General features: G+C 35.0%; 1 pseudogene; it reads left to right on the top strand.

Annotated features, from left to right (window-relative positions):
• The first annotated feature begins 13,494 nt into the window (after positions 1 to 13,494).
• LOC149542375 (cell division control protein 2 homolog B-like) lies at positions 13,495 to 48,989 on the top strand (annotated as a pseudogene).
• The last annotated feature ends 11,044 nt before the right edge of the window (positions 48,990 to 60,033 follow it).

Below are 60,033 nucleotides of genomic sequence, written 5' to 3'. Positions count from 1 at the left end.
TTTATATTGATAATCAATTTATATGAATTTCATAATCTATAGATTTATCTATTTTTGGTTTGATAAGATATTTCATATAAATATGAAGGGCAATGTTGGTAGCTTGGTGTCTTTTGTTGCTTGGTTTGGTGGTTGGCTTGTTACAGTTACGTTTAATTCTCTCTTATCTTGGAGTCCAAATAATTTTCTCAAATTTTCCTATTTTGATACCATCTCTCATTAGTTGTAAGAGTTCTTGAATGGAGAAATGTTAGATGTGTTTTCAGGACCAAATGCTTCCTATACTCCATGTAATTCTGACTATGTAAATGGATTTCTTATTCTAGACATGGATCTTAACCTCTGTAGACAAGTGAAGGATAAATGGGGATTTTGAATGATAGCCTATTATGAAATGTATTAAGAGCTACTCACAAATTACCTTAAGCCAGAATTTAGACCACAAGTTGTTATAGACCCCTCACTACAGAAGGAGAGATCTCAATAGTGCCTTGGAATAAATTTTTTATTTTTTAAGGTAAAAATGTACTTTTTCAAAATTATATTGAAGATAATCATTTAGAGAATGGCTCTAAACCATATTAAACAATGTGATCTATAAGTTTGTATCAAAAACTAGCCAAGATTGTTTCAAGAAAAACCAGGTTGTTTCATTCACTATGCCTTCTTTCATGAGAAGATATGGATATACACATGTTAACTATGTTTTTTAATATTTATAAATTTCAGAGTTAGAAAGATGTTGATGGGTACTTCATCTCATAAAAGGAACAATGGATTTAGCATTGACCATGGAATGTTAAAGCCAAACTAATAATGTGAATGATTCAATATGGCACTTAGGTACCTCGTCTATTTTTAGTGGCATTTTGGGCTTCATATTTTGAGCATAGAGATACTAGGGATAGGGAATCTTCATATCATGTAGTATTTTTCATAACCTGGTTGTGGCTTCTAACTGTGAGCTATTCTTGGTAGCTGAAATATAGTAGAAGTCCATAGATGCTATTATGAACTTTAATCTAGGGTCCTGTGTTATAAATCACCATTTTTCTATAGTTTTTCAAATATCTACCCTTAAATCTCAATCAGTGACCAATATGTGACGATACATTTTTAGGTTTATCTAGAAAAGTCAGAAGGTTAAGACACATTTTTCTCAAAAAATCATAGGTCACTTTGATTAAAGAAATGATTATGTTTTCTATTATAGACTTCCAAGATGCCAAAAAATCAAGCATGATTTTCTTATTAGTCCCTAATGTGGAATAATTGTATTTCTCTCATTGGTTGCTAGTAACATGCTTGTTAGTTGTAGATGAAAGGTCATTGTTATGGGTGCTTACAACAAAGATTGTGATTTTATTAGTTAACAGGTTGATTAGTTTTGTCACACTTGCTTAAATTTTCATTAGCAATAGAAGTCATATGACAAGCCATATTCTTGGATGGTATAGAAGAACTTAATGATCCTTAGAGACCTAAGAAGGAAAAATGGCAAGGAATGTGTGTTCCAAGGTCCAAGGAACCTAAAATGATGTAAATAGGCCTTAAATGGCCTAAAGATGTAATTAGTTTTATAATTAAGTTAGATGACCTAATGTCCTAAAATATGTAATAATGGTCAATTTTGACCAAATGATAAAAATGTGTGTTTGTTTGGTTCTATCAGTCCTTGATAGGGTGCCTTTAGTCAAATTGGTAAATAACAAGGCTTTTTGTTGCTTTGGAAGTCATTAAATTTAGTTTGTGTTTGAAGAGAAATTGTCAAGTTTGAATTTGAATATCAATGTCTAGTTGGCCTAATTGAAGTTTTAATCATTTGTTAATGTGATGGGTAGTTATAGTCAATTTTCTAAATTCTACAAGGTCTCATAAACTATAGAAAATGAATAGTAGAGGAATAGGAGGAAGCAACCATTTAATGACTTCAAGATTGCCCTTAACAGATTATATCCCAATTTTGAATAAAATGAATGTTTTTACTGATTATTCATGGTGTATTGTTTAACTATTTCTAAATTAACATAATCAGATTTCCACAATCCATTAGTATGTGAGCAATGTTTCTGGATTAGATTGGTGTAAGTTTTTTGAGCAATGCTAAAAAAATTACACAATCTAATCCAGAAACATTGCTCACATATTTCTAAATTCTTAAGGATTCTATTGTTTGCAATTAAACAATGTTATTACATACCTTTGCATTGATTTAAGTTCATTTTTCATCCTTTTGAATGTAATGTGTTGATTGATTTAAGGAACCATAGGAAGGGCAACCTCATTTTTAAGTTTTGAATGGAATAATGGTCATCCCACTATATGTCACCACTATCCATTATGGAATAGGCCTACAATCAATGTAATATAACCATACTCACATGGTGCAGAAAGAATAGGGGTTGAGTGATGATCAACAAGGGAGAAGAGAAAATATTCAAGAAAGGTAAATGGAATGTGTGAGCAACTATTGGATTGGTCAAGTTGTCCACAAAGATTTATTGTTTTATGATAGATTTTTTTATGTTAAGGACATCGTGAGGGGTCCTTTAGGTGGGTTTGAAGGTAAGTGGAGGCTTAGTTTGATGATGCCCTAGTTTGAGGCTTAATAGTGAGGGTTTGGGAGTTAATGCATAAAATGAGTATGGCTAAGTAAACCAGTGCAAGAATATGTGGTTTGGCAATAAATTGAGACATTTTGCAAAATTTAAGAACTTGGTTGCAAGATGAAAGGACACTTTCTTTGTAAAAGTAGCCTAATTGGAGCTCTTGAAAGGGGTAGTAGGGTTTGGTCTGAGGTATTGGTTCAAAATAAATGTTGTTAAATTTGATATATATTGTATAAATTTTTAAAGGGTATCTAAAACCCTAATGTATTTGGAGAGTTTTTTGGAAGAACTTGAAAATAAGTTGAAAAAACTAGTTTGGCAAAGCTAGTAGAATAGTTTCTCTATTTCATGACCAATCAATTTGCACATCTACAAAATAGTGATTTGATTCAAATTTTGGATGAATGAAGTTGTACATTATTGATTTCTTTTTGGGAGGTTTCTAGATTTCATTCTTGCAATCTATCAGTATAGCTTTCTTCCTTTGTGATTTATTATTTTGATGCATCACATAGTATGCTGTAAAAATTCTGTGATCTATGTATCAAACTTTTCTTATCTAGCTCAGTATCTTCAAAATAAATAACAATTCAAATATTTAAGGTCTTTAATGTGGAGCTATAGAGTATGATTGCTAAATTTATTTCAAATTTGAATGCTCTTGAAATTGTTTGCATATATTTTATCTGTGTCAACATTTTCTATGATCCATTATCACCTTGTCTTTTCTAGATCATTGTTTCAATAATGCATTATAGAGTATGATCCATGTTCTTACAATCCATAATCATGATTTTTTTTTTTTTTTTTAATTCATTATATTTATGGGTGTTTGAACTCTTTGAAAATCTTTATTATAGACCAAGAAAGTAAGACTGCCTATTTTTTTTTTCAAATTTAGGTATTTTTATCATTTTTTCCTATCAATATTTTAGATCATGTTCTATGATCTACCATCACAACTTTCATGTTCTCTAACTTCCTATCTTGATCATGATAGATAATGGAGTATGTGTCATTGTCATAATGTCTTGTTAATAACTCATAAATATTGATGCGAAATAGATTTATGAAGTCATATGAAAATCTTTGAAATTCATTAAATTCTGAGAAAAATAGTGTCCACTAAGTAAACTACTTATAAATAGAATCTTTATTTGCTCTGAATTTTCATTTTTTGAGTTGATTGTGTATTTTTGTAAACTTGAAAATAGAAATCATAGGGTATGTGCAAGATCATGGTGTACCAAACTATGGCCTTAAGTGGTAGTGAAAAATTAGCAAATCAGGTTTATGTCAACTTGACACATAATTTTGAAGTGGTTATGGACTTTATATCAAAAAGTTGTAAGAAAATAATTTGTAGAAAATTGAATGTAGTTTCTAAACTACTAGTCCTTATCAAGAGAAAAAAATAATTGATTGGTCAAAAGTTTGAATTTTAATGCAGTACTAAGAAAATTTTAGGGCAAAAATAAAAAGTAGGTGTATGTCTGACCACCTTAATCAAAATCAAATCATAATATTTTTTTAATATAATTATAGATATGAAAACTAGACTCATGCTCGGATGTGACGCATATTTTTTGATATTTTTATTCCAAATAAATAATTAAATATGAATTTTCTACCAAAACTTTTTCGAATTAAAAAAAGTCTCGTGTCTAACCACCCTAACTAATAGAAAATTTGATCAAAATTTTATTTTTTTATTTTTTTCTTATACTAGGCGAAGTATAGAATGTGACGCAACTTTTAGATTTAAAAAATGTTATGCCATTTGAAAGTTATTTCTATTTTTCATTCAGTATGTCAATAAGCACTTTACAATAATCTTCATTGATAATTAACTAATAAATAATTATCGAACTCAGAATTTGACAAAAATTATATTGATGGAATCTAGAGAGCGATATTAAAAAACCCATTTCGTTTCATTCAATTTCGATCAAAATAACATTGTCAGACGGCTACTCGAAGTCTGAGTATCACTAAAACTCTCTATAAACACGTCTTTGGGGTTGACCGGGCAGGCTTGGTAAATACCAAGCCTGATCAGATATCCGATATGACTCGGTAGTCAAATTCCAAAAATCTTCAAATTTTGGAGGGAAATTCGATTTAAACGTTCTAGTATTTTATTTTAAAATTATTTCACTTATATTAATATGTAAAGGCATATTTTAATATATATATATATATAATAACGTAATGTAAACATACAAGATATAATCTAGTAATATATAATAATATCTTATGTTAATCTTATTACAATCTATAAATATAATATATATTATTATTATTTTTACTAAATATAATAACGTAATTTATATATATATAAAATACGTATTATATATTATTATATTAATATGTATGTTATTAATATATTTATATAATAACGTAATATTTTCATTAAATATAATAATGTAATATGTATATGTATATATATATATATTATTGATATGTATATTATTAATATATATGTATATTATTAATATGTATATTATTAATATATAAGAGTCAAAGGGGGTCATAGGGTGACCTATAACCCTCTTTGACCCATTAAACAATGATATATGTCTCTAGGGGTCCTAGGACCCCTAGGGACATATGTCATCCTTTAATGGGTCAAAGGGAGTCCCTTTGACCCATTAAATGATGACATATGTCTTTAGGACCCCCAGGGACATAGCCGAATCGTTCATATCGGTAAAAGGGGGTCATAGGGTGACCTATGACCCCCTTTGACCCATTAAATGATGACATATGTCTCTAGGGGTCCTAGGACCCTTAGGGACATATTCGAATGGGTATTATGGGTCAAAGGGGGTCATAGGGTGACCTATGACCCGCTTTGACCCATTAAACGATGACATATGTCCCTAGGGGTCCTAAGACCCCTAGGGACATAGTCGAATCGTTCATATGGGTCAAAGGGGGTCATAGGGTGACCTATGACCCCTTTTGACCCATTAAATGATGACATATGTTCCTAGGGGTCCTAAGACCCCCAAGGACATAGTCGAATCATTCATATGGGTCAAAGGGGGTCATAGGGTGACCTATGACCCCCTTTGACCCATTAAACAATGACATATGTCCTTAGGGGTCCTAGGACCCTAAGGACATATTCAAATGGGTAATATGGGTCAAAGGGGGTCATAGGGTGACCTATGACCCTCTTTGACCCATTAAATGACGACATATGTCCCTAGGGGTTCTAGGACCCCTAGGGACATATTCCAATCGTTCATATGGGTCAAAGGGGGTCATAGGGTGACCTATGACCCTCTTTGACCCATTAAACGATGATATATGTCTCTAGGGGTCCTAGGACCCTTAGGGACATATTCGAATGGATAATATGGGTCAAAGGGGGTCATAGGGTGACCTATGACCCTATCTGACTCATTAAACGATGACATATTTCTCTAGGGGTCCTTGGACCCCTAGGGATATATTCGAATTGTTCATATGGGTCAAAGGGGGTCATAGGGTGACCTATGACCCCTTTTGACGCATTAAACGATGACATATGTCCCTAGGGGTCCTAGGGGTCCTAGGACCCCTAGGGACATATTCAAATGGGTAATATGGGTCAAATGGGGTCATAGGGTAACCTATGACCCTCTTTGACCCATTAAACGATGACATATGTCCTTAGAGGTCCTCATACCCCTAGGGACATATTCAAATCGTTCATATGGGTCAAAGAGGGTTATAGGGTGACCTATGACCCTCTTTGACCCATTAAACGATGACATATGTCCCTAGGGGTCCTCGGACGCCTAGGGACATATTCGAATCGTTCATATGGGTCAAAGGGGGTCATAGGGTGACCTATGACCCTCTTTGACCTATTATACGACGACATATTTCCCTAAGGGTCCTAGGACCCCTACGGACATATTCGAATCGTACAGATGGGTCAAAGGGGGTTATAGGGTGACCTATGACCCCCTTTGACCCATATGTACAATGACATATGTCTCTAGGGGTCCTAGGACCCCTAGGGACATATTCGAATGAGTATTATGGGTCAAAGGGGGTCATAGGGTGACCTATGACTCTCTTTGACCTATTAAACGATGACATATGTCCCTAGGGGTCCTTGGACCCCAAGAGACATATTCGAATGGGTAATATGGGTCAAAGGGGGTCATAGGGTGACCTATGACCCTCTTTGACCCATTAAATGATGACATATGTCCCTAGGGGTCCTAGGACCCTAGGGACATATTCGAATTGTTCATATGGGTCAAAGAGGGTCATAGGGTGACCTATGACCCCCTTTGACCTATTAAATGATGACATATGTCCCTAGGGATCCTAGGACTCCTAGGGACATATTCGAATGGGTAATATGGGTCAAATGGGGTCATAGGGTAACCTATTACCCTCTTTGACCCATTAAACGATGACATATGTCTCTAGAGGTCCTAGGACCCTTAGGGACATATTCAAATCATTCATATGGGTCAAAGGGGGTCATAGGGTGACCTATGACCCTCTTGACCCATTAAACGATGATATATGTCTCTAAGACCCCTAGGGACATATTCGAATGGGTATTATGGGTTAAAGGGGGTCATAGGTCACCCTATGACCCTCTTTGACTCATTAAACGATGACATCTATCCCTAGGGGTCCTCGGACCCCAAGGGACATATTTGAATGGGTAATATGGGTCAAAGGGGGTCATAGGGTGACCTATGACCCTCTTTGACCCATTAAACGACGATATATATCCCTAGGGGTCCTAGGACTCTAAGGACATATTCGAATGGTTCATATGGGTCAAAGGGGGTCATAGGTCACCCTATGACCCCCTTTGACTCATTAAACGACGACATATGTCCCTAGGGGTCCTAGGAGCCCTAGGGACATATTTGAATCGTTCATATGAGTGAAAGGGGGTCGTAGGGTGACCTATGATCCCCTTTGACCCATTAAACGATGACATGTTCGAATGGGTAATATAGGTCAAATGGGGTCATAGGGTAACCAATGACCCTCTTTGACCCATTAAATGACGACATATGTCTCTAGGGGTCCTAGAACCCCTAGGGACATATTTGAATTGTTCATATGGGTCAAAGGGGGTCATAGGGTGACCTATGACCCTCTTGACCCATTAAACGACGATATATGTCTCTAGGGGTCCTAGGACCCCTAGGGACATATTCGAATGGGTAATATGGGTCAAAGGGGGTCATAGGGTGACCTATGACCCTCTTTGACCCATTAAACGATGACATATGTCCCTAGGGGTCCTACCCCTAGGACCCCTAGGGACATATTCAAATGGGTAATATGGGTCAAAGGGGGTCATAGGTCACCCTATGACCCTCTTTGACCCATTAAACGAAGACATATGTCCCTAGGGGTCCTAGGACCCTAGGGACATATTTGAATGGTTCATATGGGTCAAAGGGGGTCATACGGTGACCTATGACCCTCTTTGACCCATTAAACGATGACATATGTCCATATTTGAATCGTTCATATGAGTCAAAGGGGGTCATAAGGTGACCTATGACCCCCTTTGACCCATTAAACGACGACATATGTCCCTAGGGGTCCTAGGACCCTAGGGACATATTCGAATGGTTCATATGGGTCAAAGGGGGTCATAGGGTGACCTATGACCCCCTTTGACCCATTAAACGACGATATTTGAATCGTTCATATGAGTCAAAGGGGGTCATAGGGTGACCTATGACCCCCTTTGACCCATTAAACGATGACATATGTCCCTAGGGGTCCTAGGACGCCTAGGGACATATTCGAATGGGTAATATGGGTCAAATGGGGTCATAGGGTAACCTATGACCCTCTTTGACCCATTAAACGATGACATATGTCTCTAGGGGTCCTAGGACCCCTAGGGACATATTCGAATCGTTCATATGGGTCTCACCCTATGACCCTCTTGACCCATTAAACGATGATATATGTCTCTAGGGGTCCTCGGACCCCTAGGGACATATTTGAATGGGTAATATGGGTCAAAGGGGGTCATAGGGTGACCTATGACCCTCTTTGACCCATTAAACAATGACATATGTTCCTAAGGGTCCTAGGACCCTTAGGGACATATTCAAATGGATAATATGAGTCAAATGGGGTCATAGGGTAACCTATGACCCTCTTTGACCCATTAAACAATGACATATGTCTCGAGGGGTCCTAGGACCCCTAGGGACATATTCAAATCGTTCATTTGGATCAAAGGGGGTCATAGGGTAACCTATGACCCTCTTGATGCATTAAACGACGATATATGTCTCTAGGGGTCCTAGGACCCCTAGGGACATATTCGAATGGGTAATATGGGTCAAAGGGGGTCATAGGGTCACCTATGACCCTCTTTGACCCATTAAACGACGACATATGTCCCTAGGGGTCTTTGGACCCCAAGGGACATATTCGAATGGGTAATATGGGTCAAATGGGGTCATAGGGTGACCTATGACCCTCTTTGACCCATTAAATGATGACATATTTTCCTAAGAGTCCTAGGACCCTAGGGACATATTCCAATCGTTCATATGGGTCAAAGGGGGTCATAAGGTGACCTATGACCCCCTTTAACCCATTAAACGATAACATATGTCCCTAGGGGTCCTAGGACCCCTAGAGACATATTTGAATCGTTCATATGAGTCAAAGGGGGTCATAGGGTGACCTATGACCCCCTTTGATGCATTAAATGATGACATATGTCCCTAGGGGTCCTAGGACCCCTAGGGACATATTCGAATCGTACATATGGGTCAAAGGGGGTCATAGGGTGACCTATGACCCTCTTTGACCCATTAAACGATGATATATGTCTCTAGGGGTCCTAGGAACCCTAGGGACATATTCGAATGGGTAATATGGGTCAAAGGGGGTCATAGGGTGACCTATGACCCTCTCTGACCCATTAAACGGTGAGATATGTCGCTAGGGGTCCTAGGACCCCTAGGGACATATTCGAATGGGTAATATGGGTTAAAGGGGGTCATAGGGTGACCTATGACCCCCTTTGACCCATTAAATTATGACATATGTCTCTAGGGGTCCTACGACCCCTAGGGACATATTCGAATGGGTATTTTGGATCAAAGGGGGTCATAGGGTGACCTATGAGCCTTTTTGACCCATTAAACGATGACATATGTCCCTAGGGGTCCTCAGACCCCAAGGGACATATTCAAATGGGTAATATAAGTCAAATGGGGTCACAGGGTGACCTATGACCCTCTTTGACCCATTAAACGAAGACATATGTCCCTAGGGGTCCTAGGACCTCTAGGGACATATTCGAATGGGTAATATGGGTCAAAGGGGGTCATAGGTTGACCTATGACCCTCTTTGACCCATTAAATGATGACATATGTCTCTAGGGGTCTTAGGACCCCTAGGGACATATTTGAATCGTACATATGGGTCAAAGGGGGTCATAGGGTGACCTATGATCCTCTTGACCCATTAAACGACGATATATGTCTCTAGGGGTCCTAGGACCCTTAGGGACATATTCGAATGGGTAATATGGGTCAAAGGGGGTCATAGGGTTATATTAATTTACTATATATTATAATATAAAATATTATTATTATACTATATTATTATAATTTATAATATATTATACTTTTTTATTAGATATTATATTATAAGATATTACTTTTTATTATTATATTATATTATATATATATATTATATTACATTACTATATATTATAATATATGAAATATTATATTATATTATTATAATATAATATGTTATTATAATATTATTATTATAGTATAATATTATACGATTATAATATAATAATAATATTATTATTATATTATAGTATAATAATTATTATAATAATAATATTATTATATTATAGTATAATAATAATTAAAATAATATTATTATATTATAGTATAATAATTATTATAATAATAATATTAAATAATATATCATACTATTATATGATTTTAATTATTAGTCGGATATTGGATTTAAAATCGGATATCGGATATTCGATAAGGCTCAGCTTAACCTTCTAGGTTTGGTTCCTGGATCGGTAAAAAAAAGTCAGAGCGGATTTTGAAGTGCTTTTAGGTGTCTTGAAACTCTCTTTTTTTCACATCGCCACTTTTTGGCACACCATGATCCTCCACATACCCCATAGCTTTATCTACCATCATAACTTTTCTCTTTTCTAGCTCATTATCTTGTCTAATCCATTATAAACCTGACCACACTCATATGAAAAAGTCTTAATTTGTATCTTAAATTGGAAAGCTTGTAGACTTGATTGTAGGTATCTCCAAAATTATATTTATGATCTAGCATGAATTTTTGTTTCTTTTCAAGCTCACTATACTAAATGATACATCATGGCAGTTCTCTTTTTCACTAATTCACTGTCTAGATTATAGATTCTAAAATATGAATTGCAAATTTGATGCAAAAATGTTATACACAGTTAAAGTGAACTATCCTCATTCTATTCATTTTTTTTTGGGTTTTTATTTTATAGGAAGAGTATTTGGGGTCGTTTAATATGATGACATTGTTCAATATGATGACATTCTAAATTGTGTCTTTTCAAAACTTGTTTAAAATAACCAGGTAAAAATGAAGCTTAAAGGCCACCAAAAGAAAATTATAGGCTTGGCATTTTCACACACTTTGAATGTATTGGTATCTTCTAGGGCCAATGCTTAGGTTTCTCTTCATTTTATATATCCTTTTTCATCTCAATTTTTACATTCACATGTTTATAGATTCAAATTACTAAATATTTGGCCAATATTCTGGCAGGTCTATTTCTAGAGCATTGATAGATGGGAGAAGCAAAAGTCAAAATTTTCACAAGTGTAGATAGGAAGATCATCACCAATGATTGGAGATACAAGAGTATAGTTCCATAATGATCAAGTTCACTTGTTGGTTGTTCACGAGAGCTAGCTTGCTATTTATGATGCTTCTAAGTTTGACCCTTTGCATTATGTAAGTATTTGTCAACAATTTAGAATTCAAATTTAGTAATTGATAATGATAGTAGCTACCTTCTCTATATGAATGTAAACTGATATAACATTTGTTTGTACTGCAGTAGACACCTCATGATTCTCTATTTGCTCCCATTTCAAGTGTAATATATTCATGTGACAGCCTTCTTGTATTTTATGACTTAACTCAATATGTATCCTTTGATTATTCATGTAGTGTCTATCCTCTAGTAATTGCATCACATCCATTTAACTCAAATTAGTTCACTCTTGGAATGATTGATAGAGGAGTTTATGTCATTAGAATCAGTAGGAAAGTGGGGTGTGGGACCTCCTTAAGATAATGGTACCATTGGATCAAATCCAACATTAAGAAATCAAGGTTTAGAACTAGCTCCAAGGTAGTTCATCATATTAGAACATGGAAAATGGTGCCTTGTTCTACCTTTTTATGTTTATCACTTACCTATCTACAACTCCACAATCAATATTGATGATAGTCTCTTGCCTTCACATCCTCCTTTTGATATATCAGTCTTGTAACCTGTATATATATCTTCAAGAGCATGGTGCTTCTTTGTGCATAAGTTTTAGCTTTTAGAGAAAATCATTCACTTATGAACATTCCATCAAAGATGATGTATACTGAGGAATTATGGCTTTTCTAGCTATTAAGTGGAACTTTCACATTTTTTTAAGATTCAAATAACTTTACTTTTATTGATGTAGCTAAACTACGAGTGCCTTTTGTGTTCTTGACAAATGGTAAGATTTCAACTTTTGTGAAGCCATTACGAATGCAAATGAACTACAACTGGTGAGGTGTCAATTTTAAGGCAATTTTTGTTTCTATAGTATAGATCAATTGCTAGAAATAGGCTTAGTGATTGATTGTGTTTTAATATTATGTCCTGGATGCTCTTGCCAAGGAATTGATCAACAAGTAGCCAAATAAGGGGTTATAGTTATATATGTGCTCTTATGATGATGTGATTGGGATTGTAAGTTTTTTTGTCACATTTATTTGTTTGAAAAATAGAGATTAGTTAGTGTTATTAGCTTTCATTCTTGATAAATAATTATTTCCTAGTTTTATTTTTCCCTACAGTCTTCACAAGAAATGGTGTCTCAAGAACCAAAATTTAGATGGGCTATGCCAATTATTGCAAAGGCTTTGCTCTCACAAGAGCCTTTTAGACTGCACAAAATTTGATTCTAAAGCATAATTTCTTGATGGAGACTCAGAATATTGTGCAAATTTCTTCATCTTTCCCATTGTTTTGTATGAAATAAACCATGTGATATGAATCAAACAATGGTGTGGAGGTAGAAATGTGCACAATACCTTGAGTCTCACACTGAGCAATTATGCTTTAGAATCCAATTTTGTGCAATTTTGAAGGCTCCTATAAGAGCAAAGCTTTTCCAATAATTGGCATAGCTTGTCTAAATTTCTACCAAGCGTTGGTCTCAATTTTGACCAAAATGTCTTCCCTTTGTCATCAGATGTATGGTACCACTGTAGAAAATTAAAGGGCCTTGGTCACAATTTTGATGATGGTTGAAAGGAATCTTGGTCACAATTTTGATGATGATTGGTCTTTTTTATTGTCAAACATTTGGCTTTACTATCAAAAAATTCAAGGGTTGTACATTGAAATTTCAACCAGCAATGGACACAAATGAGGAAATAAGAGTTCAAGATGAACTAAGGAAATCGATGAAACTCACATTGGTAAGTCAACCTTTTTTGAGTCAAAATTTTGATGCTTAATTACTATGATGAAAAACTAACTAAAAAAGATTGATGATAGGTTTAGTTGTCTATTTGACCAAGATGTATGGTACCACCATAGAAAATTAAAGGGCCTTGGTCACAATTTTGATGATGGTTGAAAGGGATCTTGGTCGCAATTTCAATGACGATTGGTTTTTTTATCGTCGAACATTTGGCTGTACTATTGAAAAATTCAAGTGGTGTAAATTGAAATTTCAACCAGCAATGGACACAAATGAGGAAATAAGAGTTCAAGATGAACTAAGGAAATTGATGAAACTCACATTGGTAAGTCGACCTTTTTTGAGTCAAAATTTTGATGCTTAATTACTGTGATGAAAAACTAACTAAAAAAGATTGATGATAGGTTTAGTTGTCTATTTGAACAACTCTCGTCACAATTTTGACCTTTTCTTGTCAAAATTTAGGGATAAATTTACTAGTGGAGACACAATCTTAGTATTACAACTCTATTTAGATAAATATTTTTGTCCACATAGCATATAGACATGCCCATGATAGTGCAAAAGATAATTGGAAGATTATTAGAGAGTGTCATTTTTATATAAGTGATGATAGATCCCTCTCTCATGAGTTTGTGCAACATTGTTTCAAGAATTATTTTGATTTCTTATAGGAGCATGGCATTGCTATGGATAAACATATCATTTTGTTAAATAATTGCATAGGTCAATTCAATAATGCTCACATATTTTATTATTGTGTAGGATGCACATAAAGAGGGGGGTGCTTCATATTTGGAGTTTTTCTGAGTTTGGCCATGGGAAAGGGGAACATGATGGAGTAGGGGCATGTGTGAAGAGAGCTCTAGTTAAGGAGCAATTGAAGATTTCAGGAGAAGAGCTTCTTGATGCTCATAGCATTTTTGATTAGCATAGTTCAACATTATCACAAGGGAGGGACTCTTAATTCAGTAGTACATAGGTTATTTTGTTTGGTTGAGGAAGGGTCCATCTCTAATAGATCAAATTGTGCTACAGTGAGAGACTCATAAAAAAATGCATTCATTCTAGAGCTCTGATTGTAGTACATGGACCATTTGGACACAATAGCTAGCTTGCTTTTGTCCTAGTTGTTTTTAGTGTGAGTGGGACCACTATGAGTCAAGTGAGTGGGTGAACACATGGGCTCTACATTATATTATTCCATTGTCTATCATACCCACTATAAAAAATGATGACATGGAAAGTTCACTTAAGCATAACCATCTATCTGATCTTCTTTAGCCAAGACATGTCTTTGCATTGGTTGCACCACAGGAAAATGATGAGAAATTAGCTTCTTAGTTAGCACATTGTGTAAGTGGTAAACAAAAGGTTGCACAACCGATTGCAGATGATGATGGATTCAGATATCCTACTGGTTCAGTTGTTGTTGCTAGAACATGGCTGCAGACATACATCCTTAGAAGGAATGGAATTCTTGCATTCAAAAACTATCAGAAGCACAAAATATTTCTCATGTATTCACATCTTATTATAGAAACAAATGTGAAGTTTTTGAAGCATCAAGGAAGACCAAAAGTAAAAGAACTTTTTACTATTACTAATGTTGATCATGAATCTATACTGGGGACCCTAAAATAGAGAGAGAACCCTAATGGAACACTCGACTAGGTATATTTACTTCCTATGTTCTTTTGTTCACAATGATTCAGTGAACTAATGATTATATTCTTTGATACAATAAGTTACTAATTTTTTATGATATTGAAATTTAGGTACATCATGAAGAGTAGCCATGCATGAAGATAAAAAATAAATAAGTAGTAGAATGAAGAAAAATCTATTCTATTTTTGACACTACAATTTTTGACACTACTAGTTTCGACACTATGATTTTTGACACTACTATTTTTGACACTTTGATTTTTGATAGTTGTGTATTGATGTGATAATGATGAAACACTTTATGTATTGTAAATTTAAACTTTTTGATTTAATGTAAGAAACAAAGATGATTTTACTTAATACAATTTATGTGGAGGGACCTAAAAAATGATGATTATAATACATACTAACACCAAACTTGAATTGTTCCCAACAAAAAAAACTTGAGAGAGGTTAAAAATAATCTTTTTACTTAATACTAACTCTAGTGACACCCTTGTTCCATCCATAGAGATTTTCCATCATTCGTGGCCACCTCGTACCAAAGAGTCTCCAAGGTGCTCTAAGTGCATTTCGAGATTAATCTTCTAAGGGTCTTAACTCAAAGATAATGGGGCCTATCAATGAAACATTTAATGCTATAGGATGATAATTCCAAGGCCTAAAATAATATATCTCATTTTTTAGAGATCAAATTCCATTCGGATTTGACACAATGATCTCACTCGATGCCAAAACTCGTAGTGTGCCTCAATGCATAGGTACATCACAACATAACTTTGAAAGCATTGATCTTGGAAATGAACCATTAATGCCATTAGCTATGGATGGATGGGTAAATCCTAGTGACTCCCTTGTTCTAGCTATTGAGAGCCTCTATTTTTCATAGCCACCCCATACCAAAAAGTCTCCAAGGTGCTCTAAGTGTGTTTCAAGGTTGATCTTTTGAGGATCATAACTTAGAGCTCATGGGGGCTTGTCGTGAAATGTTGAATTCTATAGGACAATAATGTTGAGGCCTAAAATAATCTATCTCATTTTTTAGATATTACATTCTATTTGGATTCAAAACAATGATCTTTCTCAATCCCAAAACTGGTAGGGTGCCTCAGTTCATAGGTGCATCACAGCATAACTTTGAAACTGTTGATCTTGGTATCAAATCGTTAGTTCCTTTAGCTTTAGATGGTAGGTAAACCCTATTAACACCATTATTATAGCCATGGAGAGCCTACATCATTCATGTCCACCTCATACCAAAGAGCCTCCAAGGTGCTCTAAGTGCATTTTGCGGTCGATCTTTTGAGGGTCATAACTCAAAGATCATGGGGGCAATCAATAAAATTTCAAATGTTATAGGATGGTTATGAAAAGGCATAAAATAACCTATCTCATTTTTGAGAGATCACATTTCATTTGGACTTGACATAGTGATATCGCTCAATGCCAAAACTCAAAGTGTGTCTCAGTTCATAGGTGCATCACAATATAACTTTGAAACCGCTAATCTTGGCATCAAATTGTCAGTGCCATTAGCTCTATATGGGTGGCTAAACTCTATTGACACCCTTATTCTTGTCATGGAGAGCATCCATTGTTTGCAGTCACCCTGTACCAAAGAATCTCCAAGGTTCTCTAAGTGCATTTCAAGTTTGATCTTCTGAGGGTCATAACTCAAAGCTCATGGGGGCTATCAATGAAAATTTTAATGCTATAGGATGGTCATGTCAAATTTTGTAATAGCCTATCTCATTTTTAATATATCACATTCCCTTTGGATTTGCCACAATGATCTCACTCAATGCCAAAACTTGCAGTTGGCCTCAGTTCATAGGTGCATCATAGCATAACTTTAAAACTGCTGATCTTGGCATCAAATCATTAGTGCCATTAGCTCTATATGAGTGGGTGAACCCTCATGACACCCTTGTTCCAACTATGGATATCCTCTATCATTCGCAACCACCCCATACCAAAGAGTCTCCAAGGTGCTCTAAGTGTGTTTTAAGGTCGATCTTTCAAGGGTCATAACTCAAAGCTCATGGGAGATATCAATGAAATGTCAAATGATAGAGGAAATTTATACCAAGGACTACAATAACCTATCTCATTTTTGAGATATCACATTCCATTTGGATTCAGCACAGTGATCTCGCTTGATGCCAAAACTCACAGTGTACTTCAGTTCATAGGTGCATCACAATGCAACTCTGAAACCACTAATTTTGGCATTGAATCATTAGTTTCATTATCTCTAGATGGGTGAGTTAACCCTAGTGACACCCTTTTTCTGGTCACAAAGAGCCTCCATCGTTCACTGCCACCCCATATTGAAGAGTCTCAAAGGTGCTCTAAGTGCATTTTGAGGTTGATCTTTCGAGGGTCATAACACTAAGCTCATAGAGGCTATTAATGAAATGTAAAATGCTATAAGATGTTCATGCTGAGGCCTACAAACCTATCACATTTTTGAAAGATCACATTCCCTTTGGATTCAACACAACAATCTCACTCAATGCCAAAAGAGTGTACCTCAATTCATAGGTGCATCACAACATAACTTTGAAACTGCTAATCTTTGCATCAAATCATCAATTCCATTAGCTTTGGATAGGTAGGTGAACTATAGTGATACTCTTGTTTTTACTGCAAAGAGCCTCCATCATTCACAACCACCCCATACTAAAGATTCTCCAAGGTGCTCTAAGTGCATTTCAAGGTTGAACTTCTAAGGCTCATAACTCATAGGTCATGGAGGCTATTGATGAAATGTTGAATACTACAAGACAATCATGTTGAGGCCTACAATAACCTATCTCATTTTTGAGAGATCACATTCTATTTGGATTTGGCACAATGATCTTGCTCAATGCAAAAACTCACATTGTGCCTCAGTTCATAGGTGCATCACAACATAACTTTAAAACCATTAATCTTGGAATCAAATCATCAAAACCATTAGCTCCATATGGGTAGGTGAACCCTAGTGCCACTCTGATTCTGGTTGCTAAGAGCCTTTATCATTCATAGCCACCCTGTATTGAAGAGTCTCCAAGGTGCTATAAGTGGTTTTGAGGTTGATCTTCTAAGGATAGTAACATGGAGCTCACGGGGGCTATTGATGAAACATTAAATGCTACAGGATGGTCATGCTAAAACCTACAATAATCTATCTCATTTCCAAGGTGCTCTAAGTGTGTTTGGGTGGGTGAACCATAGTGACATCTTAAGGGGTTGCAGAGATCATTTCAATTAAACATATACAATAGCATTTCAAATTAAACATTGCATCAAAAATTTGATAATAAAGATTGTTAAAATGTTATTCACAAATTATTGTATTTGAATTGAATATAAAAAGCATGATAAAAATGAGTGATATTCTGTAAACATGAACAATATAGATGATTCACAATTGAATAATACTATACTAAATTAATATGTATATCATTGTGCACATAAATGACAAAAGTATATATCAAAATACATATATCCATAGATAAATTATACAGATATATATCAAATTTCATGTATCCATAGAAAAATTATGTAAATATATATCAAAATACATAGATCCATATACAAAATATGGCTAACATGCCATCAGAATGTGTATAATATCAATGTTTCTATATACAGTGTGGCATATGCCATCTCAAAATGTCTCATGATGCATCCTATGACAACTATACTATCCTATACTATTGGTGGATGATCAAAATGTAGCCTCTTCACTACATTTGGTGGATCAGATGCCTCCTACATAAACAAAAATGGAAAACCCAAACTTAGACTATTAAATTTAAATGATTCTATGTATCTAATATTGAATTACTCAAATGCATAATGATCCCTTTTTAATGAAGATTTATAGTATTAAAATTTCATCATAAATATCTCTCTCATCGACCTCCTGCATCAGTCAGGAGTCCTCTCATATGTCCTCAAAAATTCTTGAACCTCATTGATTATGGCCTATGTATGTTCAATTATGTTTGTCAAATGAATCTACAACTTAAAATATAACATTATAATTCATAAAATGCTAAATTCATAACATATAATCAAGAATTCAAACTATAACTTACATTTTTTGACTCCCCCTCTAGATATAATGGCTTCATTAGCAAACATACAAAACTCAGGCATCCAACCTCCTATGCATTAGGTGTTTCCTATGAGATACAAAATACTAGTTGTTAATATCATAGAAATTAGTTTTGAATTTATTAATGAAAATAAGGAAGAAATAAAAATAAATGATACTTATATATACGATGGGGCTCTCACTACAAATGGAAACACTAGAGGGTCTGTGACATGGAATCTGCCTAGACTCATCACCAGTAGCCACATCCTATACAATAAAGAATATAATTAAATTTCATTTCCACAAACATTTTACAAGAATATATCGATATTTAACCACTTTAAAAGCACCTAATTACCTATCCCTTGTCAATGGGTTGTGCCTCATCACCTACACTCTACCCCCCACTAATAGGTGATACTTGTAAGAGAAAAGAAAGATTAGAAATCATTCATGTTCCAATAGAAAATAGAAAATATAATGAGAACACAACATAATGTACCATAGATGTCTCAAGGCCAAATGAAATAGCTGAGAGTGTGACATTACCAACCTATCTGAGCTCCTCCTCAGTCATTAACTAAACATAAATGAAGATCACATACATGTATAGGTCAGTATGGGTTAAAAATTAAAATTAATCTATTATAAAGATTAGCTTTAAATTGCATATCTTGTAACAAAAAATTGTATACACATACTGACATAGAAGGATTCCATGCCTCTGCATGCCCCTCCTCTCCCACATCAAGGTGTGTAGCCTCTGTACATGCATCTGGTGTATCCTCCTCAAATTCAAATTGATATTTAGACAGATCACCTATGGGACCTAGACCAATATTCTTGCACATTATGCAAGTATGGGGCACACAAATATGTGATGAGCTTGCTGATGATGAACTCGTACCAAAATCATCAATATGAGGCAACACTGACCTATCTTGGGATATCAATAGGCTACTCAATCTATGGATGACTCTAGTAGTCTAAGAGCTAGCCTCTACAATAATATCAGGATGTTGTACTAGAGGAGGGGGGAGACATTAGTAGGGGGGAAAAAAGTGCCAACTTTCTTCCACTAGAAAAAGGGTCTATTATGAGGAGCTCCTCCTCCTACACCCATGTTGGGCCTCATGTTCCAATAGTTCACTTTGAGGTGCAACACAAATTTGGCATATTATTTTTTAATGAAATAGAATGGCACCTTTAAATATTGTGTGGAGGGATGTCAAAAATCATCCACCAATGATCCCAAAAGTTTGATTTGTGCACCATTTAATTGATAGTTTGGGCTTTGTGCATTCTACTTTTTTACCAATTTTTGGGTCCACAAAACGGCTAACTATATCATCTTTAGTTATATTTAGGGCTGCAACCTCATCATAGTCCAACCCATCATCAAACATGGCATGCATTTTCTCATGCCAGTGAAGAGCAACATTTTTTTCATTGGTAAGTATTTCAATATTATCTAGTATGGTGTTTAACATGGATAACATGGGAGCCAATGTGGGTATAGTGTTATATGTGGTTCGCAAACGCTCAGTTTGACGAGATTTTCAACTATCAAATCTTCAATTTGAGGAGGGTTTTGAGCGGGTAGGGGATCATTTGGTGGACAATTTTGAGGGGGTTCTGGATTGTTTGGTGGAGGGTTACAAGGAACATTATTTCCTATGTTAGTATCATCATTTGGGTCAGCCATACCTATTAATTTGAAAAACATAAAATTTATATTTAAAATAACCTAAATTTCAACAATTTCTATTAAAAAAACACAATTTTTAACAAATTCAATTTAAAATAACTAATTTATAATAATATTTATTCAAAATATATATAAATATATATAATATAGCTAATTTATAATTATATATATATATATATATATATATATATATATATATATATATATATATATATATATATATATATATATATATATATATATATATATATATATATATATATATATAATACTTATTTTATTTATTGTAATAAGTAAAGTTTTTGGGGTTTGTGTTTAGAAGAGGGGGGCCTATTATAAAAAAATTATTTAAAAATTTAATAATAAAAATTATATTTGAAGTGAGGGTAGGGGCCACCACATGCATGCCTCCCTCTGTACCCCATAGCTTGCAGACCAAGACTGGACAAGGGCAACAACAATTACCTTGGTAATGTTGTAGCTACCTTGAGCATGTTGTCAACTATCATCCCCTCTTTAGGGATTAATTTTTTTAAAGTTTTTTCTTTGAAAAAAAATTATTAATATAATATGTTATTTAAATTATTTTTATTTATCTTTTTATATTAACTAATGTTATTTAGGAATAATACTTCTTTTTAAAAAAGATAGTTAAATAAAAACATAGGTTTTACTAGAGATGGGCTCTTTTAAACTACAAAAATAAGGAATTATATTATGGTGAACTAAACATGGAAAACACATATGATGGGAAAACATTTTCAAATGAAACTTGATCTTTTACTCAAATCAAGATTTACGAAAATATATCAAAAACTAAAATGACTGAATAACTAAGTTTGTTTTAAATGCATGTTGAGATGTTGTGTTTTATCTCATGATGAGGTTTGGGAAAACCAATTAGTTTGGCCAATTAGGAATGTTTACTAGAGGGTTGGGAAGTGGACATTCTAAAAGTGTTATTATGTGATGTTGTTATATCATGATTGTTTAATTCCCAACCAATGTTATATATTCATGTGTTTCTATGATGAGATTGATTTCTTCTTTGTAAGCTCATGTGTTGTTATTTTCTTGGTGTAAACTACGAGGTTTCAATCAACTATCTATTGGTGCTTTCCAATTGATTTTATAAGACTAATGTGATTATTGTGATTCATGAGATACACTTTTATGAGCTTAAGGTAGGTTATCTATATGTATGATGGGAAGTGGCTTGTAATGGAGGCTAGAGCCCTAAAGAGGTTTCTTGGGTAACCCGTTTCTAAGTTATATTAATAAAATGTGATAATATTGTCATTAATTGGGTTAAAATCAATTAACAAAAGTTATTATATTACCTTGCCCATGCCTTGAGTGCTAGTATAGCCTAGGATGGGAGTAGAGAGGATACCTAGTTGCAACCTTTCCTTGTTAGTATGCCTTGTGTATAATAAAGGATAATGATGCCACATAGGGTCACTAGGGGGATAGAGTCCAGAGAGACTGCTAGGGTAACCTTAGATTTGACTTATGTGATGACACTTTTCCACATAAATATTATGTTTCGTATGTGTCTTTGATGCCTTTGGAATTAAATGTTGCTTATATACTAGGTACCTTGAGATAGATTGCTAGAAGGATTCCTTGACCTAGATTATTGTTATGACTTTTGTATTATTATCCATTTGGGACATGAGATTATCTCCTCAAGATGGTGGGAGCAAGCCATTTGGGTTCCATGAGGTTGAGTGGTAGTGTTTCTTATACCATTCAGATCTAATAGCTCGATGCCAAAGCTAGATGTACCTTGTGCAGTTATTCTATCCTTCTTATCTTGTGATTATGTTCTATGTTCACATTTTGGTATTTGTACTTTGGTTATTTGAGATGTTACAAAATGTTGTATCTTATCATGATGTATATTCTGTTAGCATTTGATATCTTATGACTTATGTAGAGGATGATTATGCATTCTAGTTAAACCATGTGGCATCTTATGTTCTTGTATATTCTTTCCTATGATTTTGTACATATGGTTTTTCTATGACATGGAATTTGTTTACTTATAAAGAATAATCTTAATTAAACTACTGTGTGATTCAACATTATAGAATACTCTAGATATGTAACTATTATTTTATTTCTTTGTATGTATGTGAATTATTTCTTCTACTATGTTATCTCTTGATTGTTTTAATATTTCAAAAAAATGTTGAGAAAATTTAGTGACATTGTAGGTTAATTTATCTTGGGTTCCTCAATGGGGCATTAGAGAGAGAGAGAGAGAGAGAGAGAGAGAGAGAGAGAGAGAGAGAGAGAGAGAGAGAGAGAGAGAGGATAGGCGTTAGGGATTAGGGGTTATAGACTGAGGGATTGGGGTTAGGGGTTAGAGAGGACACATAGAGGTAGGTTAGGGAATTGAGAGAGAGAGAGTGGGGGGGGGGGTTAGGGTGGAAGGGGGGGGATAGGGAGGGAATAGGGAGGCCTGAGAAGAGGTAGAGAAAGAGGGGGGTTAGGGAGGGATGAGAAGAGATAAAGAGAAAGAGGGGTTAGGGAGGGAGGGTATGAGATAGACAAAGAGGGGTTAGGGATTAGGGGTTAGAGAGAGAGTAGGGGATAGGAGAGAGAGGGAGAAAGTGATAGGGAGTAGTGGATGGGGGTTCAAAGATTATATGGGATAAGATGCATATAAAAAGAGAGATGGATATAGAGTAGCAGATGGGAGAGAGAAAGAGAGGATTGGGGAAAGAGTATGGGATAGGATGTAGAGAGAGAGAGGGGGGATATAGGAAGCATATGACATAGGATGTAAAGAAAGAGAGAGAGGATGGGGTAGGGGGAGAGAGAGACAGAGAGAAAGAGAGAGAGGGAGGGAGGGAGAAAGAGAGAGATGGGGTGGGGAGAGAAAGAGTATTTTATGTGATTTCTAATAGCGCTATAGAGAATCCCATAATGTTCACGCACTATGGCCTAAGCTCCACAAGCTTAAGCATAGGCCATACTATGTACACACTATAGAGAATCCCATAGCATGCATGTACTATGGCTTAGGCTCCACAAGCCTATGCCCAAGCCATAGTGTGTATGAACTATAGTGCATGCACAATAATAGAAATTTTGAAGAAAAAAAAGATGTCATGTTTTTGGCACCACAAATTGGTGCATTCACCTATAAAGATAATTTTTTAATATATTTTTTGAAGGAATTAATGAGAAAAAATTGACAGATCTAATAGAACACTTGCATATAAGAACCTGTTGTAGAGAAAAATAAAAGAGAGGAAAGGTTTTGGCTCTAAAAATATGGAAGAATATATTATGAGTATGAAAAGAATAAATTAAAGTACAATGGATCAATCCTAATAAAGGAGATCATAAAACTATATAGGGAAACTCTAAAAGGTAAATGATATTTAATAATTAATATTTAATTATTAAATGAAAATGCATGCGCATAAAGTGAAATCATAAGAAGGCAGTAGAGGTAATTCAATAAATTAAATTAAATTAATCATTTACTCTAACACCCCCTTAAGATGAGAAACAATGCATAAAAAGCAAGGAAACTATTAGAGTAATTACATATTTCCTAATTAACTCTATTTCACTTAAGCTAAACTTTAGGCATATAATAATTAATTAATTTTATTAATTATTATTATGCAACCTAAATTTGACCTTTTTAGGGTTTCGATCTCCTTTATAAGGATGATATTATTGGAAATATAAGAGGAGTAACTAAGAGGGGAGGGGTGAATTAGTTACTACTAAAATAAATCTTAGATCCCTTAGATGCCAAATATAAAATTTAGATTGATAAAACTGATTACTACTGATACTCGATAAGCATACAAAAATTGTTGTAACTTGGTAAGTGTAGAATGTGTTTAACTTAGTAGATCTTAAGATAATGTTAGTAATTTACTTACAAGTATGAAAGAAATAAGATGAACACATATGACACCAAGATTTAACATGGAAACCTAATTTGGGAGAAACCACCAAATGTAACTAGTTACTATTTTTCACTCTTCTAAAGTGAGCCCTATTAGGAGCCAACCTTATTAATGGTTACAAAACACATTGTTAGGTGTGACCCTATTAAAGGATTTGATCACCCTGTTAGGAGTGGCCATGTAAGAGGTCTTGAAACAATTCAATGAAATTGCTACCTTGTTAGAGGATTTACAAATGGCTATTAAACCAACTCTATTAAGAGATTTTAGATCACTACTACAATGGTTAGAGAGCAACAATGAAATGAACTGATTGAGATGCAATTGAATTGTTGATTACAAATCTTTGTTTAAGCTTATACTTGGTCCTTTCTTATTGAACAACACTTTTATGCTCCACAAGGATACCTACTTATCCTTCAAGTTCACTTCCTCTCTTCTTATCTCTTTTTAAATCATTCCACTTGCATAATTTGAAATCACAAATTAACCTTTTACTTATACCTTCCAAATTGTCAAGTGGGCTCAAATACAAATGAGAGTAACCAATATTCATTACCATAGTCAGCTAGAATCACTAGGTAAAATAATTAAGCTTTACATGCCAAAATAAGAAAATCTTTTGGTAACTGACCTAGCTTGGTAAACTAATTTTGAATCGATTTCCTATGTTAACCAATAGGAGATTAGTTAACACTGTGAACCTACAAAATTCCTTTGGTAACCTAGTGAACTTGGTTAATACTAGCTCTTTTCAATTTTCCTTTGTTAACTAAGTGAGCTCGGTTAAGACTCTTTTCTGCATAAATTCCTTCAATGCCCAAGTGAGCTCAGTAGATACTGCCTTCTATACAGAGAAGAAAAAAGAACACTTGGTATACAAGGAAAAATGTCTTCGCTAACCAAGTGAGCTTGGCATTCACTGACTGTCAACTAATATGATATTTTTGTAACATCAAAGACAACACACAATTAATCAATTGTATCCAACAATCTCCCTCTTTGGCATTGATGGCAACACAACATGTCATAGCACAATAAAATTTTGAGAACAAGACTCCCTTTGTCAAAAAAAAATTCCCTCTTTGATTTTACATAGAAAACTTCTTCTATAATATTCTCCCTCTTTAAAGGAATTACTTAACTTCTCCTTCTTGGAATTACAAAATTTCAGAAAGATATGATAGAAAACTTCTCCCTCTTTGGCAACACATGCCAAAGAAAATTTTGATTAGTGTCAATGTATCTTGAGTAAAGATTCATTTGCAATATGTCCTTGTCAATACTGCATCAACTTATTCATCTTCAACTTAGTTCCTATTGATGCATCACTAAACTTTATTTAGTGAGCTTTGGATAGGGGAATGACCCCTAGATTATCTTTTAGATACAAAAAAGCATCCTTAGATAATGGCTTGGTGAATATATCTACAACTTGTTCTTTTGTATGTACATATTCCAATCTAATTTTTTTGTCTTTTACTAACTCTCTTACAAAGTGATATTTTATAGCAATGTGCTTTGTTTTGGAATACATCACTGAATTCTTTGATATGTTGATTGCACTAGTGTTACCACAATACATGACTATTGGCTCTTTGATTTCAAAATTCATTCCTTTCAACAATTGTTTGGACCAAAAAATGTTATAGCAATTTACTATTGCAGCCACATATTCTACTTCTACTATGGATTGAGATGTGTAGTTTTGCTTCTTTCTTGTCCAAGATACCAACCTTTTACCAAGAAAGAATTCTCCACCACTAATTCTTTTTCTATCATCAAGATTTCCTACCCAATCAGCATAATTAAATACTTTTAAGTCAAGATTGCCTCCAATTTTGTACCATAAGCCATAGTCTTCAATACCTTTCATATATCTCAAGGTTCTTTTTATTGCCATCATGTGGTTTATCTAGGTTTGGCTGAGAATCTTGCTACTATCCCAACTACTAAGGCAATATTAGGCCTTGTATGTACTACATACTATAATTTTTCAATCATTGATTTATATAAGGCCTGATCTACTTCTTTGGAGTCACCATCTTTGGTAAGCTTAATTCTAGTACACACGGGGGTTCCAACTGGTTTTGAATCCTTCATTCCAAATTTCTTGAGTATCTCTTTGATATACTTAGATTGAATGATATAGATACCATTTTTGTTATATTGTATCTACAATCTAACACAGAATTTTATTTCTCCAAACATGGACATCTAAAATTCTTTATTCATTTGTTCTGAAAATGCTTTGCATAAGTAATCATTTCCTGTAAATAGAGTATCATCCACAAATATTTTTGCAAACATAATCTTCTTATATGGTCCTTCCTTGATATACAAACTATTGTCATCATTTATTCTTTGAAAACCAATCTATATCAAATAGTTATGTAATCTTTCATACTAGGATCTAGGGGCTTGTTTTAGACCATATAGTGCTTTGTGTATTTTGTAGACCATGTCCCATTTGTTAGGATCAAAAAAACCTTTTGGTTGTTCAATGAAGACTTTCTCATCAAGTATTCCATTCAAGAATGCAGATTTAACATCCATCTAATATACTTGGAATCCTCTATGAGTTGCATATGTCAGTAAAGTCCTTACACTTTCTAATCTTGCAATAGGGGAAAAAGTCTCACTTTAATCAATACCTTCTTCTTGAGAATAGCCTTTACATACCAACCTTGCTTTGTCTCTTAACAATTTCCATCTTCATTCAGCTTATTTTTGAATACCCATTTTGTACCAATCACATTTTTATCTTTGGGTCTAGGAACAAGAGTCCAAGTTTTATACTTTTCTACCTATTCTATTTCTTCATTCATAGCCTCAATCCAACTTTCATTTTCCAGTACATCCCTAAAACTTCTAGGTTCAAATTCAACAAGTAAACATGTACCTTTTAGTTTACTTCTTGTTATTGTTTCATCTGATTTGTCTCCAATGATCTAATTAAGTGCATGATGCCTTTTGACATATTTAGCCAATACAAGTTCTTTGACTTTTGAATGAATTGTACTATCTTCATTTTGAATCTCAACTTTAGGCTCGGGTCCTTCTATCTATGGCTCGAGTCCTTCAGACTTGGTATGCACTAACTCGGCATGCTCTGAATGTGACTTAGGTCCTTGTGACTCAGTTTGCACTTCTTGCAACTTGGTAACTGTTGGAGACTTGGAGAGCTCCGGAGATGAAGTATCCTTTTTGTCAAATATGTTTGGTAATGTATCAGGTTCAAAGTAAACAAATCTTCTGTAATATTTTGGCTCCTTTTTGCTTTTTTCTTCAGTCTTTTTTGCAAACTCATCAATTCTCACATGTGCAATTTCTATGATTTTGTGAGTGGAAAAATTCATACATTTGTATACTTTACTTCTGTAGAATTATCCTAGAAATATACCTTCATCACCTTTTACATCAAATTTTCCTTTTCTAGATTCCTTCAAGATATAACATTTGCTGCCAAATAATTTCAAGTAACTTACATTAGGTTTGTAGCCATACCATAGTTCAAAGGGGGTTTTGTTTGAGTCCTTTTTTAACTGAACTTAGTTCAAAGTATGAACTGTAGTGCTAATAGCTTCCTTCTAGTATTTGATAGCAACATTCTTTTCAATCATTAGTGTCCTTGCACAATTCATGATGGATTTGTTTCTTCTTTTAGCTATTCCATTTTTCTCAAGAGTACTAGGGGTTGATACTTGTCTTTTGATTCCTCTTTCAATGTAGAAATTGTGGAATTCATTTGAGATGAATTCACCACCTCTATTTGATCTTAAGCATTTTAATCTTTTTCTAGTTTAGTTTTCTACTCTAGCCAAATACCATTTGAATTTCTCAAAAGCTTATGATTTTTCTTTTAGATACATAATAGTCATCATTCTAGAATAGTCATCAACATAAAGAATGAAATTTTTTTTCTCCACTATAATTTTCTATTCCAATGGGTCCACATAAATTAGTATGCACAATTTTTAAGACATCTTTTGACTAATAGTTTTTTCTCTTAAAACTAGTCTTTCCCATTTTACCAATTTAGCAATTTTTGCATAATCCAACATTAGGTTTCATCAAACTAGAGATACCTCTTACTTTTCTGAGTTTTCTTATCTTGACCATACTATCAAAGTTTGCATGACATAGTCTTCTGTGCCATAACTATATTTCTTCTACTTGAGCAATAAAACATGAGCAATCACAAGGATCAAGATAAAATAGGTTACCTTTTGTTTGCTTGCCTGATCCAATCAGATTTCTTTTGTTATCCAGTAATTTTCCTTGCCATTCATGAACTCTACCTTGAATCCAATGTTGTTTAACTATGCCACACTTAGTAAATTATGTTTTAGTCCTTCAACCCAATAGACATTATCACATACAAGTTCTTTGGTTAATGAGATTTGACATTTTCCTTTTATGCAACAAGGTTCATTGTTTCCAAACCTTACGCTACCTCTATCATAGTGTTCAAAATGTTCAAACTTAGATTTATCTCTACTCATATGGTGAGAACATCCACTATCTATGATCCAAGTATCATTTTTACTAACGTGAAAGACAAGTGCCATCTTATCTTCTTCTTCATTAGATTCATCTTTTACAACAATATACACTATTACATCTTCATTGTTATCAGAATCTTTAGCCATAAAACAAGTTTTCTTACCTTTGTCTTTGTAAGATTTGCGACCTTTGAATTCCTTCTTGCCTTTGTACTTGTGGCTTTTCTTCTCTTCCTTGCTTTCTTTGTTTGGACACCTAGCAACAATATGACCAATTTCTTTACAAGAAAAAAAAACTAGGGGAATTTTACCTTTGTACTTCCCTTAGCTCTTGGAATATTTCTTTGCAAGTAGGGCTTCAGCAATTTCAAGACCACTATCATAACTTTCTTTTGTTTCTTCTTCACTTCCTAATTGATTATCTTTTATTTTCTTGCCCTTTTCTTTGAGTGAGAATTTAGCATCAAATGTAGATTCAATAATTTTGGAAACAAGAATGTAGTTGTCAAAGTTGTCTAGTTTTAAAGCTGTCAATCTTGCTACTAGAAAATCCAAGCCTTTCTTGTTATTTGGATCACATCTCTTTTCTTGAATAGTAGACACTTTGATTGCATAGATGGGAAGCAGATTTTTGAGTATTTTTCTTACAACAATTTCTTCTTTGATTTCTCCTTCAGATGCTCTAATTGCACTAACATTGGCCTTAATTCTTTCCACATATTTTGTAATATTTTTATCTTCTCTCATTTTCATTTGATCAAATTGTTATCTAAGGCTTTCTACTTTAGCTCTTATTATATTGTCATCTCCTCCATGGATTTCTTTTAGTTTGTTCCACATATCAAAAGTAGTTTTATAGCTTTTGACCTCATCAAATTCAGCATAACTAAGAGCAGATGTAATATCAATCATCATGACATTATGGTTCTTTTTCTCAACAATATCTTCAATTGATAATGTTCTAGTGGGAGTTTAGTATTCTTCATCAAGATATTTTTTGCCTAAATCATTGATGGTATCTAGATGAAGCCTCATAAGTCCTTGCCATGCTGCAAAGTTGTCTTTGTTCAACTTTGGAATCTCTCTTTTGTAAGACATCCTAATCTTTAGCTTACGTCCTTGAAACCTTCTCTGCAAGCACCAAAAGCTCTGATACCAATTGTTGAAAATATAAGAGGAGTAACTAAGAGGGGAGGGGTGAATCAGTTACTACTAAAATAAATCTTAGATCCTTTAGATATTAAATATAAAACTTAGACTAAAAAAAATGATTACTACTGATACTCGGTAAGCATAAAAAAATTGATGTAACTCGGTAAATGCAGAATCTGTTTAACTTAGTAGATCTTAAGATAATGTCAATAATTTACTTGCAAGCATGAAATAAATAACATGAACACACATGACACTAGGATTTAACGTAGAAACCCAATTTGGGAAAAAACACCAAATGTAACTAGTTACTATTTTTTACTCTTTTGAAGTGAGCTCTGTTAGGAGCCAAACCTATTAAAGGTTACAAAACACATTGTTAAATGCAACCTTATTAAAGTATTTGATCACCCTATTAGGAGTGGCATTGTAAGAGGTCTTGAAACAATTCAATGGAATTTTCTACCTTGTTAGAGGATTTACAAATGCCTATTAAACCAACTCTATTAAGAGATTTTAGATCACTGCTACAATGGTTAGAGAGTAACAATGAAATGACATGATTGAGATGAAACTAAATTGCTGATTACAAATCTCTATTCAAGCTTATACGTGATCTTTCCTAATCAAATTACTCTTTTCTACTCCACTAGGATACCTACTTATCCTTCAAGTTTGCTTCCTCTCTTCTTATCTCTTTTTAAATCATTCCACTTACATAATTTGAAATCACAAATTGACCTTTTACTTATACCTTCCAAATTGTCAAGTTGGCTCAAATGTAAATTAGAGTAACCAATATTCATTACCATAGTTATATGGAATCACTAGGTAAAATAATTAAGCTTTATGTGCCAAAATAAGAAAATCATTTGGTAGCTGACCTAGCTCAGTAGAAACTAATTCTGAAGTGATTTCCTATGTTAACCAACAGGAGCTCGATTAAAATTGTGAACTTATGAAATTGCTTTGGTAATTGAGTGAACATGGTTAATACTGGCTCTATTCAATTTTTCTTTATTAATTGAGTGAGTTTAGTTAACACTCTTTTTTGCATAAATTTCTTTGATGCCCAAGTGAGCTTGGTAGATACTACCTTTTGTATGGAGCAGACTCAGGAAAGCTTGGTAGACAAGGAAAAATATCTTCACTGACCAAGTGAGTTGGGCATGCACTAATTGTCAACTGATATGACATTTGTATAAGATAAAAAAAAACATACAATTAATCAATTGTATCCAACAAATATCTCTTGGTAATTAAACCAATTGATTCACTTTTGATAATAGCAATTTCTTTTTTTGCTCATCAAGAATGTCTCATCTATGGATCTGAAAATTCCAACCTCCATACATTTTGCTTCTCTCTTTTTGTGATAGGTGTTTGCATGTAGATGATTCTTGGGTGTTGTGGGGTTGATCTTTCATCAAAAAAGCTTTTCTACAGTCTCAATTTTCAAGTCCAATCATTGCTTCAATTTGCATGCCCAGTTAAAGTGACCTATGTACAAATTTTTTTTGCCTTCGATTTCAATATCATCCAGAGAGTATCCCTTCCATAAAATTAGCCTCATGACATATTTGAGATTGATCACCTCAACACACACATATGTACTCTTTTGTGCATCTTGATCATGGTTCCTTGACATGTAATTCTTTTGGCTCACTTTTCTAGTTGCTTATCACCTCACCCTTGTCTACATTAGGGGGATTCTTCTATTATTTCTCATGCTTCCTTGGTTTGATTGATCAAATCTTCAAGCTTTGGTGTTTCATACCATTTGTATCTTTGAGTTCAGTTGTTTGCCTTTATGTGCCTCTTGATTCAATGCAAGTTATAGTATTCTCTTGTAATGTCCCCATTTTAGCAGTTGACCAAGTGTGTGTGCGTTAGCCTTGTTCTACATGGTCCCGAGGACTAACGAAGGGTTTAATGGGATCTTGGAGTGTTCTGGCCTAGTCATTTCCAGTTTGGGCCAAAATGAAGTTGATTTACTCAGTTTCAGGCATACTTACTATTCTTAGTAAGTCGGCAGGACACATTGCAGGTCAATTTTGGTGATTGGATTCGATACTCCTTAGTGAGAGCTTTTCGATGAGCTATCACTCACATTATTCAGAGTCCGATTGCTAATACATTTTAATGCCTGAAGTTTTATTAAAGTAACGTCTAATTTAATTATAAAATATTAAAGTGTTACTTTAATATTTATTTTATGGTGATGTGTACCCAAGGGAGACATAAGGGGTATTTTAATATATGTCTTATATTACACATATTTTATCCCACATTTCCCATATGAGTTGAGCAGACCCGTGGGAATAAAATAAAAGGAACCATTTGTGGCTTCATTAGATAGGGTTGAATAAGAGAAGAAATTGGTGTGTGAGTTGCAGCTTTGTTCTTGGCATTTGAGGACGTCTATCCTCTCTTGTAACATTTTAGATGTCATTCCCTTGGGGTTTGGCCTTTGGAATTCTTTCTTATTGGCTTCATTATCAGGCAGTTTAGTTGCATTTTCGGCTATAGGCAGATTTGGTATTTTGCTCATATCTTCTTCACTACTTGTCTGATGCTTATTCCGCTTGGAGGGAATGGTATTATGAAGTTAGTGGACTGATTGGAGGACAAAGTATTGTAGTAGCAAGTTCGTAAGCATGGGCTGGAGTATTATGACAATATTGCTCAAGTAATTAGTGAGTTGATAAATCTACCATGTATTTGGTTTTATGAATTCTAAAAATAACATTTTATTAGCAGCCGTTCATTTCCACTTTGCATATTATTTTAGTTTCTTTCTTGTTTATGTTGTATGATACCAATTCCATGCACGAAACACAACAAACAAATAAACGTTTGATTTTCGGAGTTATAAGGGGTTTTAAGAAGTTGAATGCAAACTGTTTGACATAATTCCTTTCAGCAATTTGGTTTAGTTTTTTGGGACATCCAGGGGTGCCCATTTCAGTGGTATCAGAGCTATAAGTCCTGCCATCCTGTGGAGGTCTTATAGGGAATTTGGAATAGCCGGATAGAGGGAAAAAGTGTTTGACGAAATGTCAAAACACTAAACTCAGAAATAAATAAAAAACACAGGCTAAGCATTTATGCTTGAGCATGCGACAGGGGTCTTATAATTTCCGCGATACCAGAGCAAGACAAAATAGGATTTCAGACTTGCAAAGCAAATAGTCTAGTACATCCGTATAGGGGGACATTGAATCCAACCATACAGACATAGAGGAGATATTCTGTGATTAGGACAATAATATGGGTGATCGAGATGACAGGAATACAGGATTAGGCGGAGGCAGAAATGCTGGTCCAGATCAGGGGGAGGTACTATTCTGACAGTTACTGGATACATTAGAGCAGGGGCATCGTATGTAGTAGGAGCAGAATAGGCGAATGGACATGATGTTGCAGCTCATGGCTAGACAGATGGGTGTCAATATTAATCCAGGTGATGCCAACAACAGAAATAATAACAACGGGGGAAACAATAACCATGAAGGCCAAGGCAACAACAATGGTCCTGAGAATAACATTAATGGTAATAATGATCATGGAAACAATGAGAATGAGGCTTATAACTTTAGACACGTTGCACGCCCAGCACAGACTGCGAGCTCGAGACCTCTTCTACCCACTTTCCCACCCAGAGATCCGGTTCAACCAGTAAATGAACCGCAGATTACCGAGTTACAGGATCAATTCAGGAGGGACTGGGAGGCTAGTGGACCGGATTTTCAAGAAGATATTTCTCTTAGAGATTATATGGACTTGAGGATTAGACACATGTCTAAAGCAGGAGGGAGGAATCAAAACTTTGAGCTGAGGAAGAAAGTTGGAAAACTTTCTTTACCTTATTATGATGCTTCAGGGAAGATGACTGCACGAGCTTGGGTGCAGAAGGTAGATACATACTTGCAGCTAAATCCTATTCCTGAGGAGGAGGCTATCAAGTATGAGGCTATGCACTTGGATGGCGTTGCACATGAATGGTGGCATCATGGCATGGTGACTTTGGGGCATAATCAGATTACATCCTATGAGGAATTCACTGAAACATTGATTGGGAGATTTGACACTAAGGATCCTGAGTTACATTTCAAGGAGCTAGCACAGTTAAAATAGTCAGGTTCTGTGGATGCTTACATTGTCGAGTTTCAGTGCTTGTCTGTACTTGTTACTGATATCTCTCCTAGGAGATTGGTGGTGTTATTTTGTGATGGTCTTGCTGGTCCATTAAAAGGTTGGGTGAAGGGACATGATCCACTCACATTAGCTGAAGCAACTAAAAAGGCACGAGATTTAGCCCCTTCGGTATACAAAGGAAAAAACCATTCAACAGATTCTTCCTACCGCAAGGACAAAGACAAAAAATTGTTTCAAAAAGAGTATAGAAAACCTAAAGAAGGATCAAAAGGACTAGACAATGAAACCTTGAATGAACTTCAAAAGAAGAAGTTGTGCTTCCATTGTAGAGAGACTTGGGACTTATCTCATAAATGTTCTCTCAAGGCTAAGGCAAATCAAATGGAGTATTTTTCAGCAGAAGAGTCAGAGTCAGAAGGGGAGGATCAGCACTACGATTTAGATGAGGGTAACACTATAGAGGAGAGCAACATTCCTAAGGATGATAGATCATTGGCACGCTTGACAGGGGCCCAAAAGGCAATCACATTTAAGGTTAGGGGTACTATCCAGGGGCAGAAAGTGATATCTCTTATTGACACTGGGGCTACACATAACTTCATAGATGCACAGTTGGTAGCCAGGAGAGGGTTACAGACAGAGGAGCATGATGGGTTTAGAGTCATGGTGGCTAACGGTGATAAGTTATTATGCACTCGGAAGATATCTAATCTTCGCATCAGGTTTGGAGATGGCTACGAGTTGGAGGATGAGTTCTATGTTGTGGACATGGGAGATTATGATGTCATCCTCGACATGACATGGATGGCTTCACTAGTTGAGTTCACACTCAATCTAGCAAAATTGGAGATGAGATTCCAGTATGACGGTAGAACTTTGGTACTTAGAGGGCTTTCAGATAGAGGTTGCAGAGTAGTGTCCTTGAGGAGAATGCAGAGACTTTTTCGTCATGATGACATAGAGTGGGCGGCAGAGTGCCACATTATGCCAACTTCACCAGAGCCACAAGAAAAGAGTCATCAACTAGATGTCCAGAAGATACTTGATAGACACGCTAAACTATTTAGTGATATTCCTCATGGGGTTCCTCCTAACAGAGAGATGGAACATGTTATTGAGCTCGAGGAGGGAGCCAAACCAGTTATGATTACTCCCTATCGTCATCCTAAGAAACACAAGGATGAGATAGAGAAGGTGATTAAGGATTTGTTGGAGATGGGGCATATCAGGCCCAGTAAGAGCCTCTTTGCTTCAGTAGTAGTATTGGTAAAGAAGAAGGATGGGACGATGTGCATGTGCATTGATTACAGGGCACTAAATAAGAAAATAATTAAAAATAGGTATCCCATTCCTAGGATTGATGAGCTGATTGATGAGTTGCATGGGGCATGCTTCTTCACCAAAATTGATTTGCGATCCAGATACCATCAGATCAGGATGAGAGAAAAGGACATTGAAAAAAAAGCCTTCCGATGTCACTATGGCCACTTTGAGTTCATGGTTATGCCATTTGGTCTAACCAATGCACCTGCTACATTTTAAAGTTGTATGAACCAGGTATTCAGGAAGCAGCTGAGGAGATTTGTCTTGATCTTCTTTGATGACATCTTGGTCTTCAGTAAGACCTGGGAGGAGCACTTACATCATCTGGAGGAGGTGTTATCTATTCTGGAGAGAGAGTCATTATATGCCAAGGAATCTAAATGTGAGTTTGGCATGACTGAGCTCCTTTACCTGGGGCATATCATTAGTGCAGATGGTGTTCGGGTTGATCCCGAAAAGATTAGAGCTATTGTAGAGTGGCCTACTCCCACAAACCTTACACAGCTTAAGGGATTCTTTGGTTTATGTGGTTTTTATAGGAGGTTTTTTAAGGGATTCTCACATATTGCTACACCCTTGACAGATCTTACCAGGAAAGGAGCCTTCGTGGGGACAGGGGCAGCACAGAGGTGTTTTGAGCATTTCAAGCAGGTAATGTCTTCATGTCCAGTTCTAGCTCTATCGGATTTCACGAAGCCTTTTGAGCTTCATTGTGATGCATTAGGTGATGGGATTGGAGCAGTATTGATGCAGGAGAAGCATCCCATTGCATTTGAGAGTAGGAAGCTTCGAGGAGTTGAGAAAAGTTATTCTGTCTATGACCGGGAGATGTTGGCCATAATGCATGCATTGGCCAAATTTTGATCATATTTGGTAGGTGGACGTTTTGTGATCAAGATTGATCACAACAGTATTAAATACTTCATGAGCCAGCGTGATCTTAATCACCGGCAACAAAAATGGGTGACTAAATTGCAGGCTTATGACTTTGACATAGAGTTTGTCAAAGGTAAGAAAAATGTGGTGGTTGATGCCTTATCTCGGAGACCTCACTTATGTGCTCTGGCAGAGATTTCAGGAGATTGGAGAGATCAAATTATAGCAGAGTATGTTGAAGATGCTTGGGCTTCTAGATTGATTTCAGGTACCATACAGGATGATCGCTATGAGGTGATAGATGGATTGATCAGAGTTCAAGATAGGGTTTATTTGATTCCGTCATCACATTTGAGAGAGGCGATACTGAAGGCATTTCATGATGCACCCACAGCTGGACATCTAGGGGTCTTCAAGACCTACAGGAAGATCCGAGAGCAATTTTCATGGAAAGGGCTCAAGGATGATGTTCAGAGGTATGTCAGGGAGTGTGTGGTTTGTCAACAGAATAAGGGAGAGCACACATTTCTTGTAGGTTTATTATAGTCCTTTCCCATTCCTAATAGGAAATGGGAAAGTATTTCGATGGACTTCATCACTGGTTTACCATGAGTGTAGGGAAGGGATTGCATCTATGTGGTGGTGGACCGCGTGACGAAGTTTGCTCACTTCTTTGCTATTCTGTCCACTTACACAGCAGCACAGGTGGCAGATCTTTTCTTTAAAGAGATATTCAGGTTACATGGGCTACCCAGATTCATTGTCAGCGACCAGGATAGTAAGTTTATGAGTGTTTTTTGGCAAGAGTTGTTTAGGTTGTGTGGTACATATCTTACACCTAGCACCAGTTATCATCCACAAATAGATGGGCAAACAGAGATTGTGAATAAATGGGTGGAAGGATATTTGAGAAACTATGTAACTACACAACAAAAGGCTTGGATCAGATGGTTGCATATGGGAGAGTATTGTTATAACACCACTTATCATATGTCCATCAAGATGACTCCTTTCATGGCACTCTATGGTTATGAAGCACCTAGCTTCATGGATTTAGTTTTGGGGGACAGTAGAGTGCCCAAAGCCAAAAACTTATTGCAGGATAGTCAGGACATCCTGAAAGTGCTCAAAGAGAATATACATCAGGCCCAGAATCAACAAAAATTGTATGTTGATCAGCACCGAATAGAGCATAGCTTCGAGGTAGGGGATATGGTTTACTTGAGGCTACAACCATATAGATAGTCATCGCTCAAGAAGAACGAAGCTGAAAAGTTGAAACCTAGATTTTTGGTCCCTACAGGGTGATTCGCAAAGTTAGCAAAGTCGCCTATGAGCTTGAGCTTCCAGAGGGCAATCGAGTGTACAATGTGTTTCATGTGTCTAGGCTTAAGAAAGCCATTGGTCAGAGTGTAGTGCCTTCTGCAGATTTATCCCCTTTGGATGAGGAGGGGAAGCTTGTGTTAGTACCTGAGGCTATTCTGGATACTAGAGAGAGGAAGCTTAGAAACAAGATAGTGAAGGAGTATTTGGTCAGATGGAAAGACCTGCCAAAGGAAGATTCTACATGGGAGAGTGAGCAGGCTATTCAGCAGGCTGGACTGAGATTGCTTGAGGACAAGCAATTTCAAGGGGGGCGGACTGTAATGTCTCCATTTTAGCAATTGACCAAGTGTGTGTGCATTAGCCTTGTTCTACATGGTCTTGAGGGCTAACGAAGGGTTTAATGGGATCTTGGAGTGTTTTGGCCTAGTCATTTCCAGTTTGGGCCAAAACGAAGTTGATTTACTCAGTTTCAGGCATACTTACTATTTTTAGTAAGTCAGCAGGACACAGTGCAGGTCAATTTTGGTGATTGGATTCGATACTCCTCGGTGAGAGCTTTTCGATGAGCTATCACTCGCATTATTCGGAGTCCGATTGCTAATACATTTTAATGCCTAAAGTTTTATTAATGTAACGTCTAATTTAATTGTAAAATATTAAAGTGTTACTTTAATATTTATTTTATGGTGATGTGTACCCAAGGGAGACATAAGGGTATTTTAAGATATGTTTTATATTACACATCTTTTATCCCACATTGCCCATATGAGTTGAGCGGACCCATGGGAATAGAATAAAAGGAAGCATTTGTGGCTTCATTAGACAGGGTTGAATAAGAGAAGAAATTGGTGTGTGAGTTGTAGCTTTGTTCTTGGCATTTGAGGATGTCTATCCTCTCTTGTAACATTCTAGACGTCATTCCCTTGGGGTTTGGCCTTCGGAATTCTTTCTTATTGGCTTCATTATCAGGCAGTTTAGTTGCATTTCCGACTACAGGTAGATTTGATATTTTTCTCATATCTTCTTCACTGCTTGTCCGACGCTTATGCCGCTCGGAGGGAATGGTATTATGAAGGTAGTGGACCAATTGGAGGAAAAATTATTGTAGCAGCAAGTTCGTAAGCATGGGCTGGAGTATTATGACAATATTGCTGAAGTAATTAGTGAGTTGATAAATCTGCCATGTATTTGGTTTTATGAATTCTGAAAATAGCATTTTATTAGCAGCCGTTCATTTCCACTTTGCATATTATTGTAGTTTCTTTCTTTTTTATGTTGTATGATACCAATTCCATGCATGAAACACAGCAAACAAATAAACGTTTAATTTTTGGAGTTATAAGGGGTTTTAAGAAGTTGAATGCAAACTGTTTGACATAATTCCTTTCAGCAGTTTGGTTTAGTTTTTTGGGACATCCAGGGGTGCCTATTTCATCTCTACCTGGTCAGGTTCTATTTTAGTGAAAGTTATTTGGATCAAAAGTTACCTTAGATAGAGCTTTATAGCTTCTACGTGTTCTTCATGATCATTTTTTCTTCCTATCTTCTAGAACATTCACTAGTTTGGAGGCTTCTTCAACCTTTCACTAGTTTCTTTTAGATGTTTTCCATCTCTTTTTGGAGTAGCTAGGTTTTTCCCATGTAGTTTTTTTTATTTCTCCTCTTTTTAGAGATTTCGTTGTGCTTGGGTACCTCATCAGGCTTTTTTTTGGGACACAAATCTACTTTCTATAGTAGTTTCTAGGTTTTTAGCTACTCCCTAAGTTTATCTTAAAGGGGTCTGGGTGTTAGAGTAATTAGATATTTCCTAAATAACTCTATTTCACTTAAGCTAAAATTTAGGTATGTAATAATTAATTAATTTTATTAATTATTATTATGCAACCTAGGTTAGATATTTTTAGGGTTTTGATCTCCTTTATAAGGATGATCTCTCTTTGTAATTAAACTGATAGATTCAATTTTGATAATAGCAATTTCTCGTTTTGCTCATGAATAATGTCTCATCTATGGATCCAGCAATTCCAACCTCCATAGACTTTGCTTCTCTCTTTTTGTGACAAGTGTTTTCATGTAGGTGATTCTTGGGACTTATGGGGTTGATCTTTCATTAACTCCAATAGCAACTACAATGCTGAAAGCATAAATGGGTCTTGGAAAAATGGCCTGATGAGATACCCAACACAATCAAATTTTGGAGCCCTAATTTATCAAGATTTTGGGAAAACATGTAATTAATAATTATAACCCTAAAGTAGTAGAAATACTTGTATAAAAGAGCTTAGGGTTAGGGATTTTTTCATAGTTGTGATGCAAAATTGGTTCTTGTGGTGGTATTGAGTTATAAGGGGTTACAAATTGTAATCAAGTTATAATTAGTGGATCATAATAATATTAGACTTTTTGTTTGGTGGACATAGCCCAGGGGTTGGGTGAACCACATTAAATCTTGGTGCCTTGTATTATTTTCTATGTGATCTATTATTTTTTATTATTGGTTATATTTGCATGTAATTGTAATTTTTTGTCTGTGGTTTAATCCTGAAAAGTGGTATCAGAGTGGGGTTGTTTTTTTAGTTATCATCTGCAAGAAAGTCTCATAGTTGAGTGGGAGTCTCATAGTTATGTGGGAATAATGGTAGAAAAGGGTAAGCTGAGAGTTGATAAGTTTAATGAGCTAAACTTCCAATTATGAAAGATGCAAATGAAAGACTATCTTTATCAAAAGGATTTATGGAAGCCGCTGGAAGGTAAAGCCAAGAATCAAGGGTCTATGTCAAATGATGAATGAGATCTTTTAGAAATAAAAGCACTTGGAAGCATTTAGTTATGCCTGGCACCATTGGTGGCATTTAATATTACAAAAGTAAAGACAATAGAAGAATTGATGCAAACCCTAGTGAAACTATATGAAAAGCCCTCTGCTTCAAACAAGGTATTTCTCATGAAGCATTTATTTAATATGAAAATGGAAAAAGGTGGATCTATTGTAGATCATTTAAATGAGTTTAGTACTATTCCTAGTTAGTTATCTTCTGTGGGTATCAATTTTGAGGAGAAAATTAAGGCTCTCTTGATTTTGTGTTCTTTTCTTGAAAGCTAGAATGGCTTGGTAATGGCTGTGAGTAATGTTTTTCCTAGATCTAGTACCCTAAAATATGATGATGTAATCAGTGTTATTTTGAGTGAGGAAACTGGTAGGAAATCTTCAGGTGGATCTACATTAGGAAGTTCTTTGAATGCACAAAGTAGGGGCAGAATGACTGAGAGAGGAAGTAATTCTAGAAATCATGTGAAATCAAGAGGAAAGTCAAATGGGAGGAGGTTAAGCAATCGAGAGGACCGAATGAATACTAGTACTATAGGAAACCAGGTCATAAAAGGAAAGATTGCTGAAATCAAAAGAAAAATGAAGGAGATAAACTAGATGGATACAAGGAGGAAAATGTGGTAAGTAACAAATCCAAAGAGGAAGCTTTGCTTCTATCTTTAGATAGTGTTGATGAGTCATGGGTTTTAGATTCTAGTGTCTCATTTCATGCTACACCTCATAGAGGTTATTTCATTAATTATGTCCAAGGGGATTTTGGGCATACTTATTTGGGGGATAATGAACCCTGTCAGATTATTAGAAAGGGAAAAATCAAGATTAAGTTGTAGAATGGGAATCATTGGCTACTACATGAGGTAAGAAATTTTTCAAGACAAAGTAAGAATTTAATTTTAGTAGGGCAACTCGGTGATGAGGGTTGTGTAAATACTTTTAATGATAAAAATTGGAAGGTTTCAAAAGGTTCCATTGTAGTAGAAAAAGGTGTCAAAGTAGGAACTTTATATCTTTGTACAGGTCATATTGTGCCTTCTACTTTACTTGTTTTAGAGAAAAATGAATGTTTAGGAACAATTGCTACAATTGAGCATGGAGAACAAATAGCTATTGTAAATTCTGGTACAACATTGTGGCATAATAGACTTGGGCACATGAGTGAGAGAAGTATGAAAGTACTTCATTCAAAGAAAGTTTTACCAGGTCTGAAATGTGTTAATATGGAATTCTGTGAAAGTTGTGTATATGGAAAATAAAAGAGAGTGAGTTTTGTAAAGACTGGGAAGGAAAAAAAAAAGGATAAATTCGAGCTTGTGCATACAAATGTATGGGGACTGACTCAAGTATCTTTCCTTGGTGGCTCTCATTATTATGTTACATTTATTGATGATGCAACTAGAAAAGTATGGGTTTATTTCCTTAGACAAAAATCTAATGTATTTCAAACTTTTATAAAATGGAAATGCTTGGTTGAAAATGAGATTGGCAAGAAATTAAAATATCTTAGATCTGATAATGGTGGTGAGTATTGTAGTTCTGAATTTGAAGATTATTGCTCCACTAATGGTATTCATAGACAAAAAATTATTCCAAGGACTCCACAAGAAAATGGAGTGGCTGAACACATGAATAAGACTATAATGGAGCGTGCAAAGAGCACAAGGTTGCATGATGGGTTGCCCTTACACATGTGGGTGGAGGCTATCAATACTACTGTATATTTGATTAATAGAGGTCCCTCTACTCCTTTGGGCTAGGGGATCCCAAAGGAAGCATGGATTGGTAAGAAGGTGAGTTATTATTTTCTGAAAACCTTTGGCTATGAAGCATTTGCTCACATAGATTCTGAAAATAGAACTAAGATGGAAGTTAAGTCAAAGAAATGAGTATTTGTTGGATATGGCATTAATGAATTTGGTTATAGGCTTTGAAATTTTGAAAATCATAAAATTTTAAGAAGTAGGGATGTTATATTCAATGAGAAAGTGTTGTACAAAGATTTTTTGTAGCACCATGAGAAGAAAGAAGATGATTATGTAGTGCTGGATGATACTCCAAAAAATGGTGTTTCAACCATTCTTCATGATGTACAACAATTGCAACAAAAAATAGCACACACATCAATGAATGTTAGACGGTCAACAAGAAAAATTAGACCTCCAAAAAGATTCTCTCCCTCTTTGTATTAATTTTACTTACTAATGTTGCTGAACTTGAATGTTATGATGAAGCTATGTAGGTGGATACTAAGATTCAGTGGGAGTCTACAATGAAGGATGAAATGGACTCTTTGCTGAAGAATAAGAAATAAAATTTATGCAAGTTGCTTGCAAGTAAGAGCTTTACAGAATAAGTGGGTTTATAGGTTGAAAGAAGAGGAAGGAGGTAAGAAAAGATTTAAAGCCAGGTTAGTTGTGAAAGGATTTGCATAGAAAAAGGGCATTGATTTTGATAAGATATTTTTTCCTATTGTTAAGATGACTTCTATCCATACTATTTTAAGTCTTGTGGCTATTGAAGATTTGCATTTACAACAGCTTGATGTTAAAACAACCTTTCTTCATGGTGATTTAGATGAAGAGATATATATGGCTCAACGACAGGGATTTGCGGTCAAAAGTAAGGAGAGCTTAGTGTAAAAATTGAAGAAAATTTTATATGGCTTGAAGTAAGCACCTTGGCAATGGTATGGGTATGTGCAGGATCATGGTCAACCAAACTCTTCTCTTAAGTGGCAATAAAAAATTAGAAAGTTAGGGTTATGTCAACTTGACGTGCAATTGTCTACTTATTATTAACTTTATATCAAAAATTTGAGAGAAAAGAATCTCTAGAAAATTGAATCTACTTTCTAAACTACTAGGACTTATCTCAAAAAAATAAAAATAGATTTGTCAAAATTTTGAATTTTAATGCAATATTACAAAAAATTTAGAACAAAAATAAGAAGTAGATGTATGTTTGACCACCTTAATCAAAATCAAATGATAATATTTTTTAATAATATTCTAGATATAAGTAGTAGACTCATGCCTAGATGTGACACATATATTTGGGTATTTTTGTTCTAAATAAATAATAAATAATAAATTTTTGACTTTAGTATATTTGGAATAAAAAAACTCCCGTGTTTGACCACCTTAACTAATTCAAAACTCTTAAAAATTCAATTTTTCATTTTTTTCCCTATAGTAGAAGAAACATAGAATGTGATGCATCTTTTGGATTTAAAAAATGTTGTACCATTTGAAAGTTATAGTTGTTTTTCAAGTAGTGTGTCAGTCAACACTTTATACGTAACTCTATTGGAAAATAAGTAATAATTACTTACTAAAATCATAATTTGACAAACTTTACATTTATGGAAAGATAAGAAAATTCTTAAGAAACCCTTTTCATTTCATCAAATTTTGGTGAAAAAAAAGTCATCTGCTACATGTTTGAAGTAAAAATCACATAAAAACAGGCCAAAAGCACATTTTAAGGATGTTTTTAAAGTTGACTATATATGTTTTGTATCAAAAGATATAGTAGACCTTATAAAGATATTAATTATTTTCATTTAGTATCAGTGTGGGTGGAAAAAAGTTGGAATAGATTTTGAAATGGTTTGAAATATTTCAAAACTATAGATTTTTTAGATTGCCACTTTTTGGCACACTATGATCCTGCTTATACCCGTATTTGAAATTTGGGAGTTTTATGCATGATCATGGATACAATATGTGTCATATAGATCATTGTGTTTATTTTAAGATGTTGGTTGATGACAACTACATTATTTTATGTTTATACATTAATGATATGCTTGTATCTGTGTCTAACATGGATCACATTAAGGGGCTGCAACACCAATGTGCATATGCATTTGCTATGAAAGATTTGGAGGCAACAAAACAAATCCTTGATATGAAGATTTGTAAAGACAGGGAGAACAAAATATTAACGCTATCTCAAGTTGATTATATTGAGAAGGTGTTGCAATGTCTCTCTATGGAGAATGCTAAAGCTATCAACACACCTTTACTTGGTCATTTGAAGTTGACTAAGGAGATGTGTCCTAAGACATAGCAAGAAGAAGATAAGATGTCCAAGGTACCCTATGTTTTAGCTATAGGAAGCTTGATGTATGTTATGTATGTATCAAGCTAGATATTGCACATGTAGTGGGAGTCATTAGCAGGTATGAGTCATCCAAGAATTGAGCATTGGAATGTCGTCAAATGGATTCTTAGATATTTGAGAGGAACATCTAATAAGTGTTTACACTTTGGGGGCTCTACTACTGATTTACAGGGCTATGTTGACTCAGCTTTGGCAGGGGATATTGATACTAGCTAGAGTATTGTAAGATATGTCTTCTTAACTGTTGGTGGGGCAGCCATGAGTTGGGTTTCTAGGTTATCGAAGGTTAATGTTTTATCCACTACAAAGGTAGAATATGTAGCTACTACAGAGGTAGCCAAGGAGATGATATGGCTTCAGTTCTTCTTGGAAGAATTGGAACACCCGCAAAAGGATAATTATTTGTTTACATATAGTCAAAGTGTCATTCATCTTGCAAAGAATTCAGCTCTGCATTTAAAGACCAAACACATATAGTTGCGGTACCATTTCATTCGGTCAGTAGTGGAGGATGGATAATGAAAGATGGACAAGATACATATAGATGAAAATCCAGCCGATATATTTACAAAGGTAGTGACTAGGGAGAAGTTGAACTCCTCTTTAGCTTCGCTTGGTCTTCTAGACTAACTATGAATAAAAGAACAACTGAGTCTAGGGTGGTTTGATCTAGTGGGAGATCCATTTGGTAGCAGTATTGCTACAAGATTAGTCTCCAAGTGGGAGATTGTTGTCTAGTGTGGAGCTTGATCAGTCCCCGAGTGGGAGATTGTTAGATTGTGGTGACTGATTAGGAAAATACTATACATACTTCATAAATTCTTTGGGGCTTGGGGCATCGGCTGAAAAAAAATTTGGGGCCCTACTTTATCAAGATTTTGGGCTGACGTGTAATTATTAATTATAACTCTAAAGCGGTAAAAATACTTGTATAAAAGAGCTTAGGATTAGGGATTGTTTCATAGTTGTGATGCAAAATTGGTTCTTGCGGCAGTATTGAGCTATAAGGGGTTATAGATTGTAATCAGGTTATAATCACTGGATTGTAATAATATCGGACTTGTTATTTGGTGGATGTAGCCTAGGGATTGGGTGAACCATGTTAAATCTTGGTGCCTTGTGTTCTTTTCTGTGTGATCTATTATTTTCTGTTACTGGTTATATTTGCATGTAATTGTTATTTTCTATCTGTGGTTTAATCCTAACAATTATTACCCATATATAATAATATATTATTGTTTAAACTTTTTCATATATCCCATATGTATCTAGGTATTTTCCCTTTTTCCAAGTGCACTGAAACATAGGCTTACTAAAAAGTCAACACAAGATTTGCATTTTTAGGAAGATGAAAAACAAAAAATATCACATTACCACCTTTTGGCCACATGTGGTTAGGTACAGATTTACCCATGACAAATATATGAATACAAAGAAAATTAGGATTAGGAAAAAATACTAGGTCATGCGAGTTGAGGTAGAATAAGGTTGTATCTAACCGCAATTGCAAGTTCATGGATTAATGGGGATGAAATAAGGATGGGAGATTGTGGTGCAAAAGAACTAGGAACATGGACCTTAATTTCAAGAATCTTGTTCCTTCAAAATCTTAAAACCATGGAGGCATGGGAATACTAGGAGAGCACATGGAGCTAATAATGAGGAGGGGACCTGGACCTTAGAAACCAAATTTACTTGTCCAATAACCACTCAAGGAATTAAAGTTCCCAAATAAAAGAAACATAATAATAGGATAATGGTTAAAGTTTTTATACTAAATAATTAAAAGTATTGTTTAAACTAAAAAATTGAGTTTACTAATTATAAAATAAATAGCTAAATAAAATATAATTTTAATAAATAGACATATTCTGACATCAAAATATGACCATCAAATTATATAAATATTTATATCAATATCATCACTAATTTATAGTCACTATTTCAGCTTAAAAAAAGACTATTTCACATACATGAGAAAATTAAATTTTACGTACATGATTTGAATTCACCATTATCTTTTTGCATGCATATATTCTTAAACTTACTTGCTCCTCTTATTCAACTTTTCAAAACTTTAATTAAAATTAAAATTATATGAAATAAATAATTTTAAAAATAACTTATCAATGAAAATAAAGATTAATTTATAATTATAACAAAATATTATTAAATAAAAATAAAAATACAAATAACCCCTATATTAATTATATTTCAACATATATCTATACTTCGCTTGTTGGTGCCACCTAATGCAATCATCCCATTTCATAAGGCATTCCAATCTGTATGTTATTTATTTTGATCCACAAGTCTATTTCGATTATTACTATAGATGCACTACAAATGCTTCCATATTTGATAATGTGGGTATGGCCAGTTGCTAACTAACTGATGGATTTATCTTTATTGTAATCGTTAAAAATGATTTATTCAGGGAAATTCAGCCGGTTGAATAGATGCTACCTAGCGTTAAATTTGAAACTATATTCATTTGATACTTCAAACATCTGCAAAACCTTTTATTAAATCTTAAAAATGAATTCATGACATTATTTAACAAAAAGACTATTCATCAAAAAATGAATTATGAATTTGTAACAAGTATATTAATAGAAAATGACTATTCATTAGGAAAAAAAAGAGTATAGCTTAAAATTATTTATATTATATAATAATTTATTGCAATTCAATCTTATGCTACACAATTATCTCTATTGTACAACAAATAATAATTTAGATATATTGATTAAACTAAAAATATTACTTTTACAATTATAAAATTTAAACATAAAATATCAAATAAACAAATAAATAAAAGAGAATGTTAATAAAAAGGAATATCTGAAACAAAAATATAATCATTAAATTGTAAAACTAATTATATCAAAATCATTATTAATTTATACTAAATATTTTAAATTGAAAAAATATTTTAACTTTAAAAAGATCATTTCACATAAATGACTAATTTTTAGCTAAAAAGATATTTTTACATGCATGAGTGCATGACCAAAGTTCACAATTATCTATAGACATGTCCATATGTGGTGCAGATTCTTGGACGTGGTATGGCAGAAATAGTGCATGGTTGTTTTTTGAGGGTAACCACCATCCACAATAATGGTGATGATTCGGGTGTTGCTCATGCAAATGAGATTGCTTATATTGCTATGGAGTTGATGGATATAGACCTCCTGTCATTCATCAAGAAAACTATTCATTGAGGATCATTAGTATATCCATATCATGATGAGCACAACTGGTTATATTTTAGGAACATTAATAGGGCTAGCTTGGTGAAAGGGCTTATGTGGGAGTTGTTGTGTGGAGTGGCCTACTGCCATGACATGGGCATTGCACACAGAGATCTCAAGCCCAATAATTGTCTCCTCTCCATTAACATGGCAGGGGGCATCAAAATTAAGCTTGTGGACTTTGGATTGGCAAGGATGGTGAAGGATAAAAAGAATGGTATGATAGAAAGAAATGGGAAAGAATATGTGTCTTTGTGGTATAGAGCTTTTGAGTTATTGCTTCAACAAAAAGCATACAATTGCTTTGCAATCGACATCTGGGTACTGGGATGCATTTTTGCAGAGATGGTGATTGGAGAACCCCTATTTTGTGGCGAGTCTCCAGAGGAGCAACTAAGTATTGTATTTTAGCATGTGGGAGGTTCTGCCTGGGATATGATGGACAAATACTGGGATGTTTTATCAGATCTAAACTACAAAGAAATCTGTGTGTAGCTATTGAGCAATATTTTGGGATGTGGCGGCTGGAGGTCTAGTTTGCAGAATTAGTTTGAAAGTACAGCTGAAAAGATGGGATGCTCAATAGGCATGGACCTCCTCTTGAAGATGTTGGAGGTGGATCCTAGAAAAAGATTAATGGAAAAATAGTGCCTTCAACATCCTTATTTCTCCTATTTCCATGCTTTTTAATTTCTTGGAGTGCAACACTAATGGGAAGCTAGGTCTGCAGGCTACGAGACTTCTTGCTACTAATTCTTAACTACAATCAATGGTTATGTCAATTTGTAAGATAGGGCTGCTTGACCACAATATGCTTTTCTTTTATGGGTATTCCAATTGTGAGTTTGGGATAAAGAGAATTTCTCTATTTGTAACCGATATTCTATAAAATGCCAATATCAAGCAATCTCTATTTCTATGAACTATCTATCAGTTTATGATTGCAAAGAATGTTCTTTTACACCTATGCATGATTTGAAATGTTCCAAAGGGTGTTGCAAGAAAGTGTAAAAACAACTCCCAAGCATTCTAATTATAAGTACAGTCAGCCATAGATTCCATTGTTTAGTTTCTCCAGCTTTTACAAACACTTACATTTTAACAAGTATATTATACAATAAAATGAAAATAAATTTATGGTTAGCTGAAATCTAAATTTAGTGTTATTAGTGCATATATACAAAAGGTATGCAACATAAAGTTTTTAAAACAAATAATTGGAGTTATGTTCTGAAATATTTTAAACATTCCATAATATTTGTTGGAAAATTAAATGCAATAGCCATTTCTCCCTAGAGCCAAATGCTCACCTACCACCTCTGACATATAGAATAGATAGAAACATAAATATGGTGGGTGAGATTTTTGAAATAAAAAATGAGGGGGAAAATGGAATGTGACAAAAGGGAATGTTTCTACATTCATTTTAATTCAGTCAGATTATTTAGAGATTCAGTTCAACAGAGTAGAGAAAAGGAAGAAGAAGAAAGTGGTTAGCAAATCCACTTGTTGCAAAGACAGAAGGAAGTATGTTCAGTGTCTCCAGTTGCATGTGACTCCTCTGTTCATTCTGTGAGTTGGTTGTTGTTTTGTTTTGTCTCGTTGAAGTAGTGATTGCTCTAGGCACCTTTGTATGCAGCCATTAGAGCTAAAAGTTTAAAAGTTTATTGAAGTTTGAAGTATTATTAGTTTAGGGTTATTTTAGGGTTTTCTGGTTGAAGCCGAATGCTCCCAGATTTTGTAATGGTTTAATAAAGTTGAATAGTAAAGCAAGCAAGCATACTTGAATCCATTACTCTTCCCTTGAATGTTGCATTTGACAAGTTTGTTTTTTGAAGCTTAAAGTTTTGGTTCTCTAGTTTTAATGGTGAAAGCATTCATGTTGAAATATTCTTTAAGTTATATTTATTCAGTTTGAAACAAAACACTCAGCATCCTCTTTCTCAGTTGGAGCTGAGCTCACTTGGCATCTATTATTGCCAAGCTTTTACTTTGTGTGTTGAGCTAACTCAACACCTACCACATCCTTCTTCAAGTGCCAAGCATTCTGTCAGTTGGCACCTATTTTCTATCACTCGACACCTTCAAGTGCTGAGCAATTTGTGACTCAACACCTTCATGTGCCAAGTAGTTTTTAAGTGCCGAGAATTTTTTTTAGGTTTAGGGTTGTGAGTGTTGATTTTAATTTATATTTATCATATGGTATCAGAGCTTTGAGGCCCCAAATCCATAGTGAGTTAGGGCATTTTTTTTCTTGGGATATTTGACATGGCAGGAGATGCAGGAAAGATATGGCAGCAACCACCATCCTTTAATGGAAAAAATTATGATACATGGGCAAAGAAGATGAAGAACATAATGGTTGTAAATCATTTGTGAGAGTTTGTAGTTAATGGATTCAATGATGTAACCGATCCAACTCAGTATGCTACCCTCACAAATGCACAGAAAACTCATTTGAAAGAGTCAAGGAGGAAAGATGCAAAGACATTAAGTCTTATTGAAGCAACAATGACAGAGGAATTTTTTCCAAAGATTGCAGTAGAAAATTATGCAAAGGAAGCATGGGATATCCTTGAGATGAACTTCAAGGGGACTAATAAAGTCTGTATAGTAAAGCTACATAATATAAGGAGGGAGTTTGAGAACCTTCAGATGAAGGAAAATGAATCAGTTGCAGATTTTAGTTCAAGGACCTCCAATGTGATTAACCAATTGAAGTCAAATGGAGAAGACTATCAAGAGCAGAGGATAGTGGAAAAGATATTGAGGATCTTACCTCATAAATATGACAATTTGGTCATGACCATAGAAGAGGCAAAAGACCTCACTATTTTGACAATGGATGAATTGATGGGTACTCTTCAAACCCATGAGCATAGGATCAACGGATCTACATCTTCTTCTTCCCAAGAGCAAGCATTCAAGGCTCAGTCAAGTCCAAGAAGTAGGGGGAGAGGAAGAAATGGCTCAAGCAGAAACTCTAGAGGAAAAGGTTAAGGTAATGGAGGACAAAGGAATGCTGCAGCAGAAGGCTCAGGAAGAGCAGATGGAGCAACTAGCTCACAAAATACTTCAAGAGGAGGTAAGAAAAACTATAACTCAAATAGAAGTAATGTAGAATGCTACTACTATCATAAATATGGGTATTATGCAAGTGAATGTTGGAAGAAGCAAAATGATCAGTTAGGACAAGCAAATGTGGCTGATGTGAAAATGGGAAGTGGAAACAATGCCACTGCCTTCATCATGTGCAATTTTGGTGAAGAAGGAAGCCCTGAGGTTTGGTACCTCAACAGTAGATATAGCAACCACATGAGTGGAAATGAAACCTTCTTTTCATTTATTGACAAGAGTTTCAAATAAAAAATTAAGATGGGTAACAATGGAACCCTACCAGTTGTTGGCAAAGGATCTATTATGGTTCGCACCAAGAAAGGTGAGAAGAAGGAAATACAAAATGTGTATTTCGCCCTTGGTATGAAGCACAATTTGATGAGCATTGGTCAGCTCATTCAAAATGGATACAAAGTGATGATGGAGAATGACGTGTGTCATTTAAAAAAAGGATGGAAACAAGAACTTACTTGCAGCAGTTCAAATGACAAAGAACAGAATGTTTCCCTTGAGGATTGATACATGTTTCTCATCTCAAGTTAGTGTTGCACCTCCCACACAATAAGCTCTAAGGAGTGTGATTGAAGACCCCTCATGGCTATGGCACCTCAGGTATAGTCATCTTAGCTATGCTGGTTTAACTTTATTGTCAAATAAAAGAATGGTAGAAGGTTTGCCACACATAGGAAATTCATGTGACAAGTGCGAGGCTTGTATTTTGGGTAAGCAACATAGGCTTTCCTTTAATTTTGGAAATTCTAGGAGGGCTAGATATCCATTATAGTTAGTGCATACTGAACTAGTCGGTCCTATGCAAGTCACTTCCATTAGGGGATTACTTATTCCATAACATTTATTGATGATTTCAGTCGTAGGACATGGGTGTATTTCTTAAAGAATAAATCTGAAGCATTTGATAAATTTGTAGAATTTAAAGCCTAGGCTGAATGAGAATGTGGATGTTATATCAAGGTCCTAAGATCAAATAGAGGAGGGGAGTATACCTCCAATTCTTTTGTAAATTTTTTCAGGAAACATGGCATAAAGAAAAAGCTCACAGCCAGCTATACACCACAGTAGAATGGAATGGTTGAAAGAAAGAACAGGACCATTGTTAAAATGGCAAGAAGCATGATGAAAGAGAAAGGTCTCCCAACTGAATTTTGGGGAGAGGCTATGGCAACAATAGTTTACCTAATTAATAGGTCTCCTACAAAGGCAGTCTGTGACAAAATTTCAATGGAAGCATGGTCATGAGGAAGATGGGCAGTTGAACACCTAAGGGTGTTTGGATGTGTTGCATATGCACATGTGCCTAAAGAGAAAAGGAAGAAATTGGATGACAAAGGTGTGAAGTGTATCTTCATAGGGTACAACTCAAAATCAAAGGCATACAGATTGTATGACCCATTGAACAACAAGATGACTCTTTCAAGAGATGTGGAATTTCTTGAAAATCAGTCTTGGTATGGTCCAACTGATGAGTCACTGAGAACTTCAAGTAAAGTGCCAATCATGAATGAAGAGGATGTTGATGAACAACAAGAAGGAGCAGATAGAAGAAAAGAAAAGTAGCTTCAGTTCTTGTCAAGCTCCTCTAGGCATGACTGAGTGTCAGTGCCAAGTACCAATGAAGATCAAACTACTCGACAAAGCAGCAAAAATGAAGATTCTGATCCCACACTCTCCTCCTTGTTACCAGGAAAGACTAAGAATCTTAGGGAGATATACTAAGATGAAAGTTATGAAGTTTATGATGAGAGTGTTAATTTTGCATTATTTTCTCATAGTGATCCAGTATATTTTGAAGAAACTATCAAGGAAAAGAAATGTGTAATGCCATGGATGAGGAAATAGATGCTGTAGAAAGAAATGAGACATGGGAACTAACTGAATTGCCTCCAAAGAAGCAAGTGATTGGAGTGAAATGGGTCTATAAGACCAAATGCAATGCTGAAGGCAAAATTGATAGGCATAAGGCAAGGCTGATAGTCAAGGGCTACAAATAGCAATATGGAAGAGACTATGATGAGACATATGCCCTAGTTGCAAGAATGGAAACCGTGCATGTTTTCATAGCAATTGCATCTCAGCACAAATGGAAGGTATATCAAATGGATGTAAAATCTGCCTTCCTAAATGGTGTATTGAAGAAAGAAGTATATGTGGAGCAGCCACCTGGTTATGAAGTTGTAGGTGAAGAGAAGAAAGTATATAGATTGAAGAGAGCTCTTTATGGGCTCAAGCAAGCTCCAAGGGCATGGTATAGTAGGATTGACTCATATTTGATGATCAATGACTTTAGCAAAAGCAATGGTGAGCCCACTTTTTACATCAAGGTAGCAAATGGTAATGTATTGATTGTTGTCTTGTATTTAGATGACTTAATTTTTACTGGAAATGACAAGGCTCTAATTGGTGAGTTTAAAGAGGCCATGAAAAGTGAATTTGAAATGATAGACCTAGGTCTCTTGAAATACTTTCTAGGAATAGAAGTAAAACAAATGCACAATGGCATTTTCATCTCTCAAGAAAAGTATGTAGGGTAGATCTTGGAGAAATTTAAAATGCAGAATAGTAAGGCAGCCCCCACACCAACTACAATAGGTCTAAATTTGAGCAAAGAAGACTCTAGCAAGAGAGTGGATCCAACACTATACAAGAGTATGGTTGGAAGTTTAATATATTTGACTGCAACTCGGCTAGACCTAATGCATGCAGTAAGTCTAATTTTTAGATTTATGGAAACACCAAAGGATTCCCATTGGCAAGAAGGAAAGAGAATCCTAAGGTATGTGAAAGCTACCAAGGGATTTGGAAATTTTTATACTAAAAATGGTGATTTCAAGTTGGTGGGATACATAGATAATGATTGGGCTAGAAGTTTAGATGATAGGAAGAGCACTTCCAGATACATGTTCCATATGGGATCAGGTGCAATTTCATGGGCATCCAAGAAGCAATCTATTGTTGCTCAATCTATAGCAAAGGCTGAAAATATAGGAGCAAATGTAGTAGCATGTCAAGCAATTTGGCTAAGGAGGATCTTGAATGATTTGAATGAAAGGCAAGAGGATGGAACCACTATTTATTGTGACAACATCTCATCAATTGCATTGTCCAAGAATCCAGTCTTCCATGGTAGAAGCAAGCACATTGAAATTAGATATCACTTCATCAGAGATTTAGTGGAGAATGGGGATATCAAGATGGAATTTTGCAAGTCTGAGCAGTAGCTAGTAGACATCTTTACTAAGCCTTTAGGCATTGGATATTTTGTACACCTAAGAGAGTGTCTTGGTGTAATTGATTTGGATCAGCACTGATCCTTGTTTGTTTGGCTTGGGACAAAGGGGGAGTGTTGGAAAATTAAATGCAGTGGTTGTTTCTCCCTAGAGCCAAATGCTCACCTACCATCTCTGACGTCCATAACAGATAGAAACATAAATAAGGTGGGTGAGATTTTTGAAATCAAAAAAGAGGGGGAAAATGGAATGTGACAAAAGGGAATGTTTCTACATTCATTTTAATTCAGTCAAATTATTTAGAGATTCAATTCAGCAGAGAAGAGAAAAGGAAGAAGAAGAAAGTGGTCAGCAAATCCACTTATTGCAGAGACAGAAGGAAGTATATTTAGTGTCTCCAGTTGCACATGACAAATTTGTTCATTCTGTGAGTTGGTTTTTGTTTTGTTTTGTCTTGTTGAAGCAGTGATTGCTCTAGGCACCTTTCTATGCAGCCATTAGAGCTGCAAGTTTAGAAGTTTATTGAAGTTTAAAGTATTATCAGTTTAGGGTTATTTTAGGGTTTTTTGGTTGAAGCCGAATGCTCCCAGATTTTGTAATGGTTTAATCAAGTTTAATAGTAAAGCAAGTAGGCATACATGAATCCATTACTCTTCCCTTGAATGTTGCATTCGACAAGTTTTTTTTTTGAAGCTTAAAGTTTTGGTTCTCTGGTTTTAATGGTGAAAGCATTCATGTTGAAATATTCTTTAAGTTATATTTATTCAGTTTGAAACAGAACACTCAGCATCCTCTTTCTCAGTTGGAGCCTAGCTCACTCGACATCTATTATTGTCGAGCTTTTACTTTGTGTGCCGAGCTAACTCGGCACCTATTGCATTCTTCTTCAAGTGTCGAGCATCCTATCACTCGACACTTGTTGCCTATCACTCAGTACCTTCAAGTGTCAAGCAATCTGTGACTCGACACCTTCAAGTATAGAGCAAAATTGGCTCTTAGCACCTTCAAGTGTCGAGAAAAATTGGCACTCAACACCTTCATGTGCCGAGTAGTTTTTAAGTGCTGAGAAATTTTTTTAGGTTTAGGGTTGTGAGTATTGATTTTAATTTATATTTCTCACAATATTGTTCTTCAAGTTGTTGCTTAGGGACAACAAATAAGGTGACGAGTCATAACAATAACAACAGGTCCCAGGTCCAAACCTTGCTTTTAGTCTTTCATAAAAATAAAAAATGATAGTTGAAATTAAATTTTAAAAATGTATATCACTACACTAGTATTCCACAATGATAGTTCAAATAATCGAAATGTTAGCAGCAAAAATAATGAAATAAAGAAACAATGTATGTCAATGTATTTTGTGTGAGTAATTTAGATAACAAACAAATCAATTAAATAAGTCATACATATGAAATAATATGGATGAAGATAATTTGGGGTTTCTCTATGTGAATGGCCTAAATTAGACAAATAATTCAAATATTAAAATCTACCTAAATCAACAATTCAAAAAAACATAACTTATAGCTAAATAGTTGGCTGAATCAACAATTTCCTAATGCTTGATTATCCCCTGGAAGTAATGGCTTTTTATCTAATTTTGCATTCTCTACATCTTGGCCTTTCTATTCATCTCTCCAAGAAATATCATTAGCAAGTTAAATACTATTTAAAACCAATGCCTCTTTTGAATATTTGCTTTCATGTTTGTTGTGGCCTCTACAGGCCATTCTAATTGCAATTTGGTAAGTTCTCCTCCTCGATCTTTTGAGTATATGACATGAGATGAAAAGAATTTAGATGGGCATTTCATGCTACATTTACTAAAAAAATATAAACCTATTTGCATGACCAAACCCACCATTTAATAGAAAGAATGAAGTAAATTTTACAAAAACAAATGTATGAACAATGGATTTCTAGTTGTGGTGCTAAAAATAATGATTTTGTTTGACCGCCCAAAATGAGTATTTTGTATCATATTAAGATGATCTTTTTTCAATCATGGGTGAATTCTATGAAACAAAAACTTAAAAAAACCATATAATTAAAAGCCCAGATTATTTTAATCGTTATTTACCATTGATTGTAGGATTGGTTGCTTGTAGTTTTTTCTAATTTCTAGGCAATTGCTGAGATAATTTTATGTTCCCTATTCTATCATGATAATTTTGATGCACATGTTGATAAGTCAAGTAGAGAAGATTTTAAATTATAAATGACAAAATTTGGTGCTATTTGCTCTAGTAGAATATCTAGAGCTTTCAGCAATTTTGGGTGTGTTGAAATATTTTTTTATTTTTTTTGTTGTTCTGTGCCCACCTACCAACCTGGCATCCCTTGTCCAGCTCCAACAATCATATGCATTTACTTTGGTAGGTGAGTTCAAATTTGAAAAAGAGAGGAAAATTTTGTGTGGACAACAATAAGACAAAAGAGGGGGGATGTCATTCATTCCATGATCTCCATTCATTCTCATACAGAGTCAGTTTTTGCAGTAGCAGAGAATTTGTTTTGAGTATTTTGTGCAGCAACATCATTATTTGTTTTATCTATTGAAGTGATTGCTCTAGGTCTACTTTATGAGAGCTTCTAAGCAGCTCCAGATTTATTTGTATGGAGCTATACTTGTTGCAAGTTTATTTCATGCACAACAATTGTAGTTAGTTGTATTTTTTACATTTATGTTATGTAATAGTTCATTTCTAGTTAATAGAAAGCAAACAAATAACCTTGCATACTTCCTACCTATTACACTTGTGTTCTCTCCTTGTTTATTCTATTGAGTTCTTGATCTTAGGCAAAACAAAGTAGCACTATGTTCTTGTTGTTTGCACTTGTTGTGGAATGTTGTTTGTCTTTTTTACGTGGTTTAACATGCTACCACAACGGGTGTTAACATTACTTGGCATGCTCTTGGTTTGTGTTTGTGCCGAGTAGGTTCTTTGATAACCGAGTGATTTGATCCTTTACTGGCTGAGTTGTGTGGGGTTAACACATAGGTTATCCCCCTATTTTGAAATATTTTACATGGTATCAGATCTTATTGGCCCTACATCCTTATGAGTTTGGGCATTCTTTTTTTGGGTATTTAAGTTTATTGTGTAGGAGACATGGTAGGAGATGCATGAAAGATATGGCAGCAACCATCATCCTTAATGGACAAAATTATGACATTTAGGAAAAGAAAATGAAAACCATAATGTTAGCTAATGATTTGTGTGAGTTTGTGGTTAATGGGTTCAATGATGTGACATACCCAACTTAATATGTTTCCCTTATTAACAATCAAAAGACTTAGTTGAAGGAGTCAAGGAGAAAGAATGCTAAGGCATTAAGTTTGATTGAGGCAGCAATGATAGAGATAGTCTTCCCCAAGATTGTAGTAGCAAATTATACAAAGGAAGCATGGGATATCTTTGAGATGAACTTCAAGGGGACTGATAAGGTCAGAGTAATGAAACTATAGTAGATCAGAAGGGAAATTGAGAACTTTTAGATAAATGACAATGAACCTATTGCAGAGTTCATCTCACAAATCTCCACTTTGATAAACTAGCTTAAATCAAATGGAGAAGATCATGAAGAATAAAGGATTGTGGAAAAGATATTGTGACAACCTTATGATGACCATTGAGGAAGCAAAGGACCTCACCACTTTGACAATGGATGAGTTTATGGGTGTTCTCCAAACCCATGAGCACTTGATAAATAGATTAGCAACAACTTCCCAAGAGCAGTTCTTCAAGGCTCAAGAGAATTGAAGAGGTAGGGGGAGAGGAAGAAATGACTCCGATAAAGGCTCAAGAAGTAGAGGTCATGTAAGGAATGGTCAAAGGGATGTTGGTGTAGAAAGCTTAGGTCAAGCAAGCACCTCTCAAAACACCTCTAGAGGATATAAAAAGAATTAGAACTGAAATGGGAGCAATGTTGAATGCTACTATTTTCATAAGTATAGGCATTATGCTAGTGAATGTTAGAAAAAGCAGGGTGATCAGTCAAAGCAAAATGTAAATGTGGCTGATGTAAACATAGGAAATGCAAACAATCCCACAGCCTTCATCATGTGTAACATTGGTGAAGAAGGTAGCCCTAAGGTATGGTATTTGGATAGTGGTTGTAGCAACCACATGAGTGGTAATGAAAGTTTACTTTCTTTCATTGATAAGACTTTCAAGTCTAAAATTAAGATGGGAAATAATGGAACCATTCCCATAGTGGGAAAAGGATCTATCATGGTCTGCACCAAGGTAGGTGAGAAGAAGGACATACAAAATATGTACTTTGCACTTGGTATGAAGCACAACTTGATGAGTGTTGGACAACTCATTCAAAATGGATACAAGGTGCTAATGGAAAATGACAAGTGTATCATTCATGAGAAGGATGGGAGTAATAGGTTACTTGCAATAGTCTAAATGACAAAGAATCGAATGTTCCCTTTGAGGATAGAGACATGTGTGTCTCTTCTCAAGTCAGTGTTACACCTCCCAAGCATGCATGTACAATAGGAAATCAACAATCAACTCTTAAGAGTGTAATTGAAGACCCCTCCAAGCTTTAGCATCTAAGATATGGACATCTTGGCTTTGTTGGTTTAAATTTGTTGTCTAAGAAAAGAATAGTAGATAGTTCACTAAGCATAGTAGATTCATATTGACAAGTGTGAGGCTTGCATTTTGGATAATCAACATAGGCTTCCCTTTAATTCTAGAAATTCTAGAAGGGCTAGAGCACCATTAGAGTTGGTGTATTCTAATTTAGTCTAGGCCCTGTACAAACTACTTCTATTGTGGGTAGTACTTATTTTACGACATTCATAGATGATTTTAGTTGTAGAGTATGGGTGTATTTTTTGAAAAGTAGATCTGAAGCATTTGATAAATTTTTTGAATTTAAAGCCCTGGCTGAAAAGGAATGTGGGCACTATGTTTGATCAATAGGTATCCCACAAAGTCAGTTCATGAAAAGATTCCTCTTGAGGCTTTGTTAAAGAACAGATATATAGTTGAACACTTGAGAGTGTTCAGATGTGTAGCATATGCACATGTGCCTAAGGAACAAAGGAAAAAGCTAGATGACAAAGGTGTGGAGTGTACCTTCATGGGTTATAGCTCAGAATCAAAGGCTTATAGGTTATATGATCCAATTAGGTCAAGAAGATCATCATTTCAAGAGATATAGAATTTTTTGAAAATTAGTCATGGGATGGCATAGTTGATCTATCTTCAAGCACTTCAAGAAAAGTGCCAAGTATTGATGAGGAAGAGGAAGACATAGGTGATGAGTAGGATGATGGAGCAAAAAATATTAATGATTGCAAACAAAGGCAAAAAGGCAAGTATTAAATGACAGTTAGAGATTCAACCCTG

The sequence above is a fragment of the Cupressus sempervirens genome, chromosome 8, assembly GCF_028749045.1.
Source record: "Cupressus sempervirens isolate cs-2001-9-10 chromosome 8, ASM2874904v1, whole genome shotgun sequence".
Lineage (NCBI taxonomy): Eukaryota > Viridiplantae > Streptophyta > Pinopsida > Cupressales > Cupressaceae > Cupressus > Cupressus sempervirens.
Note: the sequence above shows the minus strand (reverse complement) of the source record. Positions and strands in the feature narration are given on the sequence as shown.